Source organism: Entelurus aequoreus, linkage group LG17 (assembly GCF_033978785.1).
Source record: "Entelurus aequoreus isolate RoL-2023_Sb linkage group LG17, RoL_Eaeq_v1.1, whole genome shotgun sequence".
Lineage (NCBI taxonomy): Eukaryota > Metazoa > Chordata > Actinopteri > Syngnathiformes > Syngnathidae > Entelurus > Entelurus aequoreus.
The window spans coordinates 12,347,355-12,408,302 of record NC_084747.1 but is presented as its reverse complement, the minus strand read 5'-3'; the positions used below and the strand labels follow the sequence as shown (position 1 = coordinate 12,408,302).

The following is a 60,948-nucleotide window of genomic DNA, read 5'->3' as shown; positions in this document are numbered from 1 at the left end:
ATGGTAGTTATTGATTAGCAGTGTGATGAGGGCTTTCTGCTGGTGAGTGATTAGCACTACAGTTAGAGCCACCTATCGTTAGGTAGAAATGAGCAGTTTCACCAACATTTTTATGTGAAACCATATTACTAACTGTCTGGTGTTTTACAGGATTCATGGAAGTTTATTGTCATACCAGCACACGATACACATGAGATGGCACACAATTTAGTAGCACGTGAACAATAGGATTGGTCCTGGTGGAGATCTACACTCTTAGTGCTTTTCTTGTTTGTTCAGAGTAATAATTTTATTTTCTAAATGTTTTTAACTAAAACAACTAAGTAAGTTGAAAAATATTTCTGTGTTTCTTGTAGTGTTTAAAATGTATTATTTTTATCTTCGACGTATGCCCTTTTTCTGGTTTGAACATCTGTACAAATGTATGTGCACGTAATTGTATATATATATATATATATATATATATATTTTTATTTTTATTATTTTTTTATTTTTTCAAAGAGTAGTTGTAGATTATTTGATGTTAGATACTTTTGCCAACCATTGTTTCAAAACAAGATTAAAATGCCTTTATTTTGAAATTTTTTTGATGTCGAGTAGGAAACGGAAGTTGCTGGCTTCTAGCGCATGCGCAAATGTACTTTAAGCGGAGCAAAAAGACGAAGACCGCGTGCTATGGTTGGTCGGAGATTTTTCGATTTCACGATCTTAAAGTCATATGATTCACAGCAAATATAGCAACAAATATCTCAATTGGTATTTTCCAAAGTCACGAAACGTGCATTGAGTTTGGAGCGATATCTGAAGTGAAGATTGAAGACGTGATAGAAGATGGACGACCACTGCTATGCTAAGATGGCGACGTCCGCTAAAAGAGAACATGAAAGAGAATCAGCGCCACCAACTTCCAGCAAATCTCTAACGGAGATAAAGACGAAAGATGAAGGTGAGTGACTTGAAGTTTTGTTGTTTGAAAACTATTTGAATTTCAAGCCCTTAAAGTCGAAATTAGCCGACCTTGTTGAAGAATGTAAAGAAAGCCGCCATGATTGTTAGCTTGAAGAAGGCAGTGGAGTTCACATCAGAGGAGATGAAAGAATGTAAAAGTCAAATTTAGAAACTAAAAGCAAAACAACAACTCTGTTAGGCTCATTTATTGTGTTTTTATATTCATCATGTCGTGGTTTTGAGGTGAGGTGAGTATTTTGCCACATTTAATCAGAACCAGAATGGTTTTTATTGCCATTGTTTGAGAACGGGTTCACAAACTAGGAATTTTTCTTGGTGCAATCGTGCAACATAAAACACATATAACACAGATTTGGTAATAACAAGAGCTGTAACTGAGCTATCAGATCTTGTTATAGACTTAGAAAGGAATTCAAAGGAGCTACTGTTAGGAGTTATTGTTCATGTGCCTGATGGCCGAGGGGAAAAAACTGTTCAGGTGGCGGGAGGTGTGGGTCTGGATGAATCATAGTCTCCTGCCTGAGGGGAGAGGGGAGAATAGTTTGTGTCCAGGGTGAGAAGAGTCAGCTGTGATCTGACCCACACGCCTCCTGGTCCTGGAGGAGAACAAGTCCTGAAGGGATGGGAGCTTGCAGCCAATCACCTTCTCAGCAGCACGTACGATGCGCTGCAGTCTATGCTTATCCTGGACTGTAGCGCCGGGGAACCACACTGTGATGGAGGAGGTGAGGATGGACTCGATGATGACTGAGTAAAACTGCACCAGCATCTCTGTCGGCACCTTAAAGGCCTACTGAAAGCCACTACTACCGACCACGCAGTCTGATAGTTTATATATCAATGATGAAATCTTAACATTGCAACACATGCCAATACGGCCGGGTTAACTTATAAAGTGCAATTTTAAATTTCCCACTAAACTTCCGGTTGAAAACGTCTATGTATGATGACGTTTGCGCGTGACGTCACCAGTTAAACGGGAGTATTGGTACACCATTGAATCCAATACAAAAAAGCTCTGTTTTCATCTCAAAATTCCACAGTATTCTGGACATCTGTGTTGGTGAATCTTTTGCAATTTGTTTAATGAACAATGAAGACTGCAAAGAAGAAAGTTGTAGGTGGGATCGGTGTATTAGCGGCTGGCTGTAGCAACACAACCAGGAGGACTTTGACTTGGATAGCAGACGCGCTAGCCAACGACCGCACGGATGATCGGGTGAAGTCCTTCGTCCTTCCGTCGATCGCTGGAACGCAGGTGAGGACAGGTGTTGATGAGCAGATGAGGGCTGGCTAGCATAGGTGGAGCGCTAATGTTTTTATCATAGCTCTGTGAGGTCCCGTTGCTAAGTTAGCTTCAATGGCGTCGTTAGCAACAGCATTTTTAAGCTTCGCCAAGCTGGATAGCATTAACCGTGTATTTACATGTCCATGGCTTAATAGTATTGTTAATTTTCAGTCTATCCTTCCAGTCAGGGGTTTATGTATTTTGTTTCTATCTGCATTTGAGCCCGATGCTATCACGTTAGCTCCGTAGCTAAAGTGTTTCGCCGATGTATTGTCGTGGAGATAAAAGTCACTGTGAATGTCCATTTCGCGTTCTGGACTCTCATTTTCAAGAGGATATAGTATCCGAGGTGGTTTAAAATACAAATCCGTGATCCAAAATAGAAAAAGGAGAAAGTGTGGAATCCAATGAGCCAGCTTGTACCTAAGTTACGGTCAGAGCGAAAAAAGATACGTCCTGCACTGCCTCTCTAGTCCTTCACTCTCACTTTCCTCATCCACGAATCTTTCATCCTCGCTCAAATTAATGGGGTAATCGTCGCTTTCTCGGTCCGAATCTCTCTCGCTGCATTGTAAACAATGGGGAAATGTGAGAAGCCTTTCAACAGGGGACGTCACGCTACTTCCGGTACAGGCAAGGCTTTTTTTATCAGCGAGCAAAAGTTGCGAACTTTATCGTCGATGTTCTCTACTAAATCCTTTCAGCTAAAATATGGCAATATCGCGAAATAATCAAGTATGACACATAGAATGGATCTGCTATCCCCGTTTAAATTTAAAAAATTCATTTCAGTAGGCCTTTAACCGTGTGGTTACAGGTCCAGGGTTTGGTAGTATTGTTGATCTTCTGTCTATCCTTCCAGTCAGGGGCTTATTTCTTCTGTTTGTATATGCAGTTAAGCACGATGCTATCATGTTAGCTCCGTAGCTAAAGTGCTTCGCCGATGTATTGTCGTGGAGATAAAAGTCACTGTGAATGTCCATTTCGCGTTCTCGACTCATTTTCAAGAGGATATAGTATCCGAGGTGGTTTAAAATACAAATCCGTGATCCACAATAGAAAAAGGAGAGAGTGTGGAATCCAATGAGCCCTTGTACCTAAGTTACGGTCAGAGCGAAAAAAGAAAGTCCTGCACTGCACTCTAGTCCTTCACTCTCACGTTCCTCATCCACAAATTTTCATCCTCGCTCAAATTAATGGGATAATCATCGCTTTCTGGGTCTGAATCGGTCTCGCTGCTGGTGTAAACAATAGGGAAATGTGAGGAGCCCTTCAACCTGCGACGTCACGCTACTTCCGGTACAGGCAAGGCTTTTTTATCAGCGACCAAAAGTTGCAAACTTTATCGTCGATGTTCTCTACTAAATCCTTTCAGCAAAAATATGGCAATATCGCGAAATGATCAAGTATGACACATAGAATGGATCTGCTATCCCCGTTTAAATAAGAAAATCGCATTTCAGTAGGCCTTTAATGTCCAAAATAAATGTAAAACACAAACCAGGAACTAGGATTAGCCAAACTGAAAACAGGAACAAGCAAACAGAAAAACTGGAAACAGCTAACGGCTACAACGACAATCAGTAATACTCCAGCACAGACTGGATGGCAAAGCAGGCTTAAATAGCAGCTGGCTGATAGACACCAGGTGTGGACAGGTGCCAATCAGCCGCAGCTGAGAGGAAACAGCGCTCAGGGAGACAAGCGGGAAACAACCAAAATAAAAGCGCTGACAGGAAATAAAGACAAACACAGAGGAAAAACATAACCAAACTGTCAGGGACAAGCCTGACATATACAATATAAAACAATTACTATGTACAATATTACAGTATATGTGACAGCTGCATCATAAAATAGAGAGTAAATCCAGCAGAAAATAGAAAATAGACATTAAAAACAAAGAGAAGTAGCTAACATAGAAGCGGTCAGGTAGTAGACAGATATCATCTATTGTGGTTTGGTGAGTGATTATACAGCTGGATGGAGTGCGGAATGAAGGAGTTCTTGAATCAAACACTGGGAACGAAGCTGAAGGAGCCTGTTGGAGTATGAACTCTGCTGTCCCTCAATTGTCAGATGGAGTGGGTGGGCAGGATTGTCCATGATGGCCAGCAGTTTGTCCAGTGTCCTCCTGTCCCTCACTGACACAAACGCCTCCAACTGCGTGCCAATAGTTTGGCCGGCTTTCCGGATCAGTTTGTCAATCCGGTTTGAGTCCCTTTTGCTGGTGCTGCTCCCCCAACAAACCACTGCAAAGTACAGGGCACTGGCCACAACAGTCTGATAAAATATCTCCAACAGCTTGCTGCACACATTAAAGGACCTAAGCTTCCTCAGGAAAAAGAGTCTGCTCATGCCCTTCTTGGAAACACAAACTTTGCAGGAAACGGTCTTCTTTGAAGTCTTTCAAGTAAAGTGTTCCCACACTTTTGATGACTTAGGTCGTACACTTTTCTCCACTGAAGCAATAACCTCATGATAGTTCTCCGCTAAACTATCGGTACTGTTTTCCTCCGCCATTTTTCGAATGTTTCCAGGCACAAAGACTAAAAAAATGGGACCCATTACCTCCCTGCTTGGCACTCAGCATCAAGGGTTGGAATTGGGTGTTAAATCACCAAATATGATTCCCAGGTGTGGCCACCGCTACTGCTCACTGTTCCCCTCACCTCCCAGTGGGTGAACATGGGGATGGGTCAAATGCAGAGCTTAATTTCGCCACACCTAGTGTGTGTGTGACAATCATTGGTACTTTAACTTTAAAGGAGACAGCGTCGTCACATGAGCTGCACATGACACATCATTGGCTGGCTTACTGCCACCTCATGAGACGTAGCCGCAGCGCAAGCGCATAGCATAGATCCAACTAATCGATGACTAAATTAATCGCCAAACTATTTTTATAATCGATTTTAATCGATTAGTTGTTGCAGCCCTAATGACCAAGTTGTAACTAATCGATGGCCTCGTCCTTCCGACCAAAGAGCGAAGCTTTATGGACCCAGTGTTACCCCCGACAACAATGGAGGGAACGTCTCCCCTGCGCTCCTCGACCACGGTCTGTGAGCCGACAAACAGGAAAGGTGTAAAGCAACCCTTGCAGAGCGGCGGCTCCCTGTTTAAAGTGTCACCTTTATTGTTAGTTCAGAAGCCCAAATACCTCCAGATTGCACTTCACGCACCCTCTTTATTAACCAGTAGAATTGTCCTTTGTTGCCTTTCTTCCTCTCCACCATGTTATTACTTGTATGCACTTTGTGTGTGCGTTTTGACACACTCAACAACATGCGCCTCGGCTCTGTAGTCACGGCCGCACAGCGGCATTCAGATGAATGAACGGTACCGGTACTTTACAAAGGTGGTATAGTACCGATTTCAATTGATTAGTAGCACAATACTTTATTAGTAGCAGTATACTGTACAACCCTACTGCAAACCCTGTTTTTATATGAGTTGTGTTAGATGTAAATATAAATGGAATACAAGAAACTTGTATACACCCCAGATTGACCCATCTCTTTCAGACTTTGAGCCATTTCTGGTATAGACTTGCCTAAATTAAATACAAGACAGGTATCAAATTTAGATCTTGCTATTTCTGTAGATGAACTTCACAATGCTCTTCAACAGATGCCAAACAATAAAGCACCAGGGCCTGATGGGTTCCCTGTGGAGTTCTACAAAACATTCTGGTCACTGCTAGCTCCGATATTTACGAAAATGGCTTTAGAAATGAAAGAAAACTCATTCCTTCCTCCAAATATGAACTCTGCCACGATTAGTCTCTTGCTAAAACCTGATAAAGACCCAACACTTCCATCCAGTTACCGGCCAATCTCCCTGATTAGTGCTGATCTTAAAATGATCAAGTATCAAGTATTAGCTCAAAGATTAGAAAAAGTCACTCCATATATAGTACATCCTGATCAAACAGGTTTCATCAAAGAGAGACAATCGTCCAACAATGTTCGCCGCCTACTCAATGTGATAGACTATTCTGTTATTCATCATTTAAAAAACAGCTGTTGTTTCATTAGATGCTGAAAAAGCATTTGATTGAGTGAATTGGAATTTTCTTGTAGCTACTCTACAGAAATTTGGATTTGGAGACTCATTTATAGAATGGATCAAGGTCCTATATAGTTTTCCTACAGCTTCGGTTAGAACGAACAGCCAAATCTCCCCAAGGTTTAATCTTATGAGGGGCACAAGGCAAGGGTGTCCACTTTCTCCGTCACTGTTTGCTATATTTATTGAACCTCTTGCAACCGCAATTCGACAGCATGCAAATATTAAAGGCATCCATACCGCAACCGTTCATCATAAAATAAGCCTTTATGCTGATGATGTATTACTTTTCTTACAAAATCCACATTCTTCTCTTCAAGATACAATCTCACTTATCAATAAATTCAGTTCTATTTCAGATTACTCCATCAACTGGTCCAAATCTACTGTGTTACCAATTCATTTTGACTTTCAGAGCACCTCATCGATTCCACTGCATAAAGGGAACATTAAATACCTGGGAATCAATATTTCCTCCACATTGTCAGATCTGAATCGCTTGAATTACTCCCCAATCTTAAAATCGATTGAGGATGATCTGGCGCGTTGGAAAACACTGCCAATCTCACTTATGGGAAGGGTTTCTACCGTGAAAATGATGGTCTTGCCTAGGGTTAATTATCTCTTTTCAATGATTCCAAGCAAACTTTCTGAAATCTGGTTTAAATCACTAGACTCACACATCAATCAGTTTCTTTGGAAGAGTAAACCAGTACGAATCAGCCTTAAAACTTTACAAAAACCCAAAGAATATGGGGGTCTAGAACTCCCAAACTTTTCCTATTACTTCCTTGCAAATAAACTACAATATATATTAAAATGGATCAATCCCACTTTATTAGATAGTTTATGGTTAGAGATTGAACAATCACTTAGCCAGGAGATCCCAATTTCTAACTTGCCCTTTATTAGCCAAATCCTCCGAAAACACAACTGCTTTAGAAGTATTAATATACGCACTACTTTAACAGCTTGGTGGGAGTTTTTGAAAATAACTGGGTCCCCGCTCACTCCCTGTCAATTTACGCCTATTTGGAATAATCCTGATTTTCTTTTAAACAAGAAGCCATTGAACTTTCCAACATAGTATGATAAGGGAGCCAGATGCCTTGGGGATATCATCAATGCAAACAGTTGTATCTCTTTTAAAAGTTTAATGACACAATATGCAATCAATCCTAATAAATTCCTAGAATATATACAAATCAAATCTGTAATCAGCGCAAGATTCAACAAAACAACATGGGAAAGTAATCCTACGACCGTTAAATTCTTCAAAACATCTGCCCCCAAAGCTTTATCTAAATTATATGCTCTCTTATCAAAAATAGTTAACACAATAAGTATCCCAACTTCCAAATGGCACTCAGACGTATCCACAAGCTGTGACCCAGGATTCTGGAAACAAATATGCCTCAATACTTTACTTACGTTTGATTAAGAATCCGAATTTACGACTGATTCAGCTCAAAATACTTTACAGAATACATTACACCGGTCTAAGAATGTGTAAAATGGGTTTAGCTGACTCTAACATTTGTGTACACTGCTCAAATAATAAGGTAGATAACTACTTACATTCAATGTGGTCCTGTGCTCCCGTGAGTAACTTTTGGCTTGGAGTGTGCGAGAACCTATCATTAGCGTTAGAGATTCCTATTCCCATGTCCCCCGCACTCTGCCTGTTGGGTGATCTCTCCGCAACTGATCTTGATATAAACAAAACACACCTCCTTATAAATGCATTAGGCATCGCCAAGAAAACTATTCTCATGAATTGGAAATCCAAAAATAATTTATGTATAAACCTTTTCAAAAACATTTTATTAGATTATGTAGTTATGGAAAGAATGTCTGCTGAATCAAAACAACAACTGACAGAATTCTGATCTCTTTGGGCACCGCTAATTAATTTCCTGACCTGACTCCCATGGGGGCCGGGGATGGGGCTCTGTCCCGGGGGTCTTGCTCCGTGGGTGGGGGGGGGGGGGGGTGTCCTGGGCGCCGGGGGGGCTGTGTGCCGCGGGGTCGGGTGGGCCTGGGGTGTGTTCCCTTGTTCCGGCCTGGCGGGCTGATCCATGAGTGGTCTGGCGGCCAGGGGTGGATGGGGGTGCCTGGGCGGGGATGGGGTGTGGGTGGGGCTGTGGGCGGCTGCCTTGGGTTGGGTGGGGGGGCTGTCCCTCTTGTGGGTGGTTGGGCGGGGGGTTGCGGCCGGGGGGCTGGGGTCTTGCCGCTGTCGGGCGGGGGTCGGCTCCTGCCCCTCTGGCCCCGGGTGTCCGTGGGCTTCCTCCTTCCCCTGGGGCGCGGGGCGGGGTCTGCCCGGGGTCGCCCTGCGCTGCGACTGTGCGGGCCCGCCTGGTGCCGGGTTGGGGGGCTGCTTGCCTCCCTTGTTGGGGCCCCGGCGGTGCTGCCCGACTGCCCTGCGAGAGTCCCCCTCCTGAGTTTTACTCCGCCCTTATTTATTTATTAATTGTATTTATATATATTCTTATATATTATTGTTTTATTATCTATTTAATACATTTTATTTATTCTTTTAAATTATATATGTGTATATATGGGTGCGTGTGTATGTATGTGTGTGTGTGTACGTGTACGTTTGTTTGTATATATGTATGGTGAAATCTGTGTGTATGTATGTAGGTACGTATGTATGTGTCGCTGCCCCGGTGTGCATTGCTGGTCGCTGCACCGGGCCTGCTGAGATGCCGTGGCATGCCGGCTGTGGGCGTGGGGCTGGGCCCTTATGGCTTTTTGCCGGATGGGATGCCTGGTGGGTGGTGGGCGGAGGGGCATGGACGTGCGGGCAACCAGGCCTCTTGTTTATTTTTATTTATTTAAAAAAGCCTCCGCGCATGCGCATAGCATAGTTCCAACAAATCGATGACTAAATTAATCGCCAACTATTTTTATAATCGATTAGTTGTTGCAGCCCTAATATACACATACTGTACATACTGTATACATTCACTTTACAAACACACATACACATTCTGTACATATACAAGTACATATGCACACATACACTCATGCACATAATCACGTTTCATCAAACATATATTAATGTTGTTGCCCTAAGGTAAACTGGGTATAACACATGGCACACTGACAAGGCTTAACCTATTGTTACTATAACAATCTACAAGGTTAATGTAGGTTGCTTCTCTTTCTTCCCCCCCATTTTTCTGCATTCTTTCGTATCTGAGGTTATCATTATGTATATGTATTGTTGCATTTGAACAACTGTATTGCTAATAATAAAGGTAAAGTATCGGTATTGTTCGTTATCAATAGCGCTATTTCTATTGGTATTTGTATTGCTCCATTTGTAGTGTAATAATGCTCATTGTCATTTCTGTATTATTTTTTATTTTCGCTAACTGCTTATTTGCTATCACTTTTACCATCATATTTCTACATGTCGTATTTGCTGATGTTGCTCTGTGGTTGTTGTTGTTGTTGTTGTTGTGTTTACTGTTGTTGTTTTTGTCTCTCTGTCTAATCGCCCTCTTGTCCCTACAATTTCCCCCTCTATCTTCTTTTTTCTCTCTTTCTATCCCCTCCTGCTCCGGCCCGGCTGCACCAAATGATAATATAAATACATTTAATAAAGTCAAATACAAATAAGGCAACAAGAGAAGTATCCTACACTTCTCTTTTGTAAAGTAAATCTGAACAGCCGATATGTGCATCTACATCAACTATATGATTTGCCTGAGAAGCTGGACAGGACAAAAAAAATAAATAAATAAATGGAATACAATGATTTGCAAATCATTTTCAACCCATATTCAGTTGAATATGCTACAAACACAACATATTTGATGTTCAAACTGATAAACTTTTTTTTTTGTGCAAATAATCATTAACTTTAGAATTTGATGCCAGCAACACGTGACAAAGAAGTTGGGAAAGGTGGCAATAAATACTGATAAAGTTGAGGAATGCTCATCAAACACTTATTTGGAACATCCCACAGGTGAACAGGCAAATTGGGAACAGGTGGGTGCCATGATTGGGTATAAAAGTAGATTCCATGAAATGCTCAGTCATTCACAAACAAGGATGGGGTGAGGGTCACCACTTTGTCAACAAATGTATGAGCAAATTATTGAACAGTTTAAGAACAACCTTTCTCAACCAGCTATTGCAAGGAATTTAGGGATTTCACCATCTACGGTCCGTAATATCATCAAAGGGTTCAGAGAATCTGGAGAAATCACTGCACGTAAGCAGCTAAGCCCCGTGACCTTCAATCCCTCAGGCTGTAGTGCATCAACAAGCGACATCAGTGTGTAAAGGATATCACAACATGGGCTCAGGAACACTTCAGAAACCCACTGTCAGTAACTACAGTTGGTCGCTACATCTGTAAGTACAAGTTAAAACTCTCCTATGCAAGGCGAAAACCGCTTATCAACAACACCCAGAAACGCCGTCGGCTTCGCTGGGCCTGAGCTCATCTAAGATGGACTGATACAAAGTGGAAAAGTGTTCTGTGGTCTGACGAGTCGACATTTCAAATTGTTTTTGGAAACTGTGGACGTCGTGTCCTCCGGACCAAAGAGGAAAAGAACCATCCGGATTGTTATAGGCGCAAAGTGGAAAAGCCGGCATGTGTGATGGTATGGGGGTGTATTAGTGCCCAAGACATGGGTAACTTACACATCTGTGAAGGCACCATTAATGCTGAAAGGTATATACAGGTTTTGGAGCAACATATGTTGCCATCCAAGCAACGTTACCATGGACGCCCCTGCTTATTTCAGCAAGACAATGCCAAGCCACGTGTTACATCAACGTGGCTTCATAGTAAAAGAGTGCAGGTACTAGACTGGCCTGCCTGTAGTCCAGACCTGTCTCCCATTGAAAATGTGTGGCGCATTATGAAGCCTAAAAACCACAAGGGAGACCCCCGGACTGTTGAACAACTTAAGCTGTACATCAAGCAAGAATGGGAAAGAATTCCACCTGAGAAGCTTCAAAAATGTGTCTCCTCACTTCCCAAACGTTTACTTGTCTTTGTAGTGCATTCAACTGAATATGGGTTGAAAAGGATTTGCAAATCATTGTATTCCGTTTATATTTACATCTAACACAATTTCCCAACTCGTATGGAAACAGGGTTTGTACACACACATACAGTACATAGAATAAAGTGTGTTTTTGTTGCTTGTGTCTTGCAGACGTCCAGCAGCTGATCGGTAATCCAGAAGAAGTTTCCCCTCAGTTAGGGGGGAGCTCCACTTTGAAGCAGGAGACTCCACAACCACCCTGCATTAAAAAGGAAGAGGAGGAACTCTGCATCACTCAGGAGGGAGAGTGTCTTCTAGGACGAGAGGAAGCTGATTACACTAAGTTTCCACTGAGTATTCTCTCTGTGAAGACTGAAGATGATGAAGAGAAACCACAACTAGACAACATCTTAACTCCACTATCACATAGTGAGGCGAAAGACAAGGTTGAAGAACCTTTGAGCAGCGATAAAGACTGTGAAGGTGATATGAGGACTCACATTGACAAGAAACACTCTGAATGCTCTACTAAGAAGAGAAGTAAAACATGTTTGAGCTGCTCAGTTTGTGCTGAAAGTTTTACTAAAAAGTGCCACTTGACTCGACACATGAGAACACACACAGGTGTAAAACCATTTAAGTGTTCAGTTTGTGGCAAAAGTTTTTCTCAAAATAGCATTTTGACTCAACACATGAGAACACACACAGGTGAAAAACCATTTAAATGTTCAGTTTGTGTCGCAAGCTTTTGTCAAAAAGGCCAATTGTCTCAACACATGAGAACACACACAGGAGAAAAACCATTTAAATGTTCAGTTTGTGTCATGAGCTTTTGTCAAAAAGGCCAATTGACTCAACACATGAGAACACACACAGGAGAAAAACCATTTAAATGTTCAGTTTGTGTCATGAGCTTTTGTCAAAAAGGCCAATTGACTCAACACATGAGAACACACACAGGTGAAAAACCATTTGAATGTTCAGTTTGTGGCAACAGCTTTTCTCGAAAGTATCATTTGAATCAACACATGACAACACACACAGGAGGAAAAAAAAATATTAACTGTTCAGTTTGTGGCAAAAGCTTTTCTGTTAAGCAAAATTTGACTAACCACATGAGAAGACACACGGGAAAAAACACATTTAGTTGTTCAGTTTGTGGCAAAAGCTTTCTTTTTAAGAGCAATTTGACTGAACATATGAGAAGGCACACAGGTGAAAAACCATTTGAATGTTCAGTTTGTGGCAAAAGCTTTTCTCGAAAGTATCATTTGAATCAACACATGATAACACACACAGGAGGAAAAAAAAATATTAACTGTTCAGTTTGTGGCAAAAGCTTTTCTGTCCAGAGCCATTTGACCCAACACATGAGAAGACACGCAGGAGAAAAACCATTTAGTTGTTCAGTTTGTGGCAAAAGTTTTTCTGTTAAGAGGGATTTAACTAACCACATGAGAACGCACACAGGTGAAAAACCATTTAGTTGTTCAGTTTGTGGCAAAAAGTTTTCTTTTAAGAGCAGTATGATTGGACATATGAGAAGACACACAGGTGAAAAACCATTTAGTTGTTCAGTTTGTGGCAAAAGCTTTTCTTTTAAGAGCAGTACGATTGGACATATGAGAATACACACAGGTAAAAAAACATTTAGTTGTTCAGTTTGTGGCAAAAGTTTTTCTGTTAAGAGGGATTTAACTAACCACAAGAGAACACACACAGGTGAAAAACCATACAAGTGTTCAGTTTGTAGCAAAAGCTTTTCTAAAAATAGCCAATTGACTCAACACATGAGAACACACACAAGAAAAAAACATTTAGTTGTTCAGTGTGCTGTAAAAGGTTCACACATAATGCAGACGCAGCAAAACACAAAAGAACACACAAGGGAAAATAACCAATTATCTGTTTAGTTTGTGGTATGTTGCTCATATGTGGCGACATCCACCCTACCCAGGACCTCCTCACTGCTTCTTTCACAAATATCTGAGCTATACATACAAACTTGGATTATTTGGAGAATAATCTTATCTACTCATGACCCCATGTCTTCTCTGTATCTGAAACCTTTCTGATCAGTAAGATAGATGATGCTTTAAGTGCTTGGTTACTCCTTCTTCAGTCCAGGGACCTGGGGCCTCATGTGTCAAGTGTGCTCGAAAACCTGCACTATGCCGTTTTTCACTGCAAAGTTGAGATGTATCAAAACTGACGACGCATAAGTGATGCTGGGTAACTGTTTGCATAACAAACTGCCAACGTTTACTTCTTAGACTGATTGATGTGCAAATCAGAGACATATGAACAATTAACCCCCAACACCCACAACCCAACCCCCACCTCCCTCGACATCCGGGCATAACAGGTTCAATCCGGCCCGCGAGATGAGTTTGCAAAGTGTAAAATTCAGCTGCTTTTTTAATGAAAGAAACTGCTGTTCTAATTTTGTACACTGGATGTCGCAATAGCAATTCTGTTAGGCAAGCAAATAGTTTATACCGGGGCGAGCAAGTATACCAAGCAAGAGGTTCACTTTAAAGCGGGGCTGTGACTCCTCCCCCTCGACCCAACGTAAAACAGGAGTAAAATAAGCAATCAGTAACACCACTTAAAATGCAGCATGAGACACTGCACACTGATATAGTTCTGTGAAAATGATTGTCTTATGTGCCTCTTTCTGTCTTGCCTCTGGTGAGGGCGGTTGCATTTTTTTCTCCTCCCGTCTTCTCCCTGCTTGCTCTCTTTGTCTTGTCTGTCCAAACTTTTATTTGAAGCCTCTTTCTTTGAGCTGTCCTCCAAATCTAAACATCAGACATGGAATATATTAGTTGGATTCTCGACTCAATTGACAACATCTTTTTGACGAGGAAAAGAGGTTCTGGGGAGCCTGGCTGCCCTGATGGAACCATTGCTGCGGGGTACGTGAGAGATTCCTGGGATAAATGGAGAATCATGTGCCTCTCCGTCCTTTCCATCGAGGACGTGAAAGACATCTACCTATTTGGAACCATGATTGCGGGGCACCTGCTGATTGGGCTGGACATTGCTCTGGTGCATCGTAAAATTCGTAAGACGATAGCAGCCATTCAAGGAGCCCAAAGGCTGTTCGTTGCAATGGAAGGTTTGGGTCGGGCTGTGGGATCACAGATTTCTGAACTGAATCGCAAGATGGATCACACCATGGAGAAGCTTGCTGAAAAGGAAAAATTGGATATGAGGGCCAACATGGACGAATAGAACAGGCAAGCCTTTGTTATGTCTGTTCGAAGAAAAACAAAAATCCTTATCTACGATTTGACTCCCCCGAATGGCCTTGAGGACAAGAACAGGCTGTTCTGTAAACATCTCCTGAGGAATTTCAAAGATGGACGCTTTTGACCTCCCTCCCTCCTCAACGACACCTGGAAGTCGAACTTTGCTTGCAATGCATGCAGAACGACCACGGGCCAATGAACACAACACCACTACACCCAAAGACAATGGGCATATACACAAACACACTCCCCACCCCACGCCTTCACTACCGCTTGATTCCCCTTCGGGGTGATGGACAGCTGAGTAGCGCTTTATAGCAGCAGGCCGGCCTCCAGGGCCCCAAACCCCCCCACCCCCCCTGTTGCGAGTTGTTGTGATTATATGTAACATGTTTATGTGTGCTATGGCAAATGAGGTTGTTTCCCTTGGACTCAGTCTGGACCCCCTCCCGAGGGTCCAGACTTTGACTGATATTTTTTACTCTTCCCCCCTTTCCCAATATCACCTTTTTCCCACCTTTTTAAGGAGCGCCGTAAGTGGCTGATCCGTTGGCGGTCCTGTCTTGTCTCCCAGTAATGTATGTCTGCTCTTAGTGGGACTGTGCCGAAAATGGAATTTCAGTTCTTATGTGTCTTGTACATGTTAAAAATTTGACAATAATAAAGCATCCTGAATCCTGAATCCATCCTGAAATGTAAAGAAAGTGAACAGTGTGTGATTTACTGCAATACTGTCAGTCTTTTAACTTTTTATTTGTGCTTTGTTGAAATTGTTCACACATTGCACAGCTTTTATTTTTCTATCAATACACATTATGTCTAGAAGACAGGAAGTAACTCAACACTCTTGAATAGTTTCTACCTCAGTTTGTATGGTTTGTTGAGTTAGCACAGGATTAATATGTGGAAATGACAAATGAGGTAGTTGATACATAGAATAGTTTTTATTCATGCTTTATTTTGTTTGTTGTTCAAGCTTAGATGCGTTGTGACTTAAAGTTTAATAGAAACACTGAGATTAAATCTAAATTAATTGTGTTCTTTAAGGTGTTTTTGAAAATGCAACGTTTTTGTCGCTCTAAATTTTTATCTAACTTGAAGTGTTTTGTCAAGATGATTATTTGTGATATGTACATTTTTAGAATGTGCTTGTTCTATTTTGGGCCAAAGTAAAACAAAGAAAATAATCTGAAGTTGTCGTAGTCGTATTTTTAAGTTATCATGTCTTGATTTTACCTGTCCCGCCCACGTGGAAATAGATTTTCCTCCATGCGGCCCCTGAGCTAAAATGAGTTTGACACCCCTGCTTTAATGTGACTCATGTGAGCAGGTTACTGTATAAACACTTTTTGTTATAAGTTATAAAAATGTGTTCAGTTCTCAGAGACACATCAATGTCAGGCTGACAATCACTCTTCCACTTTCTCCGAACACAATCTTAATCACATGGCTAATTTCAATATAATAAATTGTGATGTAACACAACTGAATATCTTATATGCTCAGACAGTAATGTGTCTGTATAAGTTTAGATTGTGTTATGATGTTTGTAATGGGGAAAGACGTTAATGTGTCTTGTTTTCATATTTGCATTTAAGATAGTTGACATTTAGCATGATAGCTGTTAACTGGCGATTAGTGATGTTAAGTGCCTAAGATGGTAGTTATTGATTAGCAGTGTGATGAGGGCTTTCTGCTGGTGAGTGATTAGCACTACAGTTAGAGCCACCTATCGCTAGGTAGAAATGAGCAGTTTCACCAACATTTTTATGTGAAACCATATTACTAACTGTCTGGTGTTTTACAGGATTCATGGAAGTTTATTGTCATACCAGCACACGATACACATGAGATGGCACACAATTTAGTAGCATGTGAACAATAGGATTGGTCCTGGTGGAGATCTACACTCTTAGTGCTTGTCTTGTTTGTTCAGAGTAATAATTTTAGTCTGTAAATGTTTTTAACTAAAACAACTAAGTAGGTTGAAAAATGTGTGTGTTTCTTGTAGTGTTTAAACTGTGATTTTTATTTTTGATCTATGCCCTTTTTTCTGGTTTGAACAGCCATTGAAAAAGTGTGCACATGCTTGTATATATATGTTTTTTATTTTCAAAGAGTAGTTGTAGATTATTTGATGTTAGATACTTTTGCCAACCATTATTTTAAAACAAGAGTAAAATGCCTTTATTTTGAAAAACAACTGATGTGGAGTAGGAAACGGAAGTTGCTGACTTCTAGCGCATGCGCAAATGTACTTGAAGCGAAGCAAAAAGACGAAGACCGCGTGCTATGGTTGTTCGGAGATTTTTCTAATTCACGATCTTAAAGTCATATGATTCACAGCAAATATAGCAACAAATATCTCAATTGGTATTTTCCAAAGCTACGAAACGTGCATTGACTTTGGAGTGATATTTGAAGTGAAGATTGAAGACGTGATAGAAGATGGACGACTACTGCTATGCTAAGATGGCGACGTCCGCTAAAAGAGAACATGAAAGAGAATCAGCGCCACCAACTTCCAGCAAATCACCAACGGAGATAAAGACGAAAGATGAAGGTGAGTGACTTGAAGTTTTGTCGTTTGAAAACTATTTCAAACCCTTAAAAAAGAGACATTAGCCGACCTTGTTGAAGAATGTAAAGAAAGAGCCGCCATGATTGTTAGCTTGAAGAAGGCAGTGGAGTTCACATCAGAGGAGATGAAAGAATGCAACAGTCAAATTTAGAAACTAAAAGCAAAACAACAACTCTGTTAGGCTCGTTTGGTGTGTTTTTATATTCATCATGTCGTGGTTTTGAGGCAAGGTGAGTATTTAGTCACATTTAACAAAGTCTCTGTACAGTTTGTCGTGTCGTCAAGTAACAGAAAAGAATGGACGTGTTCAAGTCGCGAGCAACGACTCGTTAGCAGCGTGTTTTGAAGACTAGCCTACAGTTGTTTGGTCGATGTCTGAATTTTTTCATCAAAACAGAAGAGTTCCTCTTTACTGTTTTAGGCAAATGCCACTAATAAAATATTTAGCGAGCATTATTACTAAGCTAAGCTATACATCGAGGACATAACACCCACTATCTCTAAGGCCCCTTCTACACTAACTAAGGTTATCGAGGGTTTATCCCACCTAACCTTGTCCACACACACACACACACAATGGTCGTTTAAGACCCCCTCCCCCCTCCGTCCGCCGGCACAACGCGACCTAGTACGCATGCGCGGGAAATGCGCACGCCATAGCCATCTCCAGCGTTGCTTTGTGTGCAAGTTCTTAAATGTAACTTATCTGAACAATATCCAGTGTTGTGGTATTTCAATGAACTGGAATCCAGTGTGCTGTGGGGCCTTATTGTAGTGAATCACACCTGAGTCATCACGAATTAATCAAATCTTTAATAAACACATGAAAGAACATTTTACATCAATCAATCTAGGGATCTAGATATCTGGTCAGGACACTCATTTGCCTTCACCTTCATTGTCCATTAGTTTTTGGTGACTTTATATACTCTGGACTGAGACGTTGAGTCCGCGACATACATGGCGGACAATAACTGATACAGTCTGCTTTGCCAGTCCACATGCATTCGCCGTTTTCCGTAGTCTCCCCTCGACGGCCAGCTAATACAAAGCACACGCTACCTTTTTTATCACATCCATGGGAGCTTGCATTCTCGTTGTCTCTCCTTCGACAAAATGGACAATTTTTTTTCGCTAAGTAGAATCACAGCTGACCCGGACATTCGAATGTTCTCTTGCCGTTTGAGAAGTGTTGTATCCCAAATAGCTGCAATCGCTTTCTCTTAAGGTATTCATGTGTGATTTCCACAAGTGTCTGTACATGTAGAAGAAGGAGAAACACGGGCATGTCTGGATGACTCGCATCCATCTTTCCAGTGGTTAGCTCCGAGTGGAAACAGGTTGTTATCGAGCTGGCTGTGGCGTGGTCTTTCTGGCGTCACTTCCTCTCTGAGCTCAGTTTGTAAACAATCAATGAGTCCATACAAAGCTAAGAGCCGGAAATTCAAGAAATACACGGCGCAGTTACCCGTGTAAAACATTATCCAAGGAGGGGGACCTTAAACGATAGTTTAGTGTGGCTGACACGATGCTTAGGCTAAATAATTGTTTGTTTAAGGGATTATCCGGCTCAATGTAGACATAGCCTAAGTCATCCTCCATCTTGTAAACACTGTAGCAGCTAGCGAAAGATTAAAATGATGTTGTTGTGCCAGGATTTGATTTAGAGTATTTTTGAATTGTATTTTCTACTTCTTACTAGGGCTTAGTTGGGACTGGAAAAGTATTCCCATTTTAATCACAATTTCCATTAAGACATGTCACGATCATAAAAATTTTATCGTATAAAAAATAAACGGCCCGCGGAACTTGCATGCACATTCTTGAGCCTGTAACGGTTAAAGGGATGAGTGAGCGTATGATTGGAAAAAAAGACCATGTCTACTAGAATGTGCTACTTTTTATTCAACACAGTGCTAGTATGTCTAATCAGCAGTGTTGGGTTAGTTTCTGAAAACCAGTAACTAGTTACAGTTACTTGTTACTTTATTTCAAAAGTAACTAAGTTACTAACTCAGTTACTTACACCAAAAAGTAATGTGTTACTGGGAAAAGTAACTAGTTACTTCTTTTTTTTCTTTCTTTTTTTTAAGGCTCCCATTAATGCCCTTTTAGCCTTCATTTCAGTACTGTTATTGCACTGGAGAATAATACAATCTGTTGATCAACTTGACATGCATTTGCATCACTGAAGTCTGTTAAGCAATGTGCTCTACATACAACACACAAAGACAAAGATATGTTTCAAAGGGCCAATTTATTTTGGGCCAGAACAAATTGACAAAACTATTTTAAATAGCTGCAACATAACATACATAAGTAACAAACCGCATAATAACAACATGTCACAACATAGTTGTAAACCTGGCTTCACCCAAGGAAGGCACACATTACTAGGGATGATGTTTGATAAGAAATTATCGAGTTCGAGCCTATTATCGGATCCTCTTATCGAACCGATTCCTTATCGATTCTCTTATCGAGTCCAGATAGGTTGTTGTATATGGAAAAAACACACAATATTTGGTTTAACAAAAGCTCACTTTTGTTACATAAGAAAAAAATAAAATCTAATAAATATTGACTGTTACCCCCCTAAAAAAATAAAATAAAATAAACAAATATTGACTGTTGTTACCCAAAGTATATTAAGTGGCATTTTTCAGAAAAACAAATACATACAGTAACACAAAAACAACCTGTCTCTGTGATCACTAAAGGTGTATAAATAATAATATAGTGTTGAATAAAATCAGTCCCTTGGGCACAAAACTGAAAATAATACAGCTCTCCAAAAAGTGCACTTCTGCTGCTATTTGACATAACTGTTTGTTTTGATGCTTTGACATTTTTGCACTTTATTTCTTTATTGAAAGAAAATTCTATGAAGAGAAAAGTTGTTTGCAAATGTGGTTACAATGCTAAAAAATGAAAAGTTGAAGCTAAAAAAAGAAATACACTTTATTGAGTTAACATTATTTCTTTGTAGGGGGAAAGATGTGATGTTATGAGCTAGGCTAGGGAATATAACAACTACACTACCCAGCATGCAACGGGAGTGACGAGCATGCGCGGTAGCCCCGAAAAGTGTTGTTCCATGTCGTTACCCGGCAGCTAAGAATGAGGTTATGAGCACGCTGTGAAAGTAAACGTCAAGAACTCAGCCAACACGCCTCGTCTGCATTATTTATAATTAGACAGACAACACATATAGAGTGTGATTTTGTTTTGTTTACAAGGAAAGAAAAACAAAAGTTAAAAAAGGGAGATATGTTGTATATATATGTATGTGCTGCGGTTGCTTTAAGAACGTTGCGACAGCTGCCGTAAAGGAGGTGCGTTGCTAGCCTGGTTGCTATGTTTCCGGTTGGTCGTAAAAGTGTTGGTCATGTGTTTGTACCCTGCTCAAATCTCTCAGTAAAGTTATTCATTGGATTATACCTTTTGTTTTGAACTTTATTACACCTTGGAGCGCTTTTTCCGGTGCATTGTTTTTCCTGCTTTCCCTATCTGCGCCTAATGACTGAGCTACTGACGTCATTTCTTGTGATGTCTCACGGGGCATTTCTGGTCGGGACGGGATTCGTTCCCAGAGATTCGAATAAAGAACCAACTCTTTTTCTTTACTATAGTGGTCTCGATAACGGGTACCGGTTCTCAAAAAGGGATTCGAGTCCGAGGACTCGGTTCTTTTCTTATCGAACAACCTGGAAAACCGGTTTCGAGTATCATCCCTACACATTACATACACAAAGCCTAACCAGGCATTTTTTCTCCCTCAGCGAATTCGGAAATAAAATCATGTCTTCATGCGATCAACACTGTACTGAAGCCCAGAACACTCTATGCATTCCCCCAGTTTTAGTTTAGAGAAAAGGAAAGATTGGCCTGGCCCACTAGGATCCCTCTTTATGTTTGTGAACTTTGTAGTCTATACATTTAGAGTGATGTGATAATCAAACACTCTAGAAGTCTAGAATGAAAGAGTATATAAGAGAATGGACAGAGTGTGTGTACCTTCAGTGCTGAATGATGAGCAGAGGCAGAGTTCTGAGTGTCTTCTTTAGCTCGCTTTCCATGTTTATGTACTCACTGTCCACTGTGTCCAGCTGCCTGAAAGCGGGTGACTCCACTGTAGAAATAGCCTGCATGTCTTCTAGCACATACGCTGCAATGGCTCTATCAATGATGTCCTGGCTAGCAGTCCCTCCGTTAAAATCCAGCCGCTGTTGGAGGTGGAGTTGAAGTGTGTCTCTCTTTACTAGCTTCGTCGTAGCATGTTGCTTTTGCAGGTGTTTCAGCAGATTTGAATTGCTGTTTTGGGCAGTAGCTGGGATCTTTGATCCAAGACACAACTTACATTTAACTAAAATGTTCTTTTCTTTGTGCTCGACAAAAGAAAAGTAGTGAGAATATCTCCATGTTAAGAAACTCGACTTCTGGCTCCGCCATGATGTAAACACAGACACTTTATTAACCAGTAGAATTGTTGTTTGTTGCCTTTCTTTCTCTTCATGATGTTATTGCTTGTATGCACTTTGTGTGTGCATTTTGACACACTCAACATCATGCGCCTCTGCTCTGTAGTCACCGTCGCACTGCGGCATTCAGATGAAAGAACGGTACCGGTACTTTTCAAAGGTGGTATAGTACCGATTTCAATTGATTAGTGCCACGATACTTTATTAGTAGCAGCATACTGTACAACCCTACTACACACACATACAGTACATAGAAGAAAGTGTGTTTTTGTTGTTTGTGTCTTGCAGACGTCCAGCAGCTGATCGGTAATCCAGAAGAAGTTTCCCCTCAGTTAGGGGGGAGCTCCACTTTGAAGCAGGAGACTCCACAACCACCCTGCATTAAAAAGGAAGAGGAGGAACTCTGCATCACTCAAGAGGGAGAGTGTCTTCTTGGACGAGAGGAAGCTGATTACACCAAGTTTCCACTGAGTATTCTCTCTGTGAAGACTGAAGATGATGAAGAGAAACCACAAGTAGACAACCTCTTAACTCCACTATCAGATAGTGAGGCTGAAGACGAGGTTGAAGAGCCTTTGAGCAGCGATAAAGACTGTGAAGGTGATATGAGGACTCACACTGACAACAAACACTCTGAATGCTCTACAAAGAAGAGTGGTAACAAATGTTTGAGCTACTTAAATTGTGGTGAAAGCTTTACTAAAAATTGCCATTTGACTCAACACATGAGAACACACACAGGAGAAAAAACATTTTGTTGTTCAGTTTGTGGCAAAAGCTTTTCTAAAAATAGCCAATTGACTCGACACATGAGAACACACACAGGAGAAAAAGCATTTATTTGTTCAGTTTGTGGCGTAAGCTTTTCTCAAAATAGCAATTTGACTGGACATATGAGAACACACACAGGAGAAAAACCATTTAATTGTTCAGTTTGCGGAATAAGCTTTGCTGCTAAGAGGACTTTGACTGAACACATGAGAACACACACAGGAGAAAAACTATTTAGTTGTTCAGTTTGTGACAAAAGATTTTCTCGAAATAGCTCTTTGACTGAACACATGAGAACACACACAGGTGAAAAACCATGTATTTGTTCAGTTTGTGGCAAAAGCTTTTCTCAAAATAGCATTTTGACTCAACACATGAGAACACACACAGGAGAAAAAACATTTAATTGTTCAGTTTGTGACAAAGGATTTTCTCGAAATAGCTCTTTGATTGAACACATGAGAACACACACAGGTGAAAAAACATTTAAATGTTCAGTTTGTGGTAAAAGCTTTTCTCTAAATAGCCATGTGACTCATCACATGAGAACACACACAGGTGAAAAACCATTTAGTTGTTCAGTTTGTGGCAAAAGCTTTTCTCAAAATAGCTCATTGTGTCGACACATGAGAACACACACAGGCGAAAAACCATATAAGTGTTCAGTTTGTGGCAAAAGCTTTCCTAATATTAGCTCATTGTGTCGACACATGAGAACACACGCTGGGGAAAAAACATTTAGTTGTTCAGTGTGCTGTAAAAGGTTCCAACATAATGCAGACGCAGTAAAACACATAAGAACACACAAGGGAAAATAACCAATAAGCTGTCTAGTTTGTGGTTTGTTGCTCATATGTGGCGACATCCACCCTACCCAGGACCTCCTCACTGCTTCTTTCACAAATATCTGAGGTATTCATACAAACTTGGATTATTTGGAACATAATCTTATCTACTCATGACCCCATGTCTTCTCTGTATCTGAAACCTTCCTGAACAGTAAGATAGATGATGCTTCAAGTGCTTGGTTACTCCTTCTTCAGTCCAGGGACCTGGGGCCTCATGTGTCAAGTTTGTGCACGCTCAAAAACCTGCACTACACCCTTTTTGTTGAGATGTATCAAAACTGACGTTGTGATGCTGGGTAACTGTTTGCATAACCAAGTACCCTTTTTTACTCCTCAGACTGATTGACGTGCAAATCAGAGACATATGAACAATTAACCCCCAACACCCACAACCCAACCCCCACCTCCCTCGACATCCGGGCATAACAGGTTCAATCCGGCCCATGATATGAGTTTGCGAAGTGTAAAATTCAGCTGTTTTTTTAATGAAAGAAACTTCTGTTCTAAATGTGTCCACTGGAAGTCGCAATAGTAATTCTATTAGGCAAGCAAATAGTTTATACCGGGGCGAGCAAGTATACCAAGCAAGAGGTACACGGTAAAGCGGGGCTGTGACTCCTCCCCCTCCACCCAACGTAAAACAGGAGTAAAATAAGCAATCAGTAACCCCACTTAAAATGCAGCATGAGACACTGCACACTGATATAGTTCTGTGAAAATGATTGTCTTCTGTGCAAATGTAAAGAAAGTGAACAGTGTGTGATTTACTGCAATACTGTCAGTCTTTTAAATTATTTGTGTATATAGTAGAGAATATAGGATATGCTTTCTGTCAAAAAGTGATTACGTAATATAAATTTAATATGAAAAAATAATACAAAAAATGTAAGTCCCGCCCCCTGACTTCCGGTGTATATGTCCCGCCTTCTGACATCTGGCTATGATTTGGCAGATCAATCTATGAAAGATGAGTCTATTTCACCACTATATATTTACTATATTTAATTTGACAGGCCTTTCGAAAGATGTGAAAACAATAATCTATATATTTACTATATTTAATATGGATTTATTGCAGCTATATTCACTGTGTGTAGACTTGAAGGGGGTCTCGTATCCTTAGTAAGGGCTTTTTTCTAACAGGAAAATTGGGGGTCTGTTTTATCAAATTTTCAGTGAATTGAGATAAAGATGACATGTTATCAAAGCCCTACAATTGGGGGGGGGGGGGTGTGGGGGTCCCCACCCTCCTGTCTGTTGTAGTCTAAAACTGATCTTGACAGTTGTTGATTGAGGTAACAATGAAAGAAAAATAGAAGCAGTCATATAAGCATGCGTGCAATCCCATTAATTAAATCAAATGTGCTGGGTCGTAGGAATGGGAACAGTCACATCCTTCATGATTGAATGTAACCACGCTCCCCATCGTTGGATGATGCTGAGACAATTGATCATACAATGACTTCTCATCATTCCTTCAGTTTCTACCTAACGCTGTCCACTATTTTCAAGAAAATGTTGTAATGTTTTATTATGCTACATTTAGTCTTACTTTATATCAGGGGTCACCAACGCGGTGCTCGCGGGCACCAGGTAGCCCGTAAGGACCAGGGCCCGTACTTATCAAGCTTCTTAGAGTGCCATTTTACACTTAAGTCCTGAGAATTTGCGAAATGTAGTCCTACTCTCAAACTTAAGAATAAAAGCTTTTTATCAACGTTCTTAAGTCTAAGAATCACTCCTACTCTCCACGATATTTAAGAGACCTTCAGAGGTGTCTTAAGTGGTTAGGAGTTGCCAGCAGGGGATGGCACTGAGGCGAGAGAGACGTCCGCGAACGTTCAGGGAACGGAACAATGTTTAGTTTTTTTTTGATGACGAGCAGCTGATCAAACGGTATCGTTTAGACAGAGTGGATATTATTTTTGTCACAGATTTAATACTTTTCGATTCCTTGTTGATTACTGCATGTGGCTGCAGTGGGCTAGTATATATAGAGCCACCCACACCAGTTTCAAATTAGTTGCCTAATTAATGAATTGGAAAGAAAATGTTATGACAGTAGCGTATGTGTGTGGCCGTGAGGTGAGTGACGTCAGTGAGTGTGTGGGCGATAGAAGAGAGGGAGCGGTAGCGTGAGTGCCGGCGGGGACTAGTTTATTTTGTATTATTTTGTAGTTTATTGTCAAAGTATACACTCCCATTGTCCACTTAAATATTTCCAAGATATTTCTTTATTCTTAGACAACGGATTCCCTTCCGTGATTGGTCATTTCTATGGACACAGAAATGACGTCACCTAAAATTCCGTTTACGGCACATAGTAATGTCGTAATTCAGCTCTGAGTGTGACACTTAAGATTCAGTCCTACACTTCGCTGAAAGTGTGAGTAAGACGCTTGATAACTAACTTTTAAGTGCAGCTTTCAGCGAATAATTTATTTACTCTTAAGTCAACTCTTAGCAGACTTCTTAGGAGTAATTCTAACAAGCTTGATAAGTATGGCCCCAGATGATTAGCCCGCTGGCCTGTTCTAAAAATAGCTCAAATAGCAGCACTTACCAGTGAGCTGCCTCTATTTTTTAAATTGTATTTATTTACTAGCAAGCTGGTCTCGCTTTGCTCGACATTTTTAATTCTAAGAGAGACAAAACTCAAATAGAATTTGAAAATCCAAGAAAATATTATAAAGACTTGGTCTTCACTTGTTTGAATAAATTCATTAATTTTTTTACTTTGCTTCTTATAACTTTCAGAAAGACAATTTTAGAGAAAAAATACAACCTTAAAAATTATTTTAGGATTTTTAAACACATATACCTTTTTACCTTTTAAATTCCTTCCTCTTCTTTCCTGACAATTTAAATCAATGTTCAAGTACATTTATTTTTTTTATTGTAAAGAATAATAAATACATTTTAATTAAATTCTTCATTTTAGCTTCTGTTTTTTCAACGAAGAATATTTGGGAAATATTTCTTCAAACTTATTATGATTAAAATTCAAAAAAAATATTTTGGCAAATCTAGAAAATCTGTAGAATCAAATTTAAATTTTATTTCAAAGTCTTTTGAATTTCTTTTAAAATTTTTGTTCTGGAAAATCTAGAAGAAATAATCATTTGTCTTTGTTAGAAATAGCTTGGTCCAATTGTTATATATTCTAACAAAGTGCAAATTGGATTTTAACCTATTTAAAACATGTCATCAAAATTCTAAAATGAATCTTAATCAGGAAAAATTACTTATGATGTTCCATAAATTATTTTTTAAATTTTTTCAAAAAGATTCGAATTAGCTAGTTTTTCTCTTCTTTTTTTCTGTTGAATTTTGAAATTTAAAGAGTCGAAATTGAAGTTAAAGTGAAGTGAAGTGAAGTGAATTATATTTATATAGCGCTTTTCTCTAGTGACTCAAAGCGCTTTACATAGTGAAAACCCAATATCTAAGTTACATTTAAACCAGTGTGGGTGGCACTGAGAGCAGGTGGGTAAAGTGTCTTGCCCAAGGACACAACGGCAGTCACTAGGATGGCGGAAGCGGGAATCGAACCTGCAACCCTCAGGTTGATGGCACGGCCACTCTACCAACCGAGCTATACCGCCACTATGTTTCAAAATTTAATTGTCATTTTTTTCGTGTTTTCTCTTCTTTTAAACCGTTCAATTAAGTGTAAATATCATTAATTATTAATAATAACATAGAGTTAAAGGTAAAATGAGCAAATTGGCTATTTCTGGCAATTTATTTAAGTGTGTATCAAACTGGTAGCCCTTCGCATTAATCAGTACCCAAGAAGTAGCTCTTGCTTTCAAAAAGGTTGGTGACCCCTGCTTTATATCATAGTCAAACTAAGGAAGTTATGAATAAGTCTATCTTTGTTTCTGAAATATATCTTGATTTTATATTTTTTACCATCATGAAAATATACTTATGAACAATAGTTTTAACAATACTACAAATAATATTAAAGTCATGTTGTTGATTGTGTGGTTTAGTTTAGGTTTTATGCCACATCATGCAGTTAAAAAAGATGAACAATTAGTTTCACATGAATGGTAAATGTTTAAAGCTATTAATGCCAAAGTTTTTCAAATCTTCCCGTACTACATTTTAACCTTTAAATGTCTACTTTTTATCATTGTAAGATTTTCAGAAAAATATATTTAGTTTATTTTTCATTATACAAGATTTTTGATGCATGATTTGGGTAAATACCATTAATGATTAATCCACTTTTTTTTTAAATATATATTTAACACAATGTTTTTAATTGCCTGTCACTACATTGTAGGAATATTGATAGTTTTCTTTTTTTTGTAATGTTCACATGTTTAATATAGGTATTGTGGATTTAAGTTTTTCCAAGTTGAATCAATTGTACACCATGCACATGTGTGCATTAGTACACATCATGATAAGCAGGGTACTCTTACTACATTTGTTCATTTATTCATTAAAATGATGTTAAACCAGACTCAAACCTGCTCACCCAATTACTTTTTTCAATGGCTTTTTCTGTTTCCTTTTCTTTCACTACTCAGTTTGTCAGTGTTTTAGCAAGTGTGTTTTTCAAAACCTATTCATAATGTTCAACATTTTCAGATTTTATTATTTTTTGGTAGCAATATTTAGGAGAACAGGTGATTCAGGGAGCGGTATATGTCATAAAAGGGCTGCGGGTAGCTTTGCTAAGCAGACTAGTCAGCGTTCAACTCAACCTTGTTTCGCAGACAGACAGCATCGACAAGGGAATGATGGCTGAGTCTTACCAAAAACTGTGCAAAAGTCTAGGGATGCTGGAGGAGCCACACCCCATCAAGCTCAAACCTGATACAGATCCATTTTTACTAGCAACGCGGAGATGTTTTCCTATTCCTTTTAATGGGCAAAGTGAGGGAAGAGTTGAAAAAAATAGAAAAGATAGGAGTCATCTCAAAAGTAGAAGAGCCAACTGACTGGTGTTCTGGGATGGGACCAGTTCCGTCAAAAAATGTCTCTGTGTGCATCTGCATAGACGCTTAGCCCCCTCAACAGAGTGACCTGCGGAGAGACGTACATTCTACGGTCGGTGGAACACATACTAGGATGTCTTGCAGGTGCACAAGTCTTCAGCAAGTTGCATGCAAACAGAGCATTTTCGCAAACCTCTTTGTCCCCAGATTTACCAAGGTACACAACATTTATAACACCATTTGGACGTTTCCACGTTAACAGGCTACCCTTTGATATAGCCTCAGCACCCCAACACTTGCAGCGGCGGATGTGCATGATCCTCAACACATGTCACATGGACAAAGTTGTTGTTTAGTGCAAGGATCAAGAGGAGCACAGCGCCAGACTTCATGCAGTTCTACGCCAGCTATAGGAAACTGGGGTAACACTTAACATGGACACCTGTGAATTGAGAGAGATACAATTCTTGGGACATATTACAATGACAAGATTAAAGCTGTGAAGGAAAGAAGAGAGCCGACAAACATTACTGAAGTCCGCCGTTTCCTTGGCCTGGCAAATCCACCAAGAAAATTCATCCCAGGACTTGCAGAAAAGTACAAGCCACTGAGAGATCTTCTTTCCAAAAAGAACCAGTGGATCTAGAGCTTTATATCAGCTCAAGGACGACCTGACCTCGACCTCCGTGTTGACCCTCTATGACCCCAACAAGGTGCTGAAACTGTCAGGGAAGAGTGGAGGCCCGTGACGCTGAAAGAACACTTGGGTATGTGAAAGGTTCAGAGACTTTCTGATCAGAAGACAATTTTCACAAAAAACTGATCAAAAGCCACTAGTTAGTTTATTAGGTCACCAAATGCTAACCGAGCTATACCTCCTAGAATACAGCAATTTAGACTTGGGCTCATGAAGTACACACATCTTACACACACCAGACATAGCTCTACACACAGCAGACACAATGTCACAAGGTCCTGAATAGACCTTACTATGAAGGCTGAGGAGTGTGATCCCACGATAGTTGGAACACACCCTCCGGTTCCGCTTATTAAAGAGAGGAACCACAACCCCGGTCTGCCAACCCAGAGGTACCGCCCCCGATGTCCATGCGATGCTGCAGAGTCTTGTCAACCAAGACAGCCCCACAGCATCCAGAGCCTTAAGGAACTCCGGGCGGGTCTCATCCATCCCAGGGGCCTTGCCATCGAGGAGCTTTTTAACTACCTCAGCAACCTCAGCCCCAGAAATAGGAGAGCCCACCACAGATTCCCCAGGCACTGCTTCCTCATAGGAAGACGTGTTGGTGGGATTGAGGAGGTCTTCGAAGTAGTCCCTCCACCGATCCACAACATCCGCAGTTGAGGTCAGCAGAACACCATCCTCACCATACACGGTGTTGACAGTGCACTGCTTCCCCTTCCTGAGGCGGCGGCTGGCGGTCCAGAATCGCTTCGAAGCCGTCCGGAAGTCGTTTTCCAAGGCTTCCCCGAACTCCTCCCATGTCCGAGTTTTTGCCTCCGCGACCGCAGAAGCCGCACACCGCTTGGCCTGTCGGGACCTGTCCGCTGCCTCCGAAGTCCCATGAGCCAAAAAAAACCGATAGGACTCCTTCTTCAGCTTTACCGCATCCCTCACCACCGGTGTCCACCAACAGGTTCTAGGATTACCGCCACGACAGGCATCAACTACCTTGCGGCCACAGCTCCAATCAGCCACCTCGACAATAGAGGTGCGGAACATATTCCACTCGGACTCAATGTCCAGCACCTCCCTCGTGACATGTTCAAAGTTCTTCCGGAGGTGGGAATTGAAACTCTCTCTGACAGGAGACTCTGCCAGACGTTCCCAGCAGACCCTCACAATGCGTTTGGGCCTGCCAGGTCTGTTTGGCATCCTCCCCCACCATCGCAACCAACTCACCACCAGGCAGTGAACGGTAGAAAGCTTTGCCCCTCTCTTCACCCGAGTGTCCAAAACATCAGGCCGCAAATTCGATGACACAACCACAAAGTCGATCATGGAACTGCGGCTTGGGGTGTCCTGGTGCCATGTGCACATATGGACACCCTTATGTTTGAACATGGTGTTTGTTATGGACAATCTGTAACGAGCACAAAAGTCCAATAACAAAACACCACTCGGGTTCAGATCCAGGTGGCTATTCTTCCCAATCACGCATCTCCAGATTTAACTGTCGTTTCCAACATGAGCGTTGAAGTCCCCCAGTAGGACAAGGGAGTCACCCGGGGGAGCACTTTCCAGTACTCCCTCGGGTGTATACAAAAAGTGTGGGTACTCTGAGCTGCTGTTTGGTGCGTAAGCACAAACAACAGTCAGAACCTGTCCCCCACCCGAAGGCGGAGGGAAGCTACCCTCTCGTCCACTGGGTTGAACTCCAACGTGCAGGCTTTGAGCCGGGGGGCAACAAGAATTGCTACCCCAGCCCGTCGCCTCTCACTGCGTGCAACGCCGGTGTGGAAGAGAGTCCAGCCCCTCTCGAGAGAACTGGTTCCAAAGCCCTTGCTGTGCGTCGAAGTGATTCCGACTATATCCAGCCGGAACTTCTCCACCTCGCGCACCAGCTCAGGCTCCTTCCCCCACAGCGAGGTGACATGTCACGTCCCAAGAGCTAGCTTATGTAGCCGAGGATCGGACCGCCAAGTTCCCTGCCTTTGGCTGTCGCCCAACTTACAACGCACCCGACCTCTATGGCCCCTCCCATGAGTGGTGAGCCCATCGGAGGGGTGACCCTTGTGCCTCTTTGGGCTGTGCCCGGCCGGGCCCCAGGCGCTCGCCATCGTGCCCCAACTCCTGGCCTGGCTCCAGAGGGGGGCCCCGGTCACCCGCGTCCGGGCGAGGGAAATCTGAGTCTTTGTTCTTGCACTCCCATCGAAGTCTTCGAGCTGCTCTATGTCTGATCTCTCACCTAGGACCAGTTTGTCTTGGGAGACCCTACCAGGGGACATGGAAGCCCCCGGACAACATAGCTCCTAGGATCATTGGGACACGCAAACTCCTCTACCACGGTAAGGTGGCAGCTCAGAGAGGAGACTTTCCTCCCAGGTTATATTTCTCCTCTTTTGTTGAGAATTGTTGTACATTCTTAGGTAGCAGGTTGTAGTTTGCTTTGTACATCATTTTAGCTGTTTGCAAATGCACAAAAACATTGAATTTCAATATTTGTGATTCAATACATAAAGGGTTTGTATGTTCCCTATATCCAACATGAAGTATTATTCTAATTGATCTTTTTTGTAACACCAATAGTGAATGAAGCACACATGTGTAATTGTTTCCCCATATTTCTGCACAATAACTCAGATATGTAACACTAGCGAGCAGTAGAGAATTTGAAGTGATTTTTGGTCTAGAACATGTTTTGCTTTATTCATTGTTGACGTGTTTCTTGCTACTTTATTTTGTCTATTTTTACATGAGATTTCTAATTCATTTGATCATCTATTATTACACCCAAAAATGTGTTTTCTTTTACCCTTTGAATATCTACTCCCATCTATTTGTATTTGTGTTTGACTTTCTCTTTTACTGTTACCAAAAAGCATTATTTTAGTCTTACTGAGATTCAAAGATAGTCTGTTTTTGTCAAACCATCTTTTTAATTTGTTCATTTCGTGCTGTTGTATCATCTGCAAATAATACTAACTTTAAGTCCTTTGTAACTTTACAAATGTCATTTATATAGAAATTGAACAATTTTGGTCCGAGTATTGATCCCTGAGGTACGCCACAGGATATTTTTTAGCTCTATGGAAGTGTGTTTGCCTATCTTCACGTATTGCTTCCTGTTGATTAAGTAGCTTCTCTTCCAGTTCAATACCAACCCTCTGATTCCATACCTTTCTAATTTGTTTATTCAGATGCTGTGATTAATTGTCAAATGCTTTTGTTAAAAAAAAAGTATGGGTTTAAACTAAGGCTGTCAATGTTAATGCGTTAACGCATGTGATTATTACAAAGAATATATCGCGTTACCATAAATGAATGATGATTAATCACAGTGTTGGTTTTGACCGGCGCAGGAAGGCAGTGCGCATTGCACAGGCAGCGATGACGTCACACACCAGTGGTAGAGGGATGTGCTCTGCACCCACTTTCGCTTCAAAACAAACCTCGATGGAACTTCAGATAAAACTGAGGTTATTAGTCAGTAATGCAGCGACAAACTTTCTTATCATCGGCACACATCAAGTTTAAAATAGAATCAAAGAATCAGGACGCACTTTGTCCTGTATGTTTATTTAGTAAGTGCATACTTGCCAACACCCCCCGCCTCCCACCCCATCTCTCGAATTTGGAGGTCTCAAGGTTGGCAAGTATGAGTGCAGTTGGTCTGAGGTCGAGTACAAGTCATCGTTCAATGAGGATATTAATAATAAAAGTCAAGAGGAAAAAAAGTTTTTGTATTTTAAAAGGGTGAAATGCTATAATGTTGAAAATGTATACTGGGGTAGTGTGAGTTTCACACTTTCACAAGACTTACTTTGTCAAACAACTTGCCGTTTGCTTGAACCCACTAAAAGACGGAATACAACATTGTCGATTTTTGTTGAATTTCTATCTCCAAAGTATTTTGATATCAAAAATGTTTTTGCGATAAGGAGCACTTCAATTATGAGCCAGAAATGTAAAAAGATGAAAAGGGTCGCTAGTTATTTAAAAGGTATTTTATTTTTTAAAGTGCAGTTGTCGAACGGAAGTTGCAAACTTCTGGCGCATGCGCAAACACATCGAAGAGTGGTAAAGCGGAAAGGCCAAGATGGCGGACTAAGCGGCGTGGCTTCCCGGAGAAGTTTCACATTTTACGATCTTATAGATTCAAAAATAGCATCAAATACCTCAACTACTCGCCTTTTCTTAAGACCACGAAACGGACTTTGAGTGTGGAGCGATGGCGTGTTATCTGAAGTGAAGATTGAAGACGTGATAGAAGATGGACGACTACTGCTATGCTAAGATGGCGACGTCCGCTAAAAGAGAACATGAAAGAGAATCAGCGCCACCAACGGAGAACAATCTGAAAAGCGAAGATGGTGAGTGTTGCGTTCCCTCATTTGAAAGCTATTTGAATTCCAAGCCCTAAAAATAGAAATTAGCTGACTTTGTTGAACAAATAACCTGTTAGCATTTTTACCTCGATAAAAAATGGCGGAAATGTCTGTTAGAAGTTACCGCAGAAGTGTCCTGCACTGGAAAATCTGCCTTAATTTAAATAAAAAGTGATATTAATCGAGATTGGATGGTATATAGTTTGTATTTTTTGTTTAGCACTTAGCATTAGTGCTAATTGCTTGATCTGTTTATCAGTCAGCTTCTAAAACTTGTAGCTCATCCTCCATATATTCAGGCTCAAAAATATAAGGTTCTGTATCATAACTTGTCCCAAAATATTATTTGATGGCACTCATGAAGTCTGCCTTTATTAGTAATAGTTGGTGGTGTTGTTGAAGGAAATAGCGAACGTTGTGATGCGCCTGTGAAAGTAACGTGCCGCTTAAAATGATAAAAAATGATGAAAATGCGTAAATAGTACATGTTATTATGAATGTGCCTGTTATTACATTATATATATACTTACAGCGTGTAAATAAAATCAATCAATCAATCAATCAATCAATGTTTATTTATATAGCCCTAAATCACAAGTGTCTCAAAGGGCTGCACAAGCCACAACGACATCCTCGGTACAGAGCCCACATACGGGCAAGGAAAAACTCACCCCAGTGGGACGTCGGTGAATGACTATGAGAAACCTTGGAGAGGACCGCATATGTGGGTAACCCCCCCCCCCCCCCCCTCTAGGGGAGACCGAAAGCAACGGATGTCGAGTGGGTCTGACATAACATTGTGAAAGTCCAGTCCACAGTGGATCCAACACATCAGCGGGAGTCCAGTCCACAACGGGGCCAACAGGAAACCATCCCGAGCGGAGACGGGTCAGCAGCGCAGAGATGTCCCCAACCGATGCACAGGCTAGTGGTCCACCCGGGGTCCCGACTCTGGACAGCCAAAAAGCTGCTGGATATTTTTTAAAAGTTTTTTTATAAAAGAAATAGAGTGCATGCCCATTACCTGCATTGTTAGCTGACTTTTGCTTGCGTTTATTTACGAGTTAGAATCAGTAATGGGCAGTAGTGCACAACAAGTAGCGACGCTATGTAGCTTAACTACAGTTCCCAGTAGCGTGGCGTTAGCCTTGCTCCTTTTTTGAACCCGTAGTGATACCGAACAACTCTACTACACACACATACAGTACATAGAATAAAGTGTGTTTTTGTTGTTTGTGTCTTGCAGACGTCCGGCAGCTGATCGGTAATCTAGAAGAAGTTTCCCCTCAGTTAGGGGGGAGCTCCACTTTGAAGCAGGAGACTCCACAACCACCCTGCATTAAAAAGGAAGAGGAGGAACTCTGCATCACTCAGGAGGGAGAGTGTCTTCTAGGACGAGAGGAAGCTGATTACACCAAGTTTCCACTGAGTATTCTCTCTGTGAAGACTGAAGATGAAGAAGAGAAACCACAAGACGAAGACGAGGTTGAAGAACCTATGAGCAGCGATAAAGACTGTGAAGGTAAAAATGTTTGAGCTGCTCAGTTTGTGGCAAAAGCTTTTCTCAAAAAAGCTCTTTGACTCAAAACATGAGAACACACACAGATGAAAAACCATATAAGTGTTCAATCAATCAAAGTTTATTTATATATTCCTTAATCACAAATTTCTCAAAGGGCTGCACAAGCCACAATGACATCCTAGGCTCAGATCCCACATCAGGGCAAGAAAAAAGTCAACCCAGTGGGAACAACTAGAAACCTTTGCGACCGGTGCAATGGACGTAAAGTGGATCTAGTTAATAGTGAGAGTCCAGTCCATAGTGGATCTAGTTAATAGTGTGAGAGTCCAGTCCATAGTGGATATATGTATATAAAGGTATATACAATATAGGCGTAATATGATCAAACCTTCTTGTTCTTGTCAAAAGTCTAGCAGACGCATTTTTTACCAACTGTAATCTTTCAATGTTAGACATAGGGAGACCCGAAAATAACACATTACAGTAATCGAGACGAGACGTAACGAACGCATGAATAATGATCTCAGCGTCGCTAGTGGACAAAATGGAACACATTTAGCGATATTACGGAGATGAAAGAAGGCCGTTTTAGTAACACTCTTAATGTGTGACTCAAACGAGAGAGTTGGGTCGAAGATAATAACGAGATTCTTTACCGAGTCGCTTTGTGTAATGTTTGGTTGTCAAAGGTTAAGGTGGTATTATTAAATAGGTGTCGGTGTCTAGCAGGACCGATAATCAGCATTTCCGTTTTCTTAGCGTTGAGTTGCAAAAAGTTAGTGGACATCCATTGTTTAATTTCATTAAGACACGCCTCCAGCTGACTACAGTCCGGCGTGTTGGTCAGCTTTAGGGGCATGTAGAGTCGGGTGTCATCAGCATAACAGTGGAAGCTAACACCGTATTTGCGTATGATGTCGCCTAGCAGCAGCATGTACTTACTACAGAGTGCAGGGCCAAGAACCGAACCCTGTGGAACTCCGCACGGTACCTTAACATACTCCGAGGTCACATTGTTATAATAATAAAGTAAAGTACCAATGATTGTCACACACACACTAGGTGTGGCGAAATTATTCTCTGCATTTGATCCATCACCCTTGATCACCCCCAGGGAGGTGAGGGGAGCAATGGGCAGCAGCTGTGGCCGCGCCCGGGAATCATTTTTGGTGATTCAACCCCCAATTCCAACCCTTGATGCTGAGTGCCAAGCAGGGAGGTTAGGTATTTTGAGCAGAGGATGAATAACCGCTTTTTTGAATGCTAGGGGAACAGTGCCAGAGGAAAGTGATAAGTTTATAATATTTAGCACTGATGGCCCTAATAATACAAACAGCGCATTGATACGTTTCTCAGGAAGTGGGTCAAGTAAATATGTTGTTTTATTCCATTTACACGCCGCAGCAGTTCCTCTAATGTTATTTAATCAAAAATCTGTGTTAATAGAACCCAGTTGTCGCTGGGACGCGTTGTCTTTAATCTCCTTTCTAATGAGTTCGATTTTCTTATTAAAGAAATTCATAAAATCATCTGCCGAGTGGGTGGAGCTACTGGCGGGAGTCCCTTGTTGGGTTAGCGATGCTACTGCACTGAACAAATATTTAGTATTATTTTTATTGAGGCGACTGAGATTGGAGCAGTAATTAGCTTTAGCCAAGGTAAGCATGCCTTTATAAGTTAGTAAACGATCACTCCATGCTTGATGGAAAACCTCAAGTTTAGTCGCACGCCATTTAAGTTCCAGCTTTCTACATGATACTTTAAAAGCTCTAGTTTCTTCTGTAAACCAGGGGTACGCCTTTTAGGGGCCTTTTTTAGCTTTAGCTGTGCTATACTATCAAGGGCATCGTTAAAGTTGTTAGAGTGGTTTTCAATAGAGCCCACATAATTTAGGAATGGTGCCATTACCGAAGGCAGTAGGCCAGCAAGAGTCATAGTTGTGACAGCATTAATTTTGCACCTGCTAAAGCAGTGGTTATTAGTAGCTTGTTGACAATGAGTCAGAACTTCGAATTTTATAAGGTAATGATCGGACATTTTTTTAGTGTACGGGAGTATCATAACTTGGGAGGTGGTGACACCCCGGACAAGGACTCGATCTATCGTATTACCGTTGTTTGCGTGGGTTGATTTATTATCTGTGTAAGACCACAGCTATCAATTATAGTCTGGAGCGCCACACACGGAGGGTCTGATGGGGTATTCAAATGGATATTAAAATCCCTCATTATAATGATATTATCTGCGTGCGTCACTAGATCAGCGACAAACTCTGAAAATTCACTAATAAAGTGCGAATAGGGCCCAGGGGGGCGGTAGATAACAGCCAGGTAGAGAGGTAGCGGCGTGACAGACCCCATAGTAAGCACCTAAAATTATTTATATTTATTACTTAGGTTAGGGGTAAGGTTAAGGTTTTCATTGTATATTAGTGCGACCCCTCTATCCCTTTTAAGGGGACGGGCAATATAAGCATTCGTATAGTTAGGAGGAGATGCCTCGTTAAGCGGGAAAAATTAATCTTGTTTGAGCCAGGTTTCGCTTAGACCGATGACCAAAGATTGTTGTCTCTAATGACCTCATTAACTACCATAATATCCGGACAATAGGGTGCACCAGGTTATAAGGCGCACTGCCGATGAATGGTCTATTTTTGATCTTTTTTTTCATATATAAGGCGCACCGGATTATACGGCGCATTATAGGAGTCATTTTATAATTTTTTTCTAAATGGAAAATACTTCCTTGTGGTCTACATAACATGAAATTGTGGTTCTTTGGTCAAAATGTTGCATAGATGATGTTTTACAGATCACCTTCAAGCCGCTTTCTGACAGTCGCTTCTGGATGCGCCGTTTTGTGGGTGGTTTTATTTACGTGGCTCACCTTCGGCAGCGTCTTCTCCCCGTCATCTTAGTTGTAGCGGTGTAGCGTGCAAGGACGGGAGTGGAAGAAGTGTCAAAAGATGGAGCTAACTGTTTTAATGACATTCAGACTTACTTCAATCAATAACGGAGCAGCATCTCCTCATCCGGAAACAACACCGGAAACGTGTCCCGTGAAAAAACACCCGACCGGAACCCTAATAACTAAAGTTCCATGGGTGAATAATGTAAACTCACTATACCGGTATGTTTTAGTGCTTTCATGGCGAGTTCACAGACGGATATAAGTAAGAACTTTACACTACTTTATATTAGAAATGGCAACAGCGGAGGATGAACATCCCATAACAAGAGGATAGGGAAAAAGAAGAAGCTTATTGACTCGGCACATACTACAAAGGCGGAAGCACACAATTTTTCAGGATTAATGCAGATCCTAAATACACGTCAGCAGGTACCAGAAGGTAAGAAAAGTTGCTTTTGCATAATATTGGGAAACAAAACGCCAGATAATGTCTTACCTTATACACACACCATGATAATAGAATAGTATAATACTAATAATATAGTATTAGTATTATAGTATGTTGAAGCACGTAACAATCCATCAAGCGGTGCGGCTTCATTGCTTACCAAAGTCGTACTAAAACATTTTAATATATTTTGGAGCGCCGTGTGTAATGTTCTATATTTTCAATGGAACATATAAAATGTTGGTGTTGTTTACTTGAGTCATATTGCCATCATAGTGCAACCTACCCTCATCTCTTATGTTTGACTGCCCTCTACCGGTCACACTTATCATTACACCATGTACCAAATGAAATAGCTTTGAGGTGGATAAGCTCGACCAAAATTATTCCGTACATTAGGCGCACCGGGTTATGAGGCGCACGGTCGAGTATTGAGGGGGAAAAAATATTTTAAGTGTGCCTTATAGTCCGCAAAATACGGTAATAACGTTCTGGGAAACAATTATCTGATATTTAAAAAGGCTGTTTTGAGGAATTTTTGTTAATGTTATCCATAGTAGTGATATTAATAATGTTATGTTTGTTTTGTGTAGTGCGCCTTAAATAATTAGAATAATATATTATTGATATGATGGGGATTTTCAGATTGTTTGCATGGTGCTGCGATAGATTGAACACATCATTATTTGCCACCTCAGTAGAATGCATGTTCACATCTGGTACAGTCACTACAGAAAAAACATTGCGAGTTGTGTATAAATCTACGAGAAATGCTATGTGTGCAGGAATTTTCCAGCCTGGCGCTGGTTAGCTCTAGCTTAACTGACTCCTTACTCGGTCTAACAAACACTGTAATTGCCTTTAGTCAAGTGTGACTTAACCAGTAATCTATGTTTCTAGTTAGAGTGATGGCGCCTTCCCGGTTAGGGTGAAGGCCGTCCCTCATCAGCAAGCCCGGTTTCCCCCAGAAAGACGGCCAATTATCAATGAACGTTCTCTACAAAAACTAGCCAGCCACTTGTTAAGCGAGACTAATCTGCTATACCTCTCATCATTGCCTCTCGCAGGCAGGAGGCCAGAGACAAGTACTCAATGCCTGGACATCTTTCTAGCGAGATTACAAGTCCTAGCTATGTTCCTCTTTGTAATCTGTGACTGGCTCATCCTAGTGTCATTGGAGCCAACGTATACAACTATGTTTGCGTAGCTGTCGTGGTGCAATTGGCCTGTCGTACAAGTTTACTAGGCCTGCTGCGAGTTAGCTCCCTAAGAATAGCTTCAATGTCAGGTGCTCTGACCCTGTGAATACACTTAAAGGCCTACTGAAACCCACTACTACCGACCACGCAGTCTGATAGTTTATATATCAATGATGAAATCTTAACATTATAACACATGCCAATACGGCCGGGTTAACTTATAAAGTGACATTTTAAATTTGCCGCTAAACTTCCGGTTCGAAACGCCTCTGAGGATGACGTATGCGCGTGACGTAGCCCGACGAACACGGGTATGCCTTCCACATTGAAGCCAATATGAAAAAGCTCTGTTTTCATTTCATAATTCCACAGTATTCTGGACATCTGTGTTCGTGAATCTGTTTCAATCATGTTCATTGCATTATGGAGAAGGAAGCCAAGCAAGCAAAGAAGAAAGTTGTCGGTGCGAAATGGACGTATTTTTCGAACGTAGTCAGCCACAACAGTACACAGCCGGCGCTTCTTTGTTTACATTCCCGAAAGATGCAGTCAAGATGGAAGAACTCGGATAACAGAGACTCTAACCAGGAGGACTTTTGATTTGGATACACAGACGCCTGTAGAGAACTGGGACAACACAGACTCTTACCAGGATTACTTTGATTTGGATGACAAAGACGCAGACGTGCTACTGTGAGTATGCAGCTTTGGCTTTTTTTTTGCGTATGTACGTAACTTTTTTAAAATATATAAGCTTTATGAACCTTGGGTTAGGTGAACGGTCTTTTGGGCTGAGTGATTGTGTGTGTTGATCATGTGTTTGAATTGTATTGGCGTGTTCTATGGAGCTAGGAGCTAGCAGAGGAGCTAGGAGCTAGCATAACACGTACCGTACCGTAAGTGCGCGTCACGTACGTAACTTTTTAAAAATATATAAGCTTTATGAACCTTGGGTTAGGTGAATGGTCTTTTGGGCTGAGTGATTGTGTGTGTTGATCGGGTGTTTGAATTGTATTGGCGTGTTCTATGGAGCTAGGAGCTAGCAGAGGAGCTAGGAGCTAGCATAACAAACACGCAGGTGTTATTATGCAGGATTAATTTGTGGCATATTAAATATAAGCCTGGTTGTGTTGTGGCTAATAGAGTATATATATGTCTTGTGTTTATTTACTGTTGTAGTCATTCCCAGCTGAATATCAGGTACCGTGAGTATGCAGCCTTGGCTGCTAAACATTCGATAACTTGACCGTATGTGCGCGTCACGTACGTAACTTTTTAAAAATATATAAGCTTTATGAACCTTGGGTTAGGTAAACGGTCTTTTGGGCTGAGTGATTGTGTGTGTTGATCAGGTGTTTGAATTGTATTGGCGTGTTCTATGGAGCTAGGAGCTAGCAGAGGAGCTAGGAGCTAGCATAACAAACACGCAGGTGTTTTTATGCAGGATTAATTTGTGGCATATTAAATATAAGCCTGGTTGTGTTGTGGCTAATAGAGTATATATATGTCTTGTGTTTATTTACTGTTGTAGTCATTCCCAGCTGAATATCAGGTCACCCCCGGCTCTCACAGCATCTTCCCTATCTGAATAGCTTCAACTCCCCACTAGTCCTTCACTTGCACTTTACTCATCCACAAATCTTTCATCCTCGCTCAAATTAATGGGGAAATTGTCGCTTTCTCGGTCCGAATCTCTCTCACTTCATGCGGCCATCATTGTAAACAATAGGGAACTTTGCGTATATGTTCAACTGACTACGTCACGCTACTTCCGGTAGGTGCAAGCCTTTTTTTTATCAGATACCAAAAGTTGCAATCTTTATCGTCGTTGTTCTATACTAAATCCTTTCAGCAAAAATATGGCAATATCGCGAAATGATCAAGTATGACACATAGAATAGATCTGCTATCCCCGTTTAAATAAAAAAAATTCATTTCAGTAGGCCTTTAATTATGGCTGGTTTGCTAAGCTGTTTGTTCTGGGTGATGGAGACCCCTATGACTATGGGTGCCTGGCAGACTGGGGTGATTTCAATTGATTAGTACCACAATACTTTATTAGTAGCGGTATACCGTACAACCCTACTACACACACATACAGTACATAGAAGAAAGTGTGTATTTGTTGTTTGTGTCTTGCAGACGTCCAGCAGCTGATCGGTAATCCAGAAGAAGTTTCTCCTCAGTTAGGGGGGAGCTCCACTTTGAAGCAGGAGACTCCACAACCACCCTGCATTAAAAAGGAAGAGGAGGAACTCTGCATCACTCAGGAGGGAGAGTGTCTTCTAGGACGAGAGGAAGCTGATTACACCAAGTTTCCACTGAGTATTCTCTCTGTGAAGACTGACGATGATGAAGAGAAACCACAAGCAGACAACATCTTAGCTCCACTATCAGATAGTGAGGCTGAAGACGAGGTTGAAGAACCTTTGAGCAGCGATACAGACTGTGAAGGTGATATGAGGACTCACACTGACAACAAACACTCTGAATACTCTACAAAGAAGAGACGTAAAAAATGTTTGAGCTGTTCAGTTTGTGCTGAAAGTTTTACTAAAAAGAGCCATTTGACTCAACACATGAGAACACACACAGGTGAAAAACCATTTAATTGTTCAGTTTGTGGAAAAAACTTTTATCAAAATAGCTTGTTGAGTCGACACATGAGAACACACACAGGTGAAAAACCATTTAATTGTTCAGTTTGTGGCAAAGGCTTTTCTCAAAAAAGCTTTTCGAGTCGACACATGAGAACACACACAGGTGAAAAACCATTTAATTGTTCAGTTTGTGGTAAAAGTTTTTCTCGAAATTGCAGTTTGACTCAACACATGAGAACACACACAGGTGAAAAAACATTTAATTGTTCAGTTTGTGGCAAAAGCTTTTCTCAAAATTGCGGTTTGACTCGACACATGAGAACACACACAGGTGAAAAACCATTTAATTGTTCAGTTTGTGGTAAAAGATTTTCTCTAAATTGCAGTTTGACTGAACACATGAAAACACACACAGGTGAAAAAACATTTAATTGTTCAGTTTGTGGCAAAAGCTTTACTCAAAATAGCAATTTGACTCAACACATGAGAACACACACAGGTGGAAAACCATTTAATTGTTCAGTTTGTGGCGAAAGTTTTACTCAAAATTGCCGTTTGACTCGACACATGAGAACACACACAGGTGAAAAACCATTCAAATGCTTAGTTTGTGGCAAAAGCTTTTCTCAAAATTGCCATTTGACTCAACACATGAAAACACACACAGGTGAAAAAACATTTAATTGTTCAGTTTGTGGCAAAATCTTTTATCGAAATACCTCTTTGACTCAACACATGAGAACACACACAGGTGAAAAACCATTTAATTGTTCAGTTTGTGGCAAAAGCTTTTCTCAAAATAGCATTTTGACTCAACACATGAGAACACACACAGGTGAAAAACCATTTAATTGTTCAGTTTGTGGTAAGAGATTTTCTCTAAATTGCAGTTTGACTCAACACATGAGAACACACACAGGTGAAAAACCATTTAATTGTTCAGTTTGTGGCAAAAGCTTTTCTCAAAATAGTAATTTGACTCAACACATGAGAACACACACAGGTGAAAAAAACATGTAATTGTTCAGTTTGTGGCAAAATCTTTTATCGAAGTACCTCTTTGACTTAAAACATGAGAACACACACAGGTGAAAAACCATTTAATTGTTCAGTTTGTGGTAAGAGATTTTCTCTAAATTGCAGTTTGACTCAACACATGAGAACACACACAGGTGAAAAACCATTTAATTGTTCAGTTTGTGGCAAAAGCTTTTCTCAAAATAGTAATTTGACTCAACACATGAGAACACACACAGGTGAAAAACCATTTAATTGTTCAGTTTGTGGCAAAAGCTTTTCTCAAAATAGTAATTTGACTCAACACATGAGAACACACACAGGTGAAAAAAACATGTAATTGTTCAGTTTGTGGCAAAATCTTTTATCGAAGTACCTCTTTGACTTAAAACATGAGAACACACACAGGTGAAAAACCATTTAACTGTTCGATTTGTGGTGAAAACTTTTCGATTTGTGGTGACAACTTTTCTATTAAGAGCCGTTTGACTGAACACATGAGAACACACACAGGTGAAAAACCATTTAATTGCTCAGTGTGCTGTAAAAGGTTTCCATGTAATGCAGACGCAGTAAAACGCATAAGAACACACAAAATAACCAATTAACTGTTTAGTTTGTGGTATGTTGCTCATATGTGGCGACATCCACCCTACCCAGGACCTCCTCACTGCTTCTTTCACAAATATCTGAGGTATTCATACAAACTTGGATTATTTGAAACATAATCTTATTTACTCATGACTCCATGTCTTTTCTGTATCTGAAACCTTCCTTTGTCAAGTTTGTGCACGCTCAAAAACCTGCACTACATCCTTTTTCACTGCAAAGTTGAGATGTATCAAAACTGACGTTGATGCATAAGTGATGCTGGGTAACTGTTTTCATAAAAAACTGCCAACTTTTACGTCTCAGACTGATTGATGTGCAAATCAGAGACATATGAACAAATAACACCAAACACCCAACCCTCACCTTCCTCGACATTCGGGCACAACAGGTTCAATCCTTCCTGCGAGATGAGTTTGCAAAGTTTAAAATTCAGCTGCATTTTTTAATTCAACAAACTGCTGTTCTAATTGTGTCCACTGGATGTATAGCAATTCTGATAGGCAAGCAAATAGTTTATACCGGGGCGAGCAAGTACACCAAGCAAGAGGTAGACGGTAAAGCGGGGCTGTGACTCCTCCCCCTCCACCCAACGTAAACAGGAGTAAAATAAGCAATCAGTAACCCACTTAAAATGCAGCATGAGACACTGCACACTGATATAGTTCTGTGAAAATGATTGTCTTCTGTGCAAATGTAAAGAAAGTGAACAGTGTGTGATTTACTGCAATACTGTCAGTCTTTTAACTTTTTATTTGTGCTTTGTTGAAATTGTTCACACATTGCACAGCTTTTATTTTTCTATCAATACACATTATGTCTAGAAGACAGGAAGTAACTCAACACTCTTGAATAGTTTCTACCTCAGTTTGTATGGTTTGTTGAGTTAGCACAGGATTAATATGTGGAAATGACAAATGAGGTAGTTGATACATAGAATAGTTTTTATTCATGCTTTATTTAGTTTTTTGTTCAATCCTAGATGGGTTGTGACTTAAAAGTTTAATTGCTTTGTAGAAACACTGAGATTAAGTCTTAAGTTCATTGTGTTCTTCAAGGTGTTTTTGAAAATACACAATTTTTTCCCTCTAAATGTTTAACTAACTTGAAGTGTTTTGTCAAGAAGATTATTTGTGATATGTACATTTTCAGAATGTGCTTGTTCTATTTTGGGCCGAATTAAAATAAAGAAAACATTCGAAGATGTTGTAGTCGTATTTTTAAGTTATCATGCCATGATTTTACCCGTCCGGCCCACATGGAAATAGATTTTCCTCCATGCGGCCCCTGAGCTAAAATTAGTTTGACACCTCTGGTTTGGGTTAAGATGTTTGTAATGGGGAAAGACGTTAATGTGTCTTGTTTTCATGTTTGCATTTAAGATAGTTGACATTTAGCATGATAGCTGTTAACTGGTGATTAGTGATGTTAAGTGTCTAAGATGGTAGTTATTGATTAGCAGTGTGATGAGGGCTTTCTGCTGGTGAGTGATTAGCACTACAGTTAGAGCCACCTATCGCTAGGTAGAAATGAACAGTTTCACCAACATTTTTATGTGAAACCATATTACTAACTGTCTGGTGTTTTACAGGATTCATGGAAGTTTATTGTCATACCAGCACACGATACACATGAGATGGCACACAATTTAGTAGCACGTGAACAATAGGATTGGTCCTGGTGGAGATCTACACTCTTAGTGCTTTTCTTGTTTGTTCAGAGTAATTATTTTAGTTTCTAAATGTTTTTAACTAAAACAACTAAGTAAGTTGAAAAATATTTGTGTTTCTTGTAGTATTTAAAATGTTTGATTTTTTTCTTCGATGTATGCCATGTTTCTGGTTTTAACAACAGCCATGGAAAATGTCTTTGCATGTGCTTGTATTTATATATTTTTAATTTGTAAAGAGTAGTTGTCGATTATTTGATGTTAGATAATTTTGCCAACCATTGTTTTAAAACAAGATTAAAATGCCTTTGTTTTGAAAAACAACTGCTGTGGAGCAGGAAACGGAAGTTGCTGACTTGCAGCGCATGCGCAAATGTACTTCAAGCGGAACAAAAAGACGAAGACCGCATGCTATGGTTGTTCGGAGATTCTTCGAATTCACGATCTTAAAGTCATATGATTCTCAGCAAATATAGCAACAAATATCTCAATTGGTATTTTCCAAAGCCACGAAACGTGCATTGAGTTTGGAGTGTTATCTGAAGTGAAGATTGAAGACGTGATAGAAGATGGACGACTACTGCTATGCTAAGATGGCGACGTCCGCTAAAAGAGAACATGAAAGAGAATCAGCGCCACCAACTTCCAGCAAATCACCAACGGAGATAAAGACGAAAGATGAAGGTGAGTGACTTGAGATCCGTAATTTGAAAGCTATTTGAATTTCAAGCCCTTAAAATAGAAATTAGCCGACTTTGTTGAAGAATGTAAAGGAAATTGTGATGTATCATGTTGTATGCTTGCATGTTCGAAATAAACTCAACTCAAAAGAGCCGCCATGATTGTTAGCTTGAAGAAGGCAGTGGAGTTCACATCAGAGGAGATGAAAGAATGCAAAAGTGAAATGAAGAAAGTGGAAGAGCAAAGCATCCCTTGGAGTGCTGGAGCCTATCTCAGCTGCATTCGGGCGGAAGGAGGGGTACACCCTGGACAAGTCGCCACCTCATCACAGGGCCAACACAGATAGACAGACAACATTCACACTCACATTCACACACTAGGGCCCATTTAGTGTTGCCAATCAACCTATCCCCAGGTGCATGTCTTTGGAGGTGGGAGGAAGCCGGAGTACCGGGAGTGAACCCACGCAGTCACGGGGAGAACATGCAAACTCCACACAGAAAGATCCCGAGCGCAGGATCGAACCCAGGACCTTTGTATTGTGAGGCAGACGCACTAACCCCTCTAACAGTTCCCTATTTTTGGCAAACGCCACATTTAAAATATTTAGCTCGCATTACTAAGCTAAGTTATTCATGGAGTCTATTAAGTTATTGGATGGATGTTAGAGTGGACATAACAGCCACTATCTCTAAGTCATCCTCCATCTTGTAAACACTGTAGCAGCTAGTGAAAGATTAAAATGATGTTGTTGAGCCAGGATTTGGTTTCGAGCGTTTTTGAATTGTATTTCCTAGTTCTTAGTAGGGCTGAGTTAGGGCTGGACAAGTATTCCCATTTTAATCTCAATTTCAATTAAGACATGTCACGATCATAAAAATGGCCCGCAGAACTTGCATGCAAATTCTTGAGCCTGTAACGGTTAAAGGGATGAGTGAGCGTATGATTGAAAAAAAGACCATGTCTACTAGAATGTGCTACTTTTTATTTGACACAGTGCTAGTATGTCTAATCGGTAATCACTGAACACAACAAAAAAGTAAGACCACATGATTTTGGCTTCAACGTAACTTCGGAATTGGCCACTAAAACAGAATCTGCTGGTAAACGCAGAATGTCACGGAAATTGACATACATGTGAGTGAAATAGGATAGGATAGGTCTTTATTGTCATTGCACAAGTACAACGAAACTTTGTTTTCAGCACGAACCCGTTTAAGATTAGACAAACAAACAGTGTACAAGGCTACAGAACAGGAACACTGATGGGTCGCCACAAGGCGCCCGGTAAAAGATGGGGAAAAAGGTAAAACGCTGGGGAAGGATGAGTAAAAAAATACAATCTAGACCGGGCTCCTGAGAGGGTGTGGCACATTATCAGAATCAGAAGCAGAATCAGAATCGTTTTATTGCCATTGTTTGAGAACGGGTTCACAAACTAGGAATTTTTCTTGGTGCAAACGTGCGACATAAAACACATACAACACATATTTGGTATAAAAAAGAGCTGTGACTGAGCTATCAGATAGACATAGAAGGAATTCAAGGAATTCAAGGAGCTGCTGTTAGGAGTTATTGTTCATTTGCCTGATGGCCGAGGGGAAAAAACTGTTCAGGTGGCGGGAGGTGTGGGTCTGGATGGAGCGTAGTCTCCTGCCTGAGGGGAGAGGGGAGAATAGCGTGTGTCCAGGGTGAGAAGAGTCAGCTGTGATCCGACCCACACGCCTCCTGGTCCTGGAGGAGAACAAGTCCTGGAGGGATGGGAGCTTGCAGCCAATCACCTTCTCAGCAGCACGTACGATGCGCTGCCGTCTATTCTTATCCTGGACTGTAGCGTCGGGGAACCACACTGTGATGGAGGAGGTCAGAATGGACTCTATGATGGCTGAGTAAAACTGCACCAGCATTTTTGTTGGCACCTTAAGTTTCCTCAGCTGCCGCAGGAAGTACATCCTCTGCTGGGCCTTCTTGATGAGGGAGCTGATGGTCAGCTCCCACTTGAGGTCCTGGGTGATGGTGGTGCCCAAGAAACGGAAGGAGTCCACAATGGGGACGGGGGTGGGAGAGTCAATCAGGGTGAGGGGGGATGGTGGGGCTGTGACTTTCCTGAAGTCCATGATCATCTCCACTGTTTTCTGGGCGTTCAGCTCCAGGTTGTTGAGGCTGCACCAGGACGTCAGCCGGTCCACCTCTCTCCTGTAGGCGGACTCATCGCCATTCGAGATGAGCCCGATGAGGGTGGTGTCATCCGCAAACTTGAGCAGTTTTACGGATTGGTGACTGGAGGTGCAGCAGTTTGTATACAGGGAGAAGAGCCAGGGGGAGAGTACACAGCCCTGAGGAGTACCAGTGTTTGGGGTTCGACTGTCCGAGACAATCTTCCCCAGCCGTACGTGCTGTCTTCGGTCTGTCAGGAAGTCATTAATCCAACTGCAGAGGGAGTTAGGAACGCTAAGCTGGTAGAGCTTGTCTCGTAGCAGTCCAGGGAGGATGGTGTTGAAGGCAGAGCTGAAGTCCACAAACAGGATCCTAGCGTAGGTTCCTGGGGAGTCCAGATGCTCCAGGATGAAGTGGAGGGCCAGGTTCACTGCATCATCCACAGACCTGTTGGCTCTGTAGGCGAACTGCAGTGGGTCCAGGAGGGGGGCGGTGATGTCCTTGAGGTGGGGCAGGACCAAGCGCTCAAATGACTTCATGACCACAGACGTCAGCGCGACCGGCCTGTAGTCATTTAGTCCTGTGATCCGTGCTTTCTTGGGGACAGGGACAATGGTAGAGGTCTTAAAGCAGGACGGCACGCGGCATAGCTCCAGAGAGGTGTTAAAAATGTCAGTGAAGACTGGAGCTAGCTGGTCCGCACAGTGTCTGAGAGTGGAGGGGGAGACACCATCCGGCCCGGGGGCCTTCCGCGTATTCAGCTTCAAGAACTGCCGGCGTACATCCTCTTCTTTGATGGAGAGGGTCTTTACAGTCTTATGATGTTTTTGGAGTCCTGTGATGTCATTGGAGTCCTTTGAGTCCTTTAACTCCTTTAATGATGTGCTGGCATTGGTGGGGAGGGTGATGGTGGGGGGAGCATGGCTTTGATGAGCTGAAGGCCGTTCATGACGACAGTAATGGAAAGCCTAAAATAGCACAAGGGAGACCCCCGGACTGTTGAACAACTTAAGCTGTACATCAAGCAAGAATGGGAAAGAATTCCACCTGAGAAGCTTCAAAAATGTGTCTCCTCAGTTCCCAAAAGTTTACTGAGTGTTGTTAAAAGGAAAGGCCATGTAACACAGTGGTGAACATGTCCTTTCCCAACTACTTTGACACGTGTTGCAGCCATGAAATTCTAAGTTAATTATTATTTGCAAGAAAAAAATAAAGTTTATGAGTTTGAACATCAAATATCTTGTCTTTGTAGTGCATTCAACTGAATATGGGTTGAAAAGGATTTGCAAATCATTGTATTCCGTTTATATTTACATCTAACACAATTTCCCAACTCATATGGAAACGGGGTTTGTATTTCAATATTGTCTATTCCCCCACTGTTAGTTTGTAGTATCCTAATGTCCATCGAAGCAGATGTTTTCTACTTTCTGTGATTCTGGCTGAACTTTTCTGAGCCTATGACAAGTCATGTAAACATTGATCCATCATTTTTGCAAGGCACTAAATAAATGGCCATGAAACACTACACACTAGGGTTGTCCCGATATTAATAATTTAGTACCTGTACTAAATGTATAGATACTTTACCAAATAAAGGGAACTACGAAAAATGTCAATATTGGCTTTATTTTAACATAAAATCTTACACTACATTAAACACTCACTGTCAAAGAACAATTTTACAAGGTTAAAATATAAATTAAAAGGCATTAAACAAATTGGGCTTTTCTTGTTGCACACTCAGAACAATTTACAATTTATTTTCCATATTACATATAGTCTGCTATAATCAAGGATTAGATTAGAATATGAATTAAGTTTGACTGAGATATCAAATTATTCATGATTTATGGTTGCCACTCCTGGTCTGTGCTTTAAGAAAAATACAATTATTAATTAAGTACTAAAAACGAAACTGGATAAATGTACACAGATAAGCCATGTAGCAGGTAAAAGACATTTATTAAAGACAAAACACGAATTGTAGGAATTTGTTACAAAATGTAGTCATTTCACTTGCATTAGTTGACTGCTAATTGGGCAGTTTTAACTGTGCTAATATTTGGCATCAAGTTCTACGTATCTACATGTGCACAGCAGGGGAGCTGGTTAACTTATGAGAGTAGTATGTGTGTTTGTGAGAATGTCAACGTGTTGTCTGAGTGACGTCAGTGAGTGAGCGGGCGAGTAAGGAGAGGTAGTGGTAGCATGTGCAGGAGTGTTAATAGCATGGTGGATGTCCAGTTGTGCCCTGTGGAAATAATAAATAGAGTGAGCTAGTTGTAACTAATCGACGGCCTCGTCCTTCCGACCAAAGAGCGGAGCTTTATGGACCCAGTGTTACCCCCGACAAAACATGGGCCCTGGAGGGAACGTCTCCCCTGCGCTCCTCGACCACGGTCTGGGAGCCCACAGACAGGAAAGGTGTAAAGCAACCCTTGCAGAGCGGCTTCCTGTTTAAAGTGTCACCTTTATTGTTAGTTAAGAAGCCCAAATACCTCCATATTGCACTTCACGCACCCTCTTTATTAACCAGTAGAATTGTCCTTTGTTGCCTTTCTTCCTCTCCACCATGTTATTGCTTGTTTGCACTTTGTGTGTGCGTTTTGACACACTCAACATCATGCGCCTCGGCTCTGTAGTGACTGCTGCACGGCAGCATTCAGGTGAAAGAACGGTACCGGTACTTTTCAAAGGTGGTATAGTACCGATTTCAATTGATAGTAGCACGATACTTTATTAGTAGCAGTATACTGTACAACCCTACTACACACACATACAGTACATAGAAGAAAGTGTGTTTTTGTTGTTTGTGTCTTGCAGACGTCCAGCAGCTGATCAGTAATCCAGAAGAAGTTTCCCCTCAGTTAGGGGGGAGCTCCACTTTGAAGCAGGAGACTCCACAACCACCCTGCATTAAAAAGGAAGAGGAGGAACTCTGCATCACTCAGGAGGGAGAGTGTCTTCTAGGACGAGAGGAAGCTGATTACACCAAGTTTCCACTGAGTATTCTCTCTGTGAAGACTGAAGATGATGAAGAGAAACCACAAGCAGACAACCTCTTAGCTCCACTATCAGATAGTGAGGCTGAAGACGAGGTTGAAGAACCTTTGAGCAGCGATACAGACTGTGAAGGGGATATGAGGACTCACATTGACAACAAACACTCTGAATGCTCTTCAAAGAAGAGAGGTAAAAAATGTTTGAGCTGCTCAGTTTGTGCTAAAAGCTTTTCTGTTAAGAGGTATTTGACTGAACACATGAGAACACACACAGGTGCAAAACCATTTAATTGTTCAGTTTGTGGCAAAAGCTTTTCTCAAAATAGCCATTTGACTCGACACATGAGAACACACACAGGAGAAAAGCCATTTAATTGTTCAGTTTGTGGCAAAAGCTTTTCTATTGAGAAGAATTTGACTCAACACATGACAACACACACAGGAGAAAATTCATTTAATTGTTCAGTTTGTGACAAAAGCTTTTCTCGAAATAGCTCTTTGACTGAACACATGAGAACACACACAGGTGAAAAAACATTTATTTGTTCAGTTTGTGGCAAAAGTTTTTCTCAAAATAGCCATTTGGCTCGACACATGAGAACACACACAGGTGAAAAACCATTTATGTGTTCAGTTTGTGGCAAAAGCCTTTCTCGAAATAGCCATTTGGCTCAACACATGAGAACACACACAGGTGAAAAACCATTTATGTGTTCAGTTTGTGGCAAAAGTTTTTCTCAAAATTGCCATTTGACTCAACACATGAGAACACACACAGGTGAAAAAATATTTAAATGTTTAGTTTGTGGCAAAAGCTTTTCTCAAAATTGCCGTTTGAATCTACACATGAGAACACACACAGGTGAAAAACCATTACACTGTTCAGTTTGTGGCAAAATCTTTTATCGAAATTTGTCTTTGACTCGACACATGAGAACACACACAGGTGAAAAACCATTTAACTGTTTGATTTGTGGTGAAAACTTTTCTATTAAGAGCCGTTTGACTGAACACATGAGAACACACACAGGTGAAAAACCATTTAGTTGTTCAGTGTGCTGTAAAAGGTTTCCACGTAATGCAGACGCAGTAAAACACATAAGAACACACAAGGGAAAATAACCAATTAGCTGTTTAGTTTGTGGTATGTTGCTCATATGTGGTGACATCCACCCTACCCAGGACCTCCTCACTGCTTCTTTCACAAATATCTGAGCTATTCATACAAACTTGGATTATTTGGAGCATAATCTTATTTACTCATGACTCCATGTCTTTTCTGTATCTGAAACCTTCCTTTCTCAAGTTTGTGCACGCTCAAAAACCTGCACTACACCCTTTTTCACGGCAACGTTGAGATGTATCAAAACTGACGTTGATGCATAAGTGATGCTGGGTAACTGTTTTTATAAAAAAACTGCCAACTTTTACTCCTCAGACTGATTGATGTGCAAATCAGAGACATATGAACAAATAACACCAAACACCCAACCCCCACCTTCCTCGACATTCGGGCATAACAGGTTCAAGCCTTCCTGCGAGATGAGTTTGCGAAGTGTAAAATTCAGCTGCATTTTTTAATTCAACAAACTGCTGTTCTAATTGTGTCCACTGGATGTCGCAATAGCAATTCTGTTAGGCAAGCAAATAGTTTATACCGGGGCGAGCAAGTGTACCAAGTAAGAGGTACACGGTAAAGCGGGGCTGTGACTCCTCCCCCTCCACCCAACGTAAAACAGGAGTAAAATAAGCAATCAGTAACCCCACTTAAAATGCAGCATGAGACACTGCACACTGATATAGTTCTGTGAAAATGATTGTCTTCTGTGCAACCCATCTAGTTTCCTAGATGGGTTGTGACTTAAAGTTTAATTGCTTTGTAGAAACACTGAGGTTTAGTCTAAGTTCATTGTGTTCTTCAAGGTGTTTTTGAAATTCTTTAATTTTTTCCTCAGAATTTTTAACTAACTTGAAGTGTTTTGTCAAGAGGATAATTTGTGATATGTACATTTTCAGAATGTGCTTGTTCTATTTTAAGCCGAAGTAAAATAAAGAAAACAATCTGAAGTTGTCGTAGTCATATTTTTAAGTTATCATGCCATGATTTTACCCATCCCGCCCACGTGGAAATAGATTTTCCTCCATGCGGCCCCTGAGCTAAAATGAGTTTGACACCCCTGCTGTAATGTGACTCATGTGAGCAGGTTACTGTATAAACACATTTTGTTTTAAGTTATAAAAATGTGTTCAGTTCTCAGAGACACATCAATGTCAGGCTGACAATCGCTCTTCCGCTTTCTCCAAACACGAGAACAAAGCAGCTCCTACTGACTTGTGATTGGTCAGACCGTGCCCATCTTAATCACATGGCTAATTTCAATATAATAAATTGTGATGTAACACAATTGAATATCTTATATGCTCAGACAGTAATGTGTTTATATAAGTTCAGATTGTGTTATGATGTTTGTAAAGGGGAAAGACTTTTACAGCTATCATTTAGCATGATAGCTGTTAACTGGCGATTAGTGATGTTAAGTGCCTAAGATGGTAGTTATTGATTAGCAGTGTGATGAGGGCTTTCTGCTGGTGAGTGATTAGCACTACAGTTAGAGCCACCTATCGCTAGGTAGAAATGAGCAGTTTCACCAACATTTTTATGTGAAACCATATTACTAACTGTCTGGTGTTTTACAGGATTCATGGAAGTTTATTGTCATACCAGCACACGATACACATGAGATGGCACACAATTTAGTAGCATGTGAACAATAGGATTGGTCCTGGTGGAGATCTACACTCTTAGTGCTTTTCTTCTTTATTCAGAATAATCATTTGACTTTCTAAAGGTTTTAACTAAAACAACTAAGTAAGTTGAAAAATATTTCTGTGTTTCTTGTAGTATTTAAAATGTATGAATTTTATCTTCGATGTTTGCCCTTTTTCTGGTTTGAACAACAGCAATCGAAAAAGTCTGTGCACGCGCTTGTATATATATTTATTTTATTTTAAAAGAGTAGTTGTAGATTATTTGATGTTAGATTCTTTTGCCAACCAAAATGCCTTTATTTTGAAAAACAACTGATGTCGAGTAGGAAACGGAAGTTGCTGGCTTCTAGCGCATGCGCAAATGTACTGGAAGCAAAGCAAAAAGACGAAGACCGCATGCTATGGTTTTTCGGAGAATGTTCGAATTCACTATCTTAAAGTCATATGATTCACAGCAAATATAGCAACAAATATCTCAATTCGCATTTTCCAAAGCCACGAAACGTGCATTGAGTTTGGAGCGATATCTGAAGTGAAGATTGAAGACGTGATAGAAGATGGACGACTACTGCTATGCTAAGATGGCGACGTCCGCTAAAAGAGAACATGAAAGAGAATCAGCGCCACCAACTTCCAGCAAATCACCAACGGAGATAAAGACGAAAGATGAAGGTGAGTGACTTGAGATCCGTAATTTGAAAGCTATTTGAATTTCAAGCCCTTAAAAGAGAAATTAGCCGACTTTGTTGAAGAATGTAAAGAAAGAGCCGCCATGATTGTTAGCAGGACGACCTGGAATGGGTGAGGGCCGACATCCGGGCAACTGAGCTACATACGGGTTCTTCGAGCCATAGCAACCAGACTGGCGTTGAAAACAAACCGTTGCCATTACTCTTTAACCTGTCGACCTACGCTGGTTAAATTAATTCTGCCTCCAAAATGCCGAAAAACTCTGTTGTTTTTGGTTGTGCTAACCACAACTGGAAACAGGGACAACAAAGGTTGTATTTTGTTCTGCCAAAGCGTGATAAAAGCCCACAGAGACGAGACAAATGGCTCGCAGCTTTACACCGGGAAAACGAGGACGGTTCTCACTGGAGTCCCCCAAAGTCCCGGGTCGTGTGTTCGGATCACTTCGTTTCTGGTAAATATAAGGAACAAAAATCCACCTTCTTAACCACAACTTGGCTATACGTCCGTGCTAATGTTGTACTTGTTGAATTTGTACCTTATAACGTTCGACAGCTGAAGTTGTTGTTGTACAAAAATAACATGCGGTATATACTATATAGTCTATAGCCTAGCTAGCTATTTTCAAAAACCGGACAACGAGAGGATACCAAAGGCAGCGTTAAGATGGACACCACCGGGAAAACGTAAGCCAGGGCGGCCAAAGAACACCTGGCGAAGAACAGTTGAAGGGGAGCTGAAAGAGATGAAGCTTACATGGGGCGAGGCACAGAGACTAGCACAGCAGCGAGATGAATGGCGTCGAGTCGTCGAAGCCTTATTTCCCATCCGGGAAGAAGAGGATTAAGTTAAGTAAGTAATATACTATATAGTCTATAGCCTAGCTAGCTATTTTCGAAAACGGTTTCGTTATACACTAACACTTGATCTTGTCGTTGATAACTTCCGCGTCTCTTTCTTAGTAGCGCGCAGGCTAAGCTAACTAGCAAGCTAAGCTAAGCCTGAAAAGGTTCAAAGTTCACTGAGACGAGTCTGACGCCAATAATACATTTTCGTTTTTTCACACGATATGCTAATAAGTAAAAATGCGTAAATTGAGGATTTAACGCCGACTTCCAAGCCACAACGCTCGTTAAATGCTTTTTCTGTCAATGCTTTGTTCGCTGTGAGCTGCTTTGTTTTCAACGAATTCCCGGTTGCTAGGGGATTGGTAGGCGGAAGTGACGTAGGTCCGCCCTCACCCATTACACTTTATGTGTGGTGTTGGAGTTGTCCGACTTTTTGTGTGGCTGTAAACGCATCACTGGCTAAATGCCATATGTGCATGTGTTGGCGCAAGTGAAAAAGAGCGAGCGGCTGCTGTTGATATAACAAAGTTGCTTTTGGTCTGGTTTGTACTGCAGAAAATGACCACATTTGCTAGATATAATTTTTTTTACTAATGTTTTGGTGATGTGTTTATGGCAGACAATAAAGAGTTTTGCTCAGTAAAGTGATCGATGGAATTCATGTCCTCAAAGTGTCTCGACAGATGTTACAATATTTGAACAATGATGACGAAAAGTGTTTTCTCTGTCGTGTCCGTGTGTCGAAAAATGTTATGCGCTTATTTTTTTATTTGATTTTGTGCGTGGCATAGATTTGCCGTGCGCAGAGGACGCTTGAGCAGTGTGCAATTGCACAGGTGCGCACCTTAGAGGGAACATTGGTCACCAACCTGGGCTTTCGTATTGACAGTGATTTTAGAGGCCTACTGAAATGATTTTTTTTTTTTTAAACGGAAATAGCAGATCCATTCTATGTGTCATACTTGATCATTTCGCGATATTGCCATATTTTTGCTGAAAGGATTTAGTAGAGAAAATCGACGATAAAGTTCGCAACTTTTGCTCGCTGATTAAAAAAAGCCTTGCCTGTACCGGAAGTAGCGTGACGTCACAGGAGCTAGTATTCCTCACAATTCCCCATTGTTTACAATGGAGAGAGAGAGATTCGGACCGAGAAAGTGATGATTACCCCATTAATTTGAGCGAGGATGAAAGATTCGTAGATGAGGAACGTTACAGTGAAGGACTTGAGAGGCAGTGATGGACGTATCTTTTTTAGCTCTGACCGTAACTTAGGTACAAGCTGGCTCATTGGATTCCACACTCTCCTTTTTTTATTGTGGATCACGGATTTGTATTTTAAACCACCTCGGATACTATATCCTCTTGAAAGTGAGAGTCGAGAACGCGAAATGGACATTCAGTGCCTTTTATCTCCACGACAATAGATCGGCGAAATGCTTTAGCTACGAGCTAACGTGATAGCATCGTGCTTTAACTGCATATAGAAACAAAAAAATAAACCCCTGACTGGAAGGATAGATAGAAAATCAACAATACTATTAAACCGTGGACATGTAAATACACGGTTAATGCTTTCCAGGCTGGCGAAGGTTAACAATGCTGTGCTAACGACGCCATTGAAGCTAACTTAGCAACTTAGCAACGGGACCTCACAGAGCTATGCTAAAAACATTATCTCTCAACCTACGCCAGCCAGCCCTCATCTACTCATCAACACCCGTGCTCACCTGCGTTCCAGCGATCGGCAGAAGGACGAAGGACTTCACCCGATGCGTTTGGCAGCCCGGAGACGTAGGAAGTCAAGGTGAGGTTGGCGTCTAGCACGGCTAGCGCGGCTAGCGCTCCAACAAAGTCCTCCTGGTTGTGTTGCTGTAGTCCGCTGCTAATACACCGATCCCACCTACAACTGTCTTCTTTGCAGCCTTCATTGTTCATTAAACAAATTGCAAAAGATGTCCAGAATACTGTGGAATTATGAAATGAAAACAGAGCTTTTTGTATAGGATTCCACGGGTACCATAACTTCCATTACTCTGACTTCGTCACGCGCATACGTCATCATACCGCGACGTTTCAGCCGGATATTTCCCGGGAAGTTTTAAATGTCACTTTATAAGTTAACCCGGCCGTATTGGCATGTGTTGCAATGTTAAGATTTCATCATTGATATATAAACTATCAGACTGCGTGGTCGGTAGTAGTGGCTTTCAGTAGGCCTTTAAATTGGAGCGTCAGATTGGCACAGTGGTGAAAGCCACCGTTTTTTTATTTACGTCAGCTGGCCAAGGTTAAAAACCTTCTTTCTAGGCAACAGTGTGAGACAGTAATCCATGCCTTTATCACATCTCGGCTGGATTACTTTAACTCTTTGTATTTTGGAATTAGTCAATCCTCCCTCTCACGTCTGCAGCTGGTCCAAAATGCAGCTGCCCGACTTCTAACTAACACAAGAAAAAGAGAGCACATTACTCCTGTTTTAGCATCCCTCCACTGGCTGCCTGTGTCTTTTAGAGTCCATTTTAAAATGATCTTACTCGTTTTTAAATCCTTACGTGGTCTTGCCCCACCTTTCCTCTCTAAACTACTCCACCTCTATACCCCCACCGGGTCCCTTCAGGTCAGCTGATCCTGGAGGTACCCAAATCAAAGCGCACGCTTAGAAGGGACATAGCCTTCTCTGTTGCGGGCCCCAAACTCTGGAACGGTCTCCCTCTCCATGTGAGACAGGCCCATTCTTTGGTTACTTTTAAGACCCTTCTCAAAACCCATTTTAATTCACTGGCTTTTAACCCAGCATGAGACTTTAAACGGTTTTTAACTGTTTTTAACCGCTTTTTAATGACCCAGTGTTACCCCCGACAAAACATGGGACTGGAGGGAACGTCTCCTCTGCGCTCCTCAACCACGGTCTGGGAGCCCACAAACAGGAAAGGTGTAAAGCAACCCTTGCAGAGCGGCGGCTCCCTGTTTAAAGTGTCACCTTTATTGTTAGTTTAGAAGCCCAAATACCTCCATATTGCACTTCACGCACCCTCTTTATTAACCAGTTGAATTGTTGTTTGTTGCTTTCTTCCTCTCCACCATGTTATTGCTTGTATGCACTTTGTGTGTGCGTTTTGACACACTCAACATCATGCGCCTCGGCTCTGTAGTCACCGCCGCACAACGGCATTCAGATGAGAAAACGGTACCGGTACTTTTCAAAGGTGGTATAGTACCGATTTCAATTGATTAGTACCATGATACTTAATTAGTAGCAGTATACTGTACAACCCCACTACACACACATACAGTACATAGAAGAAAGTGTGTTTTTGTTGTTTGTGTCTTGCAGACGTCCAGCAGCTGATCGGTAATCCAGAAGAAGTTTCCCCTCAGTTAGGGGGGAGCTCCACTTTGAAGCAGGAGACTCCACAACCACCCTGCATTAAAAAGGAAGAGGAGGAACTCTGCATCACTCAGGAGGGAGAGTGTCTTCTAGGACGAGAGGAAGCTGATTACACCAAGTTTCCACTGAGTATTCTCTCTGTGAAGACTGAAGATGATGAAGAGAAACCACAAGTAGACAACTTCTTAGCTCCACTGTCAGATAGTGAGGCTGAAGACGACGTTGAAGAACCTTTGAGCAGCGATACAGACTGTGAAGGTGATATGAGGACTCACATTGACAACAAACATTCTGAATGCTCTTCAAAGAAGAGAGGTAAAAAATGTTTGAGCTGCTCAGTTTGTGCTAAAAGCTTTTCTGTTAAGAGGTATTTGACTGAACACATGAGAACACACACAGGGGAAAAACCATTTATTTGTTCAGTTTGTGGCAAAAGTTTTTCTCAAAATAGCCATTTGACTCGACACATGAGAACACACACAGGAGAAAAGCCATTTAATTGTTCAGTTTGTGGCGTATCCTTTTTTCAAAATAGCCATTTAACTCTACACATGAGAACACACCCAGGAGAAAAAACATTTAATTGTTCAGTTTGTGGCAAAAGCTTTTCTGTTAAGAGGAATTTGACTCAACACATGACAACACACACAGGAGAAAATTCATTTAATTGTTCAGTTTGTGACAAAAGCTTTTCTCGAAATAGCTCTTTGACTGAACACATGAGAACACACACAGGTGAAAAACCATTTATTTGTTCAGTTTGTGGCAAAAGTTTTTCTCGAAGTAGCCATGTGACTCAACACATGAGAACACACACAGATGAAAAACCATTTAATTGTTCAGTTTGTGGCAAAAGCTTTTCTCAAAATAGCCATTTGGCTCAACACATGAGAACACACACAGGTGAAAAACCATTTACGTGTTCAGTTTGTGGCGAAAGTTTTTCTCAAAATTGCCATTTGACTCAACACATGAGAACACACACAGGTGAAAAAATATTTAAATGTTTAGTTTGTGGCAAAAGTTTTTCTCAAAATTGCCGTTTGACTCTACACATGAGAACACACACAGGTGAAAAAACATGTAACTGTTCATTTTGTGGCAAAATCTTTTATCGAAATTTGTCTTTGACTCAACACATGAGAACACACACAGGTGAAAAACCATTTAACTGTTTGATTTGTGGTGAAAACTTTTCTATTAAGAGCCGTTTGACTGAACACATGAGAACACACACAGGTGAAAAACCATTTAGTTGTTCAGTGTGCTGTAAAAGGTTCACACGTAATGCAGACGCAGTAAAACACATGAGAACACACAAGGGAAAATAATCAATTAGCTGTTTAGGTTGTGGTATGTTGCTCATATGTGGTGACATCCACCCTACCCAGGACCTCCTCACTGCTTCTTTCACAAATATCTGAGGTATTCAACAAACTTACATTATTTGGAGCATAATCGTATCTACTCATGACACCATGTCTTGTCTGTATCTGAAACCTTCCTGAACAGTAAGATAGATGATGCTTCAAGTGCTTGGTTACTCCTTCTTCAGTCCAGGGACCTGGGGCCTCATGTGTCAAGTTTGTGCACGCTCAAAAACCTGCACTACACCCTTTTTCACTGCAAAGTTGAGATGTATCAAAACTGATGTTGACGCATAAGTGATGCTGGGTAACTGTTTGCATAACAAACTGCCAACTTTTACTCCTCAGACTGATTGATGTGCAAATCAGAGACATATGAACAATTAACCCCCAACACCCACAACCCAACCCCCACCTCCCTCGACATTCGGGCATAACAGGTTCAATCCGGCCCGCGAGATGAGTTTGCAAAGTTTAAAATTCAGCTGCATTTTTTAAGGAAATAAACTGCTGTTCTAAATGTGTCCACTGGATGTCGCAATAACAATTCTTTTAGACAAGCAAATAGTTTATACCGGGGCGAGCAAGTATACCAAGCAAGAGGTACACGGTAAAGCGGGGCTGTGACTCCTCCCCCTCCACCCAACGTAAAACAGGAGTAAAATAAGCAATCAGTAACGCCACTTAAAATGCAGCATGAGACACTGCACACTGATATAGTTCTGTGAAAATGATTGTCTTCTGTGCAAATGTAAAGAAAGTGAAC

At 41.1% G+C, this 60,948-nt stretch overlaps 5 protein-coding genes across 5 annotated transcripts in view; all 5 read left to right on the top strand.

The window, feature by feature from the left end:
* Positions 1-664: 664 nt before the first annotated feature.
* Positions 665-13,273, top strand: LOC133632374 (gastrula zinc finger protein XlCGF57.1-like). The gene is made up of 2 exons (XM_062024763.1): positions 665-946; positions 11,515-13,273. The coding sequence occupies exons 1-2, from the start codon at positions 832-834 to the stop codon at positions 13,254-13,256; spliced, it is 1,857 nt and encodes a 618-aa protein (XP_061880747.1). The 5' UTR covers positions 665-831; the 3' UTR covers positions 13,257-13,273.
* An 8,675-nt stretch (positions 13,274-21,948) lies between these two features.
* Positions 21,949-25,127, top strand: LOC133632441 (gastrula zinc finger protein XlCGF17.1-like). Its single transcript, XM_062024851.1, has one exon. The coding sequence runs from the start codon at positions 22,265-22,267 to the stop codon at positions 23,246-23,248; it is 984 nt and encodes a 327-aa protein (XP_061880835.1). The 5' UTR covers positions 21,949-22,264; the 3' UTR covers positions 23,249-25,127.
* A 7,875-nt stretch (positions 25,128-33,002) lies between these two features.
* LOC133632375 (gastrula zinc finger protein XlCGF57.1-like) lies at positions 33,003-43,144 on the top strand. The gene is made up of 3 exons (XM_062024764.1): positions 33,003-33,285; positions 34,547-34,822; positions 41,522-43,144. Exons 1-3 carry the CDS (start codon positions 33,186-33,188, stop codon positions 42,997-42,999), a joined length of 1,854 nt encoding a protein of 617 aa, XP_061880748.1. The 5' UTR covers positions 33,003-33,185; the 3' UTR covers positions 43,000-43,144.
* Positions 43,145-45,670: 2,526 nt separating this feature from the next.
* Positions 45,671-53,115, top strand: LOC133632394 (zinc finger protein OZF-like). The gene is made up of 2 exons (XM_062024799.1): positions 45,671-45,958; positions 50,939-53,115. Exons 1-2 carry the CDS (start codon positions 45,844-45,846, stop codon positions 52,237-52,239), a joined length of 1,416 nt encoding a protein of 471 aa, XP_061880783.1. The 5' UTR covers positions 45,671-45,843; the 3' UTR covers positions 52,240-53,115.
* Positions 53,116-58,762: 5,647 nt separating this feature from the next.
* Positions 58,763-60,948, top strand: part of LOC133632433 (zinc finger protein 135-like) — a 2,369-nt gene continuing 183 nt past the window's right edge. The window contains exon 1 of the mRNA XM_062024840.1: positions 58,763-60,948. This exon is cut by the window's right edge and continues 183 nt beyond it. Coding sequence (XP_061880824.1) covers positions 59,079-60,146 — 1,068 coding nt within the window. The 5' untranslated portion in view covers positions 58,763-59,078 and the 3' untranslated portion in view covers positions 60,147-60,948.

Excerpts from the sequence above, each read along its gene's own strand:
- LOC133632374 (XM_062024763.1), top strand. The coding sequence starts at position 832 with ATGGACGACCACTGCTATGCTAAGATGGCGACGTCCGCTAAAAGAGAA. Across the intron at positions 947-11,514 it reads GATAAAGACGAAAGATGAAG|ACGTCCAGCAGCTGATCGGT; the intron begins GTGAGTGACTTG and ends TGTGTCTTGCAG.
- LOC133632441 (XM_062024851.1), top strand. The coding sequence starts at position 22,265 with ATGAGGACTCACACTGACAACAAACACTCTGAATGCTCTACAAAGAAG.
- LOC133632375 (XM_062024764.1), top strand. The coding sequence starts at position 33,186 with ATGGACGACTACTGCTATGCTAAGATGGCGACGTCCGCTAAAAGAGAA. Across the intron at positions 33,286-34,546 it reads CAATCTGAAAAGCGAAGATG|ACGTCCGGCAGCTGATCGGT; the intron begins GTGAGTGTTGCG and ends TGTGTCTTGCAG. Across the intron at positions 34,823-41,521 it reads CAGCGATAAAGACTGTGAAG|ACGTCCAGCAGCTGATCGGT; the intron begins GTAAAAATGTTT and ends TGTGTCTTGCAG.
- LOC133632394 (XM_062024799.1), top strand. The coding sequence starts at position 45,844 with ATGGACGACTACTGCTATGCTAAGATGGCGACGTCCGCTAAAAGAGAA. Across the intron at positions 45,959-50,938 it reads GATAAAGACGAAAGATGAAG|ACGTCCAGCAGCTGATCAGT; the intron begins GTGAGTGACTTG and ends TGTGTCTTGCAG.